At 34.2% G+C, this 72,089-nt stretch overlaps 1 protein-coding gene and 1 pseudogene across 4 annotated transcripts; both read right to left on the bottom strand.

The window, feature by feature from the left end:
• Positions 1 to 12,452: 12,452 nt before the first annotated feature.
• Positions 12,453 to 21,028, bottom strand: LOC149536482 (protein LEAD-SENSITIVE 1-like). 4 transcript variants are annotated; one of them, XM_089804308.1, is made up of 4 exons: positions 20,785 to 21,028; positions 20,198 to 20,415; positions 18,988 to 19,462; positions 12,453 to 12,923 (listed from the first exon to the last, which is right to left on the bottom strand). In XM_089804308.1, exons 2-4 carry the CDS (start codon positions 20,340 to 20,342, stop codon positions 12,770 to 12,772), a joined length of 774 nt encoding a protein of 257 aa, XP_089660434.1. In that variant the 5' UTR covers positions 20,343 to 20,415; positions 20,785 to 21,028; the 3' UTR covers positions 12,453 to 12,769. The 4 variants fall into 4 exon arrangements, with proteins under 4 accessions (XP_089660434.1, XP_089660436.1, XP_089660433.1 ...); XM_089804310.1 differs by having other exon boundaries at positions 20,198 to 20,393; XM_089804307.1 differs by having other exon boundaries at positions 20,873 to 21,028.
• A 75-nt stretch (positions 21,029 to 21,103) lies between these two features.
• Positions 21,104 to 69,515, bottom strand: LOC149536481 (L-ascorbate oxidase-like; annotated as a pseudogene).
• Positions 69,516 to 72,089: the final 2,574 nt, after the last annotated feature.

Here is a 72,089-nt window from a genome sequence, read left to right as displayed (position 1 = left end):
AAAGGCCCTATTTTCGAGTGGAAAGCAAGAAAGACCACCAGACTCCCTTGGGAGACAACAAAAATCCCAAGCAACTCTGTGAAAACCATGATGGTCAGAACCAGAAGCCCAAAGAAAATCTTTGAGAAAAAGTTTTAGCTTGAGATAGGAAGCTTTGGAGGGCACCCAATAGGAAGAATAGTACACATGTGTGCTGCCCAGAATCTTAGAACAAATTTGGAATTTACCAACAAGAGAAAGTAGCTTGGTGATCCAATAGTCAAGCTTTTTGCTAATCTTGGCAAGCACAACATTCCAAAGCTCCACAAGAAAGGCCTGGAAGGAAAAAGGAATGCCAAGAAAGTGGAAGATTTCCCCATGAGTAACCTATTTCTATTGGAACTAGCTGAGCCAAGGTGGAGCTGGCAAAAACGACTAGCGGTAGAAAAGCATTTTATGCCATTGGATGGCAGAGCTAAAGGCTTGACAAAAGGTATCTAGACAATTTAAAGCATTTTTGATGTTTTCTCCATCCTCAAGAAGCATAAGAATAGAATCATCAGCAAAATGATCATTGACTAACTGGGAGGAAGATTCAGGCAAGGAAATGCCATGAACTAGCCCTGAAGACATAGAATGAGCTAGCAAATAGCCAAAACCTTCAGCAGCAAGGACATAAAGTGCTGGAGCTAGAGGGAAACCTTGTTTGATTGAATGAAAACATCCAAAAGCCTCAAATTGTGAATTATTGATGGTAATGCAAGCATTAGCATCACCAAATAGCATCTCCATGGACTGAAGAAAATTGGGACCAAAACCCAGAGCTTGAAGCATAGCCAAGATGAAGGGCCATTCAATGCGATCATAGGCTTTAGCAAAATCTATCTTTAAAAAGATAGTCTGCTACTTGGACTTGCGAGCCCATTCAATACCTTCCTAGATAGCAATGATGTTGTCAAGAATATATCTGGACTTAATGAAGCCAGTTTACTCAGGCTGCACAATTAAAGGCAACATGTGCCTGATTTTGAGAGAGAGTGCCTTGGCAATGATCTTATAAGACACATTCAGAAGGGTAATGGGCTTCCAATTGCATATGTTCTTAGGATCACCAGCTTTAGGTATGAATTTGATATTCCCTTTATTTATTATCACTCCTAAGCTTTTAGTATGATATGCTTTGAGATAGACTTTGTGCAGGTCAGGACCTATTTGTTCCCAGAGGTGTTTATAAAATTCATAGGGAAAGCCATCACACCTAGGAGACTTGTCATCCACCATGGAGTAAACTGCCTCTTTAAGGTCTCTGAGGGAAAGAAGTTGCTCACAAGAAGCACGTTGCTCAACCGCAAGGCGATTTGGAGTAATAGAGATACACTTTCTGAGAGCTTCCTCCTGAGCAACTGAATTTCCCTACGAAGCAAAGATGTTCTCATAATGATGAACAAATGCTTACAAGATGTTAAGGAGACTAGATAGAACAATCGTTCCCTATTTGATATTTTTAATCCCAACATTGGTATGACAGGCCGAGAGAGCCTGAAAGAACTCCTTCGAGGCTTTATCGCCAACCTCCAACTAGAGGAGACGGGCCTTGATTTGAGCTCTACAGGCAGCATAATTGTCAGCAATTTTCTTGTCATGGCGAAGCTTGGCAAGGTAAATTTGAAAATCCACATCAAAGGTGTTGAAGGTGAGAGCCTCAAAGGCTTTTTTGAGGGCGAGGGTGTTGGCTTCATAAGAGCGTTTCCTAAAAATTTCCAATTGGCGCACATAGATGCACAAAAATTGAGCAGTTCTAGTAATGGCATCATTCCACCATTGAATCCATCCCCATTGGGATGGTGGACGTGGCTCCAAATTCCAAACATGTTGAATGTGTGAAATGGTGGAAGCATGCAGCAACATAGATGTGTTGAGAAAGAACTGAGACTTGGCCACCTTGGGAACAACTGTTTTCCAAGAAATGACAAAATGGATGGGATAGTGGTTGGATAACATCATATCTATTAGGGGAATGACAGGCAGATCTCAATCTTCATAAAAAGAGAAAAAAGATTGAGCAGAGATCATAGCATGATTCAGACGTTTTAAAATGCGATCAGAGCCGGCTCAAAAGTTGGACCAAGTGTGCTAGACCCCACTAACCTAGCGGTGGTTTGTATTGGGACCAAAAAGGCCCAATTTATTTCTCATGTATTACCAAGCTTCTCTTTCCCTAGCTGTCCACCGAAGGGGCAGTATGCCATCTTTGTCAGATGTCACTTCAACCATATTAAAGTCCCCACACATGACCCAAGTAGCAGAAGGCAAGTTGTCAGCTAGCCAAACCCACATCTGCGACCTTTCCACGGCATCATTGGAGGCATAAACATTAATGACTCCAAAAGAATGATTGTGAATGGAAAGCAACAGCCCAGTAATTCTATGCATGGGGTCAGAATCATGTGAAATAATAGTAGAATAAAGATGAGGTGACAAGAGAGTGACTACACCACCTTGGCCAGGTTCATGCTAAGAGGAAAACATAATGCCATCCTACTAGATGATGCGACATGTAGCAAAAAGCATGAAACTAGAAATCTTAACTTCTTGCAGGCAGAGAAAATCTAAATTACAAAGTCTATGACAGGTGTCTCAGACATAGAATTTTCTAGGAAGGTTTGTAAGACCTCGAACATTCCAGGAGAGGAAGTTCATGAGAACTCTTCCATATCGTCCTCATCCTCAAGAGAAGAGTAGCTATTCTACAAGAAGGTAGAAATCGGGTGGAAGTCAGATGGGAAATCCTTTGACCTGACAACCTACCATTTCACTTTTGGTATCTCCACACATCTAGGAGGACTATGAGAATGCCTTGTTGCTGATGGCATGATGGAAGAGACTGCAAGAGGAGCACGAACCCCAACCAAGGCAAAAACCCTGGCGGCTGCCTTAATCCCCTGCATACTTGCAGGGTTTGGAACCTGCGAAACCCCTAGACTAGGCACTATGGAAACTACTTGTTTCCCCATGCTAGCTGGTGTGGATGCTCCTATGGGAATAGAAGGAACCACAGTGACCACCACATAAGATTTCTTAGGGGACAAGGGTTTCAAGAGAACCTTGCCCTTGCACCCAACAGTAACCCATTCTTCCTTTTTTCCTTCGGCCTGTTTGGCAAGTGCTTCTTTAAGAATTGGCTTGACCCTAGGCATAGCAAGAGGGAAATCCTTGATCTTATGTTCCATGAACTAGCACCTATAATAGGTGTTAGGTAGATTCAAGTAAAGCACCTTCTGGGAAAAGGTTTGAGTTCCAATCTGGATTTCCACGAAATCCTTGAGATCCTTGGAAAGATCAACTTCGACGCAAACGCATCGCTATGGGTGAGCATTAAAAAATTTCTTAGGCTCCTTGGTGACAACTTTACAAATATATTTCAATTAATAACTACATGATTTTGCCTTGTTATGAGCTCTTTGCCTTGTTATAGTAGTTGGAAGATGACATGAATTGGCTATTTCAAAATTTGGATTTGTAGAAAATTTTGGCATTTGTTTCAAAATTGGCAAACTGGAATTAGCATACCAAACTTCTAATTTTGCCTCAAAACAAGGTTTTCCAACTTCCTACTAGTGAGTAGGAATTGAAATTCAAAACTTGGTTATGGTTTTTAAGGAGTGTAAAAAGAATAGATTGGACTACTTTTTGAAATTTGCCTTCAAATCCAAGCTTATCCTTGAAAATGTGCCTTCACACGCATCTTCCGAGTGAAATAAATGTTCAAGTAAAATCCCAGATTTGCAAAACCTTGATTTGGCTAAACCAAGGTTTGTAGAAATCCAAATTTTTTAAATTTCGTGAACCAAAAGGACCCTAAGATTTTGATATGAAGTTCATTGTTAGATAATTGTTTTTACAAAACTTTATAAAAGTAAATATTGCAATCTTGTATCCTCAGACCCTTTTGTGAATTGTAACCAGTATATTATTTATTAATAGAAAAAAAATATTCATGAAAAAGATATTGCAATCTAGGTTATTTATCTTTGTTGTGAACTTACTATTAGAAAATGTCTTTTTAATTGGATTTATGCAACCCAATTTAAATATAATGAAACAATTATTAGGTAACTGTAAATGTTTGAATTTTAATGTGCTTTTATAGTTTGGTCACTCTTAAATATGACACATAAGAGAAAAATTAAGTCAACTTTGTCTATTGAGCATGTTTAACCTAATAATCAACCCTTATGTATGATGTTTAAATAGTAGGTTATAATTTCTTCATATTGTAAAAAAGCATGTACCTTTTGTACTTATTATTTTCATTATTTTAAATATATATTTTTAATATTAAAATTTATCAAATATATAAATTATACCTCGGTAGTTAAGCACGCTCAAGATGGAGTAGTACTGGGATGGGTGACCTCCCAGGAAGTCCCGGTGCTTCACCCCTGTGAGTATCAACTAGATCCAATGAGTGCTAAGTGTTCCATTTATTCTCATGTGAGATGCATTTGTATTGAATCACTTCTCATGAAACATGGGTCAATGAGTTTGACTCAAAAATCACATAGTTAAATCCTAATAGCAATATCACAATTTGACTTGTTGTGGAAATTATGTCCTACTTATCAGTTAATGAGCTTAAGGGGCTTTCTAATGAATATCTCATAAGGCATAACACTTGGTGAAGGTTTTGCAAATGGGGTTGCAAGCTTTGGGTTTAACCATGGAGGAAACTCCATAGTTAATCACGCTCAGGCTGGAGTAGTACTAGGATGGGTGACCTCCCAGAATGTCCCAGTGCTTCACCCCTGTGAGCATCACCTAGATCCAATGAGTTCTAAGTGTTCTATTCATTCTAATGAGATATGGATTCATGTTGAATCACTACTCATGAAACATGGGTCAATGAGTTTGACTCAAAAATCAGACAGTTAAATCTTGATAGCAATATCACAATTTGACTTGCTATGGAAATTATCTCCTACTTATCAATTGATGAGCTTAAGGGGCTTTCTAATGAATGGTTCATAAGGCACAACACTTGGTGAAGGTTTTGGAAATGGGGTTACAAGCTTTGGGTTTAACCATGGAGGAAACTCTGTAGTTAAGCACGATCAGGCTGGAGTAATACTAGGATGGGTGACCCCCCGGGAAGTCCTGGTGCTTCACCCCTGTGAGCATCACCTAGAACCAATGATTGCTAAGTGTTCCATTTATTCTCATGAGATATGGATTCATGTTGAATCACTACTCATGAAACATGGGTCAATGAGTTTGACTAAAAAATCACATAGTTAAATCCTAATAGCATTATCACAATTTGACTTACTGTGGAAATTATCTCCTACTTATCAACTAATGATCTTAAGGGGCTTCCTAATGAATGGTTCATAAGGCACAACACTTGGTGAAGGTTTTGTAAATGAGGTTGCAAGCTTTGGGTTTAACTATGGAGGAAACTCTGTAGTTAAGTGCACTCAGGCTAGAGTAGTACTGGGATGGGTGACCTCCCAGGAAGTCCTGGTGCTTCACGCCTATGAGCATCACCTAGATCCAATGAGTGCTAAGTGTTCCATTTATTTGCATGAGAGATGGATTCGTGTTAAATCAATACTCATGAAACATGGGTCAATGAGTTTGCCTCAAAAATCACACAGTTAAATCCTAATAGCAATATCACAATTTGACTTGCTATGGAAATTATCTCCTACTTATAAATTATACCTATCAATTAATTTTCTTTGTAATTCAAATCTTATTTTAAATTCATTTTTTCTCAAGTTTCTTATTAGAAAAATCATAAATAGATGAAAAAAGTACTAACTAGTGAGAGACATTTGAACATTTAATGTTTTCATTTATGAGAAGTTAGTGAAGCTATTGTATATAATTTATTCAAAATGTATTGTGAAATTTATTTATATTTGATATACATCAATATATGGATGTACATATCTTTATTGAGGCTCATCAATCAAATCCTTTCTTATTTTTTAAACTATTTTAATATATGTTATATTTATGACTCCAAAAACATATGGAATAATTATCTAGTAATATTTCTAATATTTACATCTTTAATGTACTTTTATCTAGTAATATTTAATATTTACATCTTTAATGTATTTTTATAATTGAATCAATTATATACAACTGATAAGAAATATAGAAACAAATGGATACATTATAACTTTTTTTTAACATGTTTTTTAAAATTAAATATATTAAATAGGTGTGTAATGGGTTGTGCTAAAAAATAGATGATGCCTATTGAATATATCTATGCATATTTTTGTATATATTTAGATTTAAATAATGCATTAGTTGAACACTCAATGTCTATGATCATTAGATAGAATCTTTAAATGTCAAGCTATTTTTCACTCAACTTTATCCAATGTCCATATAGAAGATTTATATATTTAAAAAAAAATAGACTTGGTTTCAAAGTCCTTGAATTATGTGTGATTAATTAAGTTACCCATCTATGACTACTTCCTACTCAAATTTTGTAAGTAGATAAAAACTAGAATAGGTAAACTAAATAAGTCCAAGTGAGCAATGTGAGAAGATATATTACCATAAAATAATCAAAATCTAAGAGCATCCACCAAATATACAACAAGAGGAACAAAGATTTTGAAAGGGAAAAAATAAAGAAAAACCCCTTGTGTAATATTATGAATGAGAGGCAAAGAATATAGAGAATATGAGAGAAAGAGAGGGAGCTAGAGAAATTATCTCATTATAATAACATCAATGTGATGTGTAGAAAAATGAGAGATGCATCTCTTTTATAGAGATGAGAAAGAAGTCACATGTATAACTCTCATTTCTATAAATGCTACCATTCATAATAAGTGTGTGTAAAGCATCGAAATCATTTTAAGGAGGATAAACATTTTTTTAATAATTTTTAAAGATATATAAAAATGACTTGTCCTCACACATGGAGAAGAGGACAAGAAAATGAAATGTCACCACGCTTGAATGGAGGAAAGAAAATTTGTAGGGATCCTTGGAATATCCCAAATTAAACCCATCCAAGGAAAGGGTAATTTTCTAACACCCATTTCAATCCTTACTTGGGTAGTTTACATCAAGGGATTGTAACCCCAAATTTTTACAATGATTATCACAATTTAATGTAGTAGGTGGTTGTTAAGTTAGATTTGAATTCTCAAGTAACCTTCTAAGCCATAAGGCCTCTTTAGATGTGTTAGTACAACGTCTATATTCAACTTTAGTTGCAAAAAGAGAAATGTAATATTCTTTTTCCCTTTACCAATATATTGCACTTGAACCAACAAAGAAGTAATAACCACAAGTAGATTTTGTTAAAAAGTAAAGTCCACCAAGATAATTGAGGGGGCAAAGGGGGTGGGGGGAAGTGAATCATTTATATACTTAAAATAACTCACAATATTAATTATGAAACATGTCAAATGTAGATGCAATAACCATAGAAATAAAACCATGCATAATATCACCAGTTATGTTAACTAGGGAAACCCTTGATCAAAGGAAAAACCCAATGAGGGTGATACACACAAGATGATGTACTAATATAAAATTTCCTTGTGAAAGGATAGATCTTGTTAAGAGTCAGTGAAATACAATTAGTGCATATGAGTCCCTCTTAGGAGACTTTAAATCCCTATTAAGATACTCTAACCCTATTAGGAGTTGTGCCAACCCTATTAGCAGTTGAAAGGAGGATAATCTTTTGAATTAGCATATCCAAGTTTTTTGAACAGCCTAAAAAATAGCTCATTTTCCAATATAGTTCATTTGAAACTCATAGTACATAAATCCACATTGTTCTATTCTCTAATCAAATTATATTTGCATTCAAGTTCACAAAATGATCTCACTAATCATATCCATAGTCTACCACAAGGAAATGACCTTTCCTTTATACCAAGTCCTAAAACAAGTATTGATTTGACCTTGAGGCTTTCCTAATTTACAGTGATACTATAGGAATTTGTTAAGATATTACATTATATTTTCTATTAGAATTATACTCTTTCCATATTGATTTTTACAATAGTCAGCTCACAGGAAATAACACGTTGAATAATCTTCATAAGTCAACTTATACTACATATCCAATTTCACCTTCGAGAACATATCATCTTCATCATGTCTTTGACCATCCTTCCAATTTACTCAACTAAATTCCATCTTAGTCAAAATATATAGTTGTTTTACTAGTACTCACTTTCAGAAAATCTCTTTGAAAGCTATCTCTAGAAAAAATTATGTAACTCTGCCAAAACTGCAAATGTCTTTTTTTGTTAACATAGACACAATATCATAACAAACTCTTGAATCTACCTTCAAGTGCACATAACATAACTTGTTGATCATTGATTGTGCAAAACTATTCTTCCTCTATAACTCTAGAAATCTTCACAAAATACGATGTATGTTGACATCAATGACAAACACTGTCATGAGTTAAACAAATAAGCTTGAATCATGTCTCTAATATTGCTATGATACTTCCCCACAAAAATACCATCAGCATTTATGGTAAAAAAATTCCCATAATTGATATCTCTACCTAGATTTGAATCTACAAATCCTTGTAAAGTAATATCAAAATTTTCAATATTAAATTATATTAAATTAATTACTTCTTTGATATATCATAATATTATTTAGCAACTTTAAAGTGTGAGTGTGTTTGTTGAGGTTTGGACATAATCCTTGACACTAAACCAACACACTATGCAATACTGGGTCTATCAAGAGTAAGATAATTCAAACTTCCTACAAGTTGCCTATACAAAGTATTATAAACAAAGGGAGTGTTTATAAGCATATTTTTTTAGAGAAAGAAATATACCCTTAGGTGTTTGCCAAATTTGCATGCCTAATAAGTAATGTAAAATGCCTAAATTAGTCATTTAATTTTTTTGATTAAGTTGAAACTTAATATCGGAGATTAAAGCATTTGAAGTTGAAGTGAGGATCAAATCATCTACATAGAAAATAATAATAACAATATCATCTTGAGTATTTCTTATGTATAATTTAGGATCATTTTTTACTTCTATAAAATCCTTGAGAAAGAAACAAAGAATTTATATTTGAATACCCTTCTCTAGGTGATTGTTTGAGACCATAAATTGTTTATTTTTTTATTTTTTTAATTGCAAACTAAATGTTCACTGCCCTTTTTTTCAAAAAACATGGTGGTTGAGCCATATATCTTCATGTCAATCTCCATTTAAGAAATCACTTTTAACATCTATTTGATGAATAGGAAAAAAAAAAAAAAGTTAAAGCCAAAACAAGTTTGATACTAGGCATCTTTCATATTATCTATTCTCAATCATTCTCTTGCATATTACTTCTTGTTTGCATGCATACACCTCTCTATCCTTGCTATTACTTTGGATGTATGATCTAGGTTAAGATCATCACTATTTAAAGAGGTGCATAAAGATTTTTCTAGATGATTCCATGTTTTTCCTCTTCATCTTGATTGTTGAACAGACAACATAGGGATATGTGATCCACGTCATGTAAATGTTCAATAAAAACCTTTGTAAGTATTAAATGTTCTGTCCAAATCAGCCTGATAATCACTTGGCCTCAAACTCTATTCCATTCCTGAATTTTCTATAAATTATGCATTGCTTGGTCTTTACTAACTCCTGATGCTCGTCATTGTTGTTTCTTGTTCTATATTGCTTTTCTGATGCTCATCGAGTATTGTGCTCGACACACACTATATAACTCGACACTTGTATGCTTGATACTTTCTCAGCCATTGATGAGCTCGGCTTTTATAGAAAATACTCTGTGACCATAACCTTACTAAGCTCCTATAGATCTTGGTACATACTTTGCTTATGTACATGACTCGGCTTATATAGAGTAGCTCGGTCGTAGTGATGATCATTTGACTCTACCTTCTAAATGACTATGTGGTTAACACTAATAGACAAACAATGGTTAGAGATACTAACAACTTCCCCCTCAACACATTTTTTTTTTATAGGGATCTTTGGGCTACTGAGTGAAGGATTTAATTTTTCCAAGAAGAGGAAGATCGTTGGCAATATTCCCTAAGGATGATGAAGAAAGAGAGGCATTGGTTACAATGGCTCATCATTTTTTAAACGAGTAAATCAAGCCCATTTGGAGGCATGTTCTTAATCATGTTAGGGATTATTTTACATAGGATGGTAGGAATTAGAGAGTCTATTATTTTAACTTTAGTTTCCTTAATCACTTTCGGTATGGCAACAAAATTTACTTTCCTTTCTACATTCTAAACTCTTTGAATATGAGTGAAGTTAAAAATAAAAAGAAATGGTCCCTATTAATTCTCTATGTTCAAAACCATTAAGGAGAACCTAAGGGTAATAAGAAGGACCCTGATGATAGTGGAATTGATACATGTGATGAAGAAGAGCCTCCCTTTGTTAATTCACAATAATATAGGGTTTTAGATGACCACTGGGAAAATAAGTTGGATGGCATGGAAAAAAGTGATGAACCCTCACCCCCCGCCCCTCCCTTAAAAAATAGGATAATAAGATTGCACATTCCCCTGTCAAGTATCATAAGGGCATTGCTTCCCCTTCACTTGCAAAGAAATCAAATAAAGGTAAAGACACCAAAGGGAATAAGGCCTAGCAGACTAATATCAACAAGGATATTTCTCCTATTAGGATTCTGAACTATCTTGTCTTTAATTTTGAGGACATACACCGAGGACATGATAAGAATGATTTTGTGAATCATGAGCCTAATACAACCTCTTCTTCCCTGCAATTTCTTATCAAAGCCAAGGACAAAATTGATTTATCAATGGGTATTGACAAGTAGACTTAAAATGAAATTCACTCTCTCAAAAATAAAGTGGAGCATGGTGGTGACATTATGGACCAAAATAAGGATTTTAAGGATAGGATCCTTAAGGACAGTGATGACAGGATCCACTCTTCCATCCTGGAATTGGTGAATGACAAAGGGAAAGTGAACAAAGAAGGTATTGAGCTTGGGGTTGATCTAAACAACAAAGGTAAAGATTCAGAGACTACATAGGGACTCGACAAAATGACAAGGGGTAGGCTCAACAAGAAGAATGTGTGATGTTGATTTAGGCCACAAAACATCTTAAGAAGCCTATCTAGGTTGGGGCTGTTTTAGCTTTGTCCTTTATGATTAGCAGATTTTACATTACTCTAGCATAATGTTACTTTTGATGTTTATCATTTATCTTATGTAATTTGTACTTTCTGAAATAGATTTTCAAATCTTACTTTTACTTTAATACAAAAAAATCAATAAAATTTTTGAAAAAGATTTATTAGTTTAAGAAAAATTACGAAAGGTTGAATGAAATTAGCAAATATGATATAGAACACTGATTTTGAAAAATAATTTAACATTTTTAGTCTCACACTATATCCCAACAATCAAATTCTTAAATATTTATTAATCGGCGCAATACATCACCGCATTAAACTCACTCTTAGACATAAGAAATACATTGTAATGTTCATACCACGCTACTCCATTTAAAAATTCGCTGGTTTACATCTCACTGCCAAAAATAAACCAGCGAGCATATTGTAAAAAGTGAACCAGATACAACGATTGTTAGAAGTGAACCAGAAACAAAGCCCAGGCACGAAATAAAGGGTGTTGTGAAAGCATAGCTATAGAGTAGAATCAAAGAATTAGCTTTCGATGCACTCTGAAATTCCTCGGTTCATTCAATTGCTGGCTTCGTAGATGGAACTTAAATCAAGATCAAATATCTAGCTTCCGATCTTTGCATAAATCTTATGTTCAATCCTTTTCTCGGCAAAACTTTCGTTACGATCGAAGCTTCAACTTCTGATCAAAATTGTCCGCCAAAGCTTGTTTATAAAAAAAAACAATGTAGGAGCCCTTGATTCAGAGAGACTTGATTCTTAGTGGGCTTTATAAGAAACTTTCAACTTTATTAATAGAAAGCTTACTGACAATTTTATTAAATTGTAATAATGTTGATAACTCCGTAATTTTTTACAAGAAAATGATTCTTCTGCTTTTAATTATCAATGATAAATCAAAATATCAAAAAATAACAAACCAACCAAACAGCACCAACCATTCGATCATTCTTGTCTTCATTTATATGCATATCATTGAAATTTAAAATTATCGATTGCATTCAATAGCCAACTAAGGGATGTATAAGACATGCTTATCTTTAGCTTGAACTATAATTGAAATTCATTGTTGAACGTGTTTCTAGAACAACACATTAACGTCTCGCCATTGTAAATTGAGAAGCAGTTCAAAAGTCTGATACAACCAATCAATTAATAGTACAATAATAACATTCAAACAACATTCTATGAATGTTCTATTTTAGGTAGAATTGAAATTTTTATTGCAATCTTAAAATGAATTGCATGGCAGTTTGAACAAATGATCATTTAATGAATTCACAGCTTACAATCTACAAAGAAAACTTAGATCTAATAAATAGAAATATGCTGAAAAACAGACTCATTTATAGTTCCAATCCTACATAAGAATCGTACTTTATTTTTACAAATCAAAACCACTATCTAAATAATGCTATATTCTTCCATGAAGATCATGATTTCTGAACAATTGGTGTCACAGTCCATTTTTAAAAACGAAACTTAGACCTAATAAATAGAAATATGCTGAAAAACAGACTCATCTATAGTTCCAATCCTACATAAGAGTCGTACTTTATTTTTACAAATCAAAACCACTATCTAAATAAAGCTATATTCTTCCATGAAGATCATGATTTTTGACCGATTGGTGTCACAGTCCATTTTAAAAAACGTCCTAAAGGCGAACTCGTGAATCCTGAGGTCATGGGATTCATTTGGTTTCTCTCTTCCTCATCACCCGCATTTGACACTTCGTCTTCACTGGAATCTCTAATATCTACCCTGAATTCAGAAAAATTGAATTTGTCAGTATATGCTTAAGGACGATTCAAAATTGCTTAAACATTACACATTAAAGCTTGACTCCTGCATGAAATGTATTAAATAGTCAAAATTGACTTATTTTATCCAGACTTAATTTTTTCCTTAGTGTGTGATGGGCTAGAGGGTGTTGGAAGCAGTCAAACTCTTGTCATCAAACAGCTATAATAGAAGATTCGATCTACTGCCAGTTATCATCAATCAGTTACAAGTTACAACAGAACTCTCAGTCTCACACTAACCTGTAACATTTCCCTAGCCAACAAGTAAATAAACTATCAGTGCTGTAATGGTTATCTATTCACCGCTTGACTCTGCCGTATGAGATAACTCTGGAAACATCTATTTTGTAATTGACTGGTGAATGTGCTCTATAAATAGAGACTTAACCATAACGAATGGTGAGTGTAAAATTTATACAGATAAATAAATACTGTTTCTCCATTTTCTGTAGCAGAAGTATTATGGTCATGCATATTTAGAATGATTTCTCTGATCAGCTGTAAAGTATTTTTCAGATTTTTTCAATTTCTCAATATGGTATCAGAGGCAGGTTGTGATTCTTGGGCAGTGCTAGCTTGTCTTTGTGCAGAATTCCAGTCATCTGCAGCAGGCATAAATCTCATTGAGCAGCATTTTTTTTGGTAAAGCAATTACTATACAAATTTGGTGAGAATTTCTTTAACTGATTATCTTTACAGTGTTGAAAGTTCTGATTTTTTTCTTTCTCATCCAAAAAGGAGAGAAGTTGATTAATGGATTCTCTTGGTGTTCCTCTACCATCAATTAAATTGAATGGAAAGAATTACTATGATTGGGTTTCACAAATTGAATTGTCTCTAACTCTACAAAACTGTTATGATATTGCTAATGGTAGTGAGCAGAGACCAACAAGTGCTGGAAAAGAATGTGATGATTGGGATAGGAGAGACGAGAAGGCAGCAGCTTTGATAAAGCTAACACTTTCAGAAGAAGTATTTCCAGAAGTTCGAAATGAAAGAAGTGGAGTGCAAGTATGGAAGATTCTGAAAAAATTGTATCAAAATTCAGGTGATGTATGGATTATATCTCTTACCACAGAGTTATATAATCTAAAATTAAAAGGCTCACAAGAAGTAGTGACTCATTTAAGTAAATTAAAGGAAAAGAAAAATGAATTGGCTTCTCTTGGAAAGAGCATAGATGATAAAGATTTTGTGCAAATAATTTTACAAAGTCTTCCAGGCTCTTATCAATCTTTTATAAGGGGACTTGATACTGCTGATAAATTAAAAGGAATCAAACCTGATGAGTTGTGTGCAAAGTTGATTCAAGAAGAAAAACGTCAAATAAAAGAAAGAGAATCCTTTGTTGTTGATTGTGAATCTCAAGCATTTGTAATAAAAGGAAAACAATATCATCAAAGGACACAAGATAATAGATCTAATGGAAAGAATTGGAAGTATGGAGATAATAATAATTCATATAGGAATCAAAATAGAAGTAAGTGGAAATGTCATTACTGTGGTAAGCAAGGACATAAATCTAATGAATGTTACAAAAGGATTAATGATTCAGAAAAGAACAAGTTTACAAAATCATTTGATTCAAAGAGGAATGCCTTTTGTGTAGCACTTAAAGCAAATAGTTCTTTTAAGGATGAATGGATAATTGATTCTGGTTGCACACAACATATGTCACATAATAAGGAACAGTTTGAGTTATTAAATGAAAGCAATGTTGAAAATATATATCTAGGAGATAATAGTTCTCTAAAAGTTCAAGGAAGTGGAAATGTTCAAGTAAATAATGGAATGTTCAAAAATGTGAAGCTTGTTCCTCAACTCTCAACAAATCTTCTATCTGTCTTTCAAATTGCAAATCAAGGATACAAAGTCGAGTTTTACAATAACAAATGGTTAGTCAAGGATGTGAATAAAAATTATGAAGTAACTGCAATCGGTAGAGTGAAAAATGGCCTTTATAAATTTCAAGAATTTGTTGGAAATAAAGATGTATGTGCTATTGCAAAGTATGATGTTGTAAGCAGGTTGTGGCATGAGCGTATAGGACATGTAAACTATCAAAGTCTCAAGCTTATGGATAAATTGAAGATGGTGCATGGTCTACCAAGAATCTCTCCAACAAAAATAGTATGTGAAGGATGTGCAATGGGCAAGCAACATGTAGAAAGTTTCCCACAAGGAAAATCATGGAGAGCAAAAGCACCTTTGCACTTAGTCCATAGCGATGTGATGGGTCCTTTCAAAATGCCCTCACTTGGAGGTGCAAGGTATGTTCTCACATTCATAGATGACTTTTCAAGAAAAAATTTTGTATACTTTCTACAAAAGAAAGATGAAGTGTTTTATAAATTTAAGGAGTTTAAGGTTCTAACTGAAAAGCAAAGTGGAAATTTTCTAAGAATTATAAGAACAGATAGGGGTTCTGAATACATGAATAAAGAATTTTTGAGATTTTGTAAACAAAATGGCATAAAGAAAGAATCCACTATTTCCTACTCACCACAACAAAATGGGGTAGCAGAAAGGAAAAATAGGACTATAATGGAAATGGTTAGGTGTATGCTCCATTCTAGAAATATAGAAGTACATCTTTGGGCTGAAGCAATTCATACAACAGTTTATATTTTAAATAGAACTCCTACAAAGGTTGTCATGAACATAACCCCTAAAGAAGCTTGGAGTGGAAGAAAGCCTACTGTATCTCATTTTTGTATTTTTGGTTGCACTGCTTATGCTCACATCCCTGATGAAAAAAGAAGTAAATTGGAAAGGAAAAGTGAAAAATACATCATGGTGGGATATAGTGAAGAATCAAAAGGATATAGGCTATATAATCCTAATACAAAAGAAATTCACATCAAAAGAAATGTTTGGTTTGATGAAGGCTTTGAGAATACTAATTCTTCTACATTTTCTCAAGTTCCTTTTTTTGAAGAAGATGAGCATATTGACACTAATGTTTCAGAACAAAATATGATATCTCCTACAAAAGGAAAAGAAGTGCAAGATGAAGATTCAAGTAGCAGTGATGATGAAGACACAAGAAATAAAAGAAAAACTCGAAGCATTCAAGAGGTCTATCAAGAAGGTCCGAAGATTGTTGCTAACTATGCTCTCATGGCTAAGGTGATGCAGGTTGAAACTCCAAGTACATTTGAGGAAGCAAAAGGAAAAGAAGAATGGGAGGAGGCTATGCAAGAGGAGTACAACTCCTTGATGAAGAATGGAACTTGGGAATTAGCAACACTTCCAAAAGGAAAGAATGTGGTAAGTTGCAAATGGACCTACAAAACAAAGTTCGCATCAGATGGAGCAATTGAAAGATACAAGGCAAGGTTAGTGGCTCGTGGCTTCTCACAAGAAGAAGGTATTGACTATACTGAAACATTTGCCCCTGTTGCTAAAATGACTTCCATTCGAACTATTATAGCTTTAGCTGCAAAATGTGGATGGAAAATATTTCAAATGGATGTCAAAAGTGCTTTTTTATATGGAGACTTAGAAGAAGAAATTTATATGCAACAACCACTAGGATTTGTTAAACATGGTGAAGAACGTCTAGTATGTAGATTGAAGAAATCTCTATATGGCCTTAAATAGGCTCCAAGAGCATGGTACTCCAAGATAAATGAATTATTTGTAACAAATGGATTTACAAAGAGCAAAGCTGACCCAGATGTCTATGTCAAGCACATTGAAGGTGAAATTGTTATCATTGTTTTATATGTGGATGATCTAATCATTACAAGAGATTCTAGCCAATGTATTGATGACATCAAGACACAACTTAAGAAATTTTTTGAGATAACTGATCTTGGATTGATGCACTATTTCTTGGGCATGCAAGTTTGGCAAGAAGATAGTAGGATCTTGCTTTCTCAAACCAAATATGCTATTGATGTATTAAAAAAATTTAATATGAGTGATTGTAAGCCATCTCCTACACCATGTGAAGTAGGTTTAAAATTAAGTGTTCATTCTAATCAAAAGAGAGTGGATGGAAAACTATATAGGCAACTTGTTGGTAGTCTCTTGTATCTCACCATAACTAGACCGGACATTGCATATGCAGTTGGTGTTGTCTCTAGGTACATGGCAAATCCACATATTGAACATTGGAAGGCTGCTAAGAGAATCTTGAAGTACATCAAAGGCACTTACAAGCTTGGAATTGAGTACCAACATGGAGGAAACCCTACTTTAGTAAGCTATACAGATTCTGATTATGCAGGTGATATTGATGATAGGAAATCCACTTCAGGATATATCTTCCACCTTGGATCCGGACCAATCTCTTGGAGCAGCAAGAAGCAATCTACAGTGACACTATCATCAACAGAAGCTGAATATATTGCAGCATCAAAGGCATCTCAAGAAGCTCTATGGATCCGAAGATTACTTGAAGAGACTTGTCATCTACAAGCTCATCCAACTACCATATTTTGTGACAACCAAAGCACTATCAAACTTGCAAAGAATCCTGTCTAACATCCAAGCACATTGAATTTCATCATCACTTTGTTCGAGACCTCATGGAGAGTCAAGTCATCAAGTTACACTTCACAGGCACTGAAGATCAAGTTGCAGATATTTTTACCAAATCATTGTCTACAGTCAAATTTCTCAAATTTTGAACCTTGTTATGTCTCCAAGAAGTTAATGTTTAACTTTATTCTTGTACTAATTTCTCCCACACAATATTTTTCGTGGTAGAAATTAAGGGAGGGTGTTGGAAGCAGTCAAACTCTTGTCATCAAACGGCTATAATAGAAGATTCGATCTACTGCCAGTTGTCATCAATCAGTTACAAGTTACAACAGAACTCTCAGTCTCACACTAACCTGTAACATTTCCCTAGCCAACAAGTAAATAAACTATCAGTGCTGTAATGGTTATCTATTCACCGCTTGACTCTGCCGTATGAGATAACTCTAGAAACATCTATTTTGTAATTGACTGGTGAATGTGCTCTATAAATAGAGACTTAACCATAATGAATGGTGAGTGTAAAATTTATACAGATAAATAAATATTGTTTCTCCATTTTCTGTAGCAGAAGTATTATGGTCATGCATATTTAGAATGATTTCTCTGATCAGCTGTAAAGTATTTTTCAAATTTTTTCAATTTCTCAATAGAGGGCTCCTCAATTAAATATTTGTTCCAACATTTACTAACTAATCTATAATAAAATTATATCAATTTATCATCTTCTCTTATTTTTCTTTACCCCTTTTTTTGGCTTTATTAACTTTTTGTTGGTTCATGAATGATTCATTGTGTTCTAATATTGAAAATTTGTGAGCCACGATAGAAATATTTGTCCATATGTACTGGTGATTTAATTAGGTGAAGGGTTATGGTGCAATGGATGCGGCTATCCTCCAAGAAAATTGTACATTGACCAATTCTCAAAAAATTGAAAACAACATAGATTTTTTTGAAAATTTCAGCATTTGATCTTCATGATCTGCATAGTTTGTAGTCGAAAACAACAAAAATTTTATTAAAAAATCATTACGTTTTCATGAATCTAGAATAAAAAAAGGTTTGACTTTGTTTTGTCTCTAGTGCATTTCTCCCAGAGATTAGCCTATCTCTGGCACAATAGAATAATGTGTTGGTTGACACTCTAAAATGATCACTTTTTAACTCTTCCACACATAAGACTCCTACATCATTAATATCCAAAAGTTGAAACTTTGACTTTAAATAGTTAAACAGAATACTCATACAGCATAGAAAAATGTTACATCCAGAAATATCTTATACCCACTAGGAGAAAGTCCCCATACCCACTAGGAGAAAGTCCCCAGTAGCTCTATATATGAGTTAAGAAGTTACCATTAAGGTTCCAACTTCTGAATATTCCAGAGATCGTCTAACCAAATGATTAAAAAAGTAACATTTTCAAAGTGATTCAAAATGTCTAAATGAAATCCTTGAGCTGAGATTTAAAAACAAAAATAGTTGTTATGTTGAAACGTTATCAATACACAGAATATCGGCAAATTTCATACCTGGTGAATTCCTCTTTCTTTCGGGAAAAGGGATGAAGAAAATTGCGTAAAAATTGAATATTTTCCCATCTCCTGTCGACTTGCGGTGATAAAATGCCTTGTAGTCCTGTCATGCAGTAGATAGCAAAATGTTCGCAGTTGTTATCAGTCAGAGAGTAAACCCCAAATCCACGTTGAAGTCGTTCCCGGGCCCGCTGGATTATTCTCTTTCTGGATCGATCCGCTACCACCGTGTGGCAAGTTCCTCCCTTGCGCGTTTTGTATTGTTCTGTAGTAACTCCATACTCATATCGCTTAATCTTTCCTCCTTTCAGAAAGCAATTTAAGCAGGTCTCTATTACGCCACTTTCTCCACAGTAGCTACAATCAGAGCATCTCCTACTTGCATCCATCTGTCTAGCCGATGATGCAAAAGGGCCAGAAGAATCCTTGCTAACTATGAAATGAATCACTCGCTTCTCCCCAACATAAATACCTGTTTCTCAATTGTCCAAACATCAAGAGGAAAAAATAAGTCGCTTTCTATATAACCAATTGCAATGTCCTTTTGAAATATATATGCCATGTAAAATTATTTGATAATGGGTGTCTAATAAAATTTGTTGTACATGATGTTATTTCTTTTCCGCGCAAGAGGATTTTGAAAATGTAACTGCATTGTGATAATATACCAACTAAAATTATGGGTATTACAAGCCTACATTATGATGGTGGTCACAAATTATAATGAAAAATAAAGCTCTTGCAATATTTATGTTCCCACTACTGGTCCCTCTACTCTATTATTTATTATTTCATTTAGATTTCTACAGTTTATATTCATATATATATTTTTAATTAATATTTAAAATCATTGTGCCATCTTATCAAAATTCAAATATATGATTTTTGATATATGATTTTTGGAATCAAACTTATTAAGATCTTATAGTTCTAAAGTATAGTCTTCATTTCCATAAATAAAAAATGACTTCATGCTACCCACTACTTTTGAAACATACACTAATAATCAACTTAATTGAAAAGAAAAATCTAATCTTATATCTCTATAATAAAAATATATATATCTGAATTCCTACTTCTAAAATTGAAATCAATCTATGATTAAAATCTCAAATGTTATGATGAAAAAACCCAGATTAATTACACTACAACAATCACAATAGTTAACCAGAAATAGACCACTGAAATAAAATTTGTACAGCCCTACCATGGTGCGCATAATTCAACATTAATCTCCAGGAATAAATGTGATCGCCAGGTTTGAGTGCGGCAATATCTATTGTTGGAGCCGTGAAAAACAGTGTCCTTCCATCACGCTTGTGCCTATTTAATAGATATACGAGTGTTGCCATGGTTGCACACAGTTGGCGTGAACGATGAAATATCTCCTACCTGCTCCCGCACTACGTGATTTGACAGAGATTTCTGATGAAAATTACAACACGGGATAGAAATCAAAGAAGATGAGAAATTCAAGATGGGCTCTACAAATCCATTCACTACAATTTTTAATAACTCTTGAAAACGAAATATTGTTTTCATTCTAAATGCCCAATGATCATAATTCTTGCTAGAAAATACTGGAATCATAAACTGATTCATACTTGATGCCATACTTTAAAAAAATAAAAAATCTTTTAAAATACATGAATTCATAAGTAGACAGCAGAATCAATAAGATTATCTTAAAGAATTATGATCTCCAACTTCTTACAAAATTAATCACTTGAAATAAAATGCAGCTCATAAGCACACTCACGGAAGTGCCTCAACTTCAAAAATAAAATGCAATACCTTACTGCTGGACTGATCTCAAGTTTTTGCCACAAACATTGACAATAATTCTATTAAGAATTTGCAGTCCTTTAAACTCACAGCATACCTTCCTTCTTGCAGCAGCAATCTCTTTTTTAAGCTCCACAATCTGCCTGGACTGTTACTCCACAATCTGCCTATGATTAACTCCACAATCAACCTGGCTCTGATACCACTGTGAAGGTGGGCAGAGACAGAAAACTGAAACACAAATTTTCATATTATTGCTCCTACTTCTTGGCACTGGCTAAATAGCCACGAAAATGCACCGGATCATATTTCCGTCAGTCTATTTCCGTTAGTCTGCCGTAGACATCGTCTCTGGGGTCAAGTCAAGACTGCTGACTAGCGAGTACACACGACAATTCACATCAGAAATCATAGAACAGACAAGGAAGAAATTCACGGCAAATCCACAGAAGGAAATTTCCACACGGAAAGTATTCCCGCGTGTGGAAACTGAGGCATGGAACGTCTCTCGTTCGCAACACGCCAAGGCAGTGTGTCCTAACGAAAGAAGCTGCCGAACAATTTCCCAGAAAACAAATTAATAAATAGTTTAAAGAAATATATTTGTACATGATAATATAAAAATTTAAACGTAAAATAATATTTAAGTTTTAGGTTTGTAAAATAGGTATATATTTATTCAAATATTTATATATAAATTAGTTTAAATATGAAGTTTACTATTTGAATAATATTTTAAATATTAGTTTTATCTTTAATTATTTATTTGTCTATATACATATGTAGAAGTCTGAGAAAAGATCTAGAATGTGTAGCAGTCAAAAATCACATGTAAAAGATGAAAGAGAACATTGAAAGCCCTCCCTGCCGACCTTCACCTACCAAGCTTCCCACCGTCCTCCCTGTGGGCACTCTGTGTACACAGTGTACGTATTCGATTGGACACTGAAAGTATGTGAGTGGATTATGGAAATTTCGTTGCGACCGGGACATATTTTAAATTATATTTTAAAACAGTGTACGTCCCTTCAAGTCAAATACCTTTCACCCGCTCCTCTTGATCGCCATGTGAATTATTAGCGTTTACTGTGAAGCTTCCGTGTTTACATGTATCCGAATTTCCAACTTACGTGACATCAAGGAAGACGATACATCAATCACATGGGCCCATTTTATGTCACATCCTAAGTGGAGAACCCCACATGAAAGGCAACCAAATTTACTTTACATCACAAGCGGGGAGAAACCATTTAACGTCAATCAAAGGAGAACTCATTATACGGATACAATGAACTAAAAACAAAATAAAGTCGAATAATTTATATTTTATTTTATTTTATAAAAATTAATATTTAAAATATAAATTAATTTAAAATAAAATGTATTATTTTGAGTATTGTATATAATGTTTTTTTTCCTAATTCATCAAGTTTCTAATTAGAAATTATCAAAGTAACAAGAATCGGAATCGGATCGAAATCGGCAAGGCCGAATCAAATCGTGAATCGGCCATGAATCGGAATCGAATCGGCCATGAATCGGAAAATTTAAAAAACCCTTGAAATTTAGTGAGTAACTTATTTCATAAACCCTTTATCGCTGATTCGATTCACCGATTCACAAAAAATCGTTTGGCTTGAATCGAATCGCCGAATCGCATGAATCGCATGAATCGCCGTGATTCTTGGAACTATGGAAATTATCATTTAACAGTTACAATTACTTATTTTATTACAATATTTTTTTTGACTTCTTAAAACTGACAAATATAAAAACTTAGACAAATAGATAACATAATTTAATCAAATTTATAATCATTTAATTATTATAAGTGCTCTATTTTCTTTGTACTTTTTAAAATTTTATAGTAAATTTGTATTTATAAATACTAATATTTTACTATTTTCATATTAGAAAAACTGCGAACATTTTGCTATCTACTGTATGACAGGACAACAAGGCATTTTATCACTGCAAGTCGACAGGAGATGGGAAAATATTCAATTTTTCTGCAATTTTCTTCATCCTTTTTCCCGAAAGAAAGAGGAATTCACCAGGTATGAAATTTGTCGATATTCTATGTATTGATAACGTTTCAACATAACAACTATTTTTGTTTTTAAATCTCAGCTCAAGGATTTCATTTAGACATTTTGAATCACTTTGAAAATGTTACTTTTTTAATCCTTTGGTTAGACGATCTCTGGAATATTCAGAAGTTGGAACCTTAGTAGTAACTTCTTAACTCATATATAGAGCTACTAGGGACTTTCTCCTAGTGGGTATAAGATATTTCTGGCTAACTTTTTTCTATGTTGTATGAGTATTCCGTTTAACTATTTAAAGTCAAAGTTTCAACTTTTGGATATTAATGATGTAGGAGTCCTATGTGTGGAAGAATAAAAAAGTGATCATTTTAGAGTGTCAACCAACACATTATTCTATTGTGCCAGAGATAGGCTAATCTCTAGGAGAAATGCACTAAAGACAAAACAAAGTCAAACCCTTTTAATTCCAGATTCACGAAAAATGTAGTTTTTTTTTATTAAAAATTTTGTTGTTTTCGACTACAAACTATGTAGATCATGAAGATCAAATATTGAAATTTTCAAAAATATCTATGTTGTTTTCAATTTTTTGAAAATTGGTCAATGTAAAATTTTCTTGGAGGATAGCCGCATCCATTGCACCATAACCCTTCACCTAATTAAATCAACAGTACATATGGACAAATATTTCTGTCGTGGCTCACAAATTTCCAATATTAGAACACAATGAATCATTCATGAACCAACAAAAAGTTAATAAAGCCAAAAAAAAAAGGTAAAGAAAAATAAGAGAAGATGATCAATTGATATAATTTTATTATAGATTAGTTAGTAAATGTTGGAACAAATATTTAATTGAGGAGCCCTCTAGCCCATCACACACTAAGGAAAAAATTAAGTCTGGATAAAATAAGTCAATTTTGACTATTTAACACATTTCATGTAGGAGTCAAGCTTTAATGTGTAATGTTTAAGCAATTTTGAATCATCCTTAAGCATATACTGACAGATTCAATTTCTTTGAATTCAGGGTAGATATTGTAGATTCTAGTGAAGAGGAGGGGTCAAATGCGGGTGATGAGGAAGAGAGAAACCAAATGAATCCCATGACCTCAGGATTCATGAGTTCGCCTTCAGGACGTTTTTAAAAATGGACTGTGACACCAATGTTCAAAAATCGTGATCTTCATGGAAGAATATAGCTTTATTTAGATAGTGGTTTTGATTTGTAAAAATAAAGTACAACTCTTATGTAGGATTGGAACTATAGATGAGTCTATTTTATAGCATATTTCTATTTATTAGGTCTAAGTTTTCTTTGTAGATTGTAAGCTGTGAATTCATTAAATGATCATTTGTTCAAACTACCATGCAATTCATTTTAAGACTGCGATAAAAATTTCAATTCTACCTAAAATAGAACATTCATAGAATGTTGTTTGAATGTTATTATTGTACTATTAATTGATTGGTTGTATCAAACTTTTGAACTGCTTCTCAATTTACAATGGCGAGACATTAATGTGTTGTTCTAGAAACACGTTCAATAATGAATTTCAATTATAGTTCAAGCTAAAGATAAGCATGTCTTGTACATCCCTTAGTTGGCTATTGAATGCAATCGATAATTTTAAATTTCAATGATATGGATATAAATGAAGAAAAGAATGATTGAATGGTTGGTGCTATTTGGTTGGTTTGTTATTTTTTGATATTTCAGTAATTTGAGTCATTGATAATTCGCAATATTTTTTATTAGTTCTTGTAGATGACAAGTAAACTTAACTAGTCAATCAATAAATTAAAATAAATTATTAAATTTTATTATACAGAAATACTATAATTTGTTTATTTTTATATTTAATAATTTAAATTTTTGATTTATCATTGATAATTAAAAGTAGAAGAATCATTTTCTTGTAAAAAATTACGGAGTTATCAACATTATTACAATTTAATAAAATTGTCAGTAAGCTTTCTATTAGTGAAGTTGAAAGTTTCTTATAAAGCCCACTAAGAATCAAGTCCCTTTGAATGAATGGCTCCTACATTGTTTTTTTTTATAAACAAGCTTTGGCGGACAATTTTGATCAGACGTTGAAGCTTCGACCGTAATGAAAGTTTTGCCGAGAAAAGGATTGAACATAAGATTTATGCAAAGATCAGAAGCTAGATATTTGATCTTGATTTAAGTTCCATCTACAAAGCTAGCAATTGAATGGACTGAGGAATTTTAGAGTGCATTGAAAGCTAATTCTTTGATTCTTCTCTATAGCTATGCTTTCACAACACCCTTGTTAGTTTTGTTAGCTTGGACAACTATTTGTCCATATGCTATTATTTAGTATCTAATTGTTTTTGCTAACAAATTGGTTAGAGCAAGGACAATTATTTATTAAATAATTGACTTCTTTTAGAAGAAACTAGAAACCAATTTTGTTAGGGTTGGTAAGTTGTTTTATATCTCCACCGTCGATTGTAAATCAATCTTGGCCGTTGGTTTACCAATGAGAGTAGTATAAAAGGGGGTCTAGGGGGCATTTGGAGAACAAGAAGTTTGGAGAAACATTTGCAGTGTTAGCAAATAGTCTTGCAGTATTAGCAAGAGTGCAGTGTTAGCACGGGAATAGCAGTGGGGAATATCAGCGGGATAAATTAGGAGGTTGTTGAAATTCTACCAGTAAGAGGCAAAGAATTTTTTATCTCTTGATTTGCTGAAGTTTAATATAATTTCTCATCTATAGAACTAGTTTTCCCTTAGGGGTTTTTCCAGGGACAATTTGTCTGAAAATATTGTGTTCATTGTGTTGTGCATTTCTTTTCGTATTTTTTAAGTGAAGTTGCAGTTGTGTTATTTTTCGATATTAGTTGGGAATTTATTTTCAGCAGTTTAATAATCGTTTATGATAGGAGATTAATAATCAGTGACTGCAATAGTTAAATTTTTCACATGGTATCAGAGCATTGTTACGGGTAGAAGAGTTTTTCCCTAGGAAAGAAAATTTTGATCTCTTTAGATTTATTATTGCTTTAAACCCTTGAGATGGCTTCAGCCGGTTTGAGAGATCAGGATAGGTTGGATGGTGCCTCAAATTTTGGTGTCTGGAAGGCCAAAATTTCTTTATTGTTGGAAGAGAATGGTATCAAGGATTATGCTACCAGTGTTGTATCTGTACCAACGGATGCAACACAGCTTGCAGCATATAGGAAGGACGATGCCAAAGTGAGGAGGATAATCCTTGATGGTGTCAAGGATCATATTGTTCCACATATCGCAGAGATAGATACAGTGAAGAAGATGTGGGATGTCATTCTGAATCTATACCAGAATGCTACCACCAATAGGAAGTTGATTCTTAGAGAGAAGCTAAAGAATACCCGGATGAATCAGGGAGAAGATGTCACAAGTTACCTCACTAGGCTCAGACTTGTCAAGGATGAGTTAGCAGCTGTTGGAGATAGCCCTAGTGATGACGAGCTAGTGAGAATAGCCTTAAATGGGTTTACTAAACAATGGAGTGTCTTTTTTCAAGTTTTCAGTGGATGAGATATTTTACCGAGTTGGGATCGACTATGGACTGATTTCACTCAGGAGGAGTTTAGACTAAGTCTTGTCAATGGGGCCAACAAGAGTTAAAAAAATGAGGTGGAACAAGAGAACATTGCCCTAGCGGGTAAAGGGAAAGCAAAGAAGAGATCTAGCAAAGGATCGAATTCACAAAGTGAAAAGAAGAAGAAGGACCTTTCTAAGGTCAAGTTCTTTGGATGTCACGAGTTTGGCCACTATGTCAGTGATTTCTCAGAGAGGAAGAAGGGTAAGAAGCAAGTGGCAGCTTTAGCAAGTGTGGAAGAACTCTCCAGTAGAATGGAAGATGAGTTTGCACTCATAGCTTGTATGGTTAGCTCAACCTCACAGTGTGTTTGGCATATAGATAGTGGGGCATCATTTCATATGATAGGAGTTAGAGAGTACTTCTCCAGTTACAAGGAGGAGGACACCAACATCCAGATTTCTATGGGAAACTTGTCCAAACTCAACCCTATTGGGAAAGGGACTGTTCAGTTTCAGAGGGAGAATGGAAAGATAATCCCACTTCATGATGTGTTATATGTGCCAGGCTTAGGTATGAATTTGATTTCTGTATCTGTTCTTCAGGATAGGAGGTATAATGTACTCTTTAGAGGGACAAATGTGTTGATTAAGCACAATGATTGGAAATCACCCATAACTATTAGAGTTAGGAGTGGTCGCCTTTATAGATTGTAGTTTGATACTCCTAAGGCACTTATGAGCAACAATAATCCTAGAGAGCTATGGCATAGGAGGATGGGCCATATTCATCATGGAGCACTTAGATTGCTTCGTGAGATAGTGACAGGTGTTCTAGAGGTGAGCACAGAGCATGACGATGTATGTAAGGGATGTGTGTTAGGGAAGTTTGCAGAAGCATCTTTCCAAGGAGTGACACCAGATCTAAGGGTGTCCTTGATCTAGTACATTCAGATGTTTGTGGACCAATGTCGACGAAATCTCTTAGAGGATATGAGTACTATGTTACTTTTATTGATGATTTCTCTAAAAAGACCTGGATATACTTCTTGAAGACTAAGGATGAGGTTTTCAGTCGATTCCAAGAGTTCAAGGCTCTAGTGGAGAATTTGACAGGAAAGAAGATAAAGGTTCTTCGGTTAGACAATGGAGGCAAGTACAAAGGAAATGTCTTCCAGGAGTTCTACACCACAAAAGGAATCAAGAGAGAATGGACTGTTCCTTACAATCCATAGCAGAATGGAGTTGTTGAGAGGAAGAACCATTCTATATCGGAGGTAGCAAGAGCTATGCTACATGACCAGGATAGGCCCCATTACTTATGGGCAGAGGCGTGTAATACAGTAGTCTACATTCAGAATAGAGTTCCACACAAGGTGTTAGGGAAGATGACACCAGAGGAGGTTTCCACAGGGAAGAAGCCAAATGTTAGTCACTTCAGGATATTCGAGAGTTTGGCATATTTCCATATTCCTGGAGATACACGTACAAAGTTAGATTAGACTACAGAGAGGGGGTACTTTTTTGGGTACAGTGAGACCTCAAAGGCATACAGGATTTTCATTTCGAGGACTAAAAGAATTATTGTTAGACGGGATGTCAAGTTCATGGAGGACAAGGCATTCAGGAGATCCAGAGATTTTCCAACAAATGATCAGAGTGAGCAGCCCACAGAAGCTCCAAGACCAAGTCAAGAGCAACAAAGCTCAAGTACAGTTACCAGTACGAGTATAGACTCAGTTAGTGAAGATTCACAGAGTATGGAGCAACAGGTGCAATAAGAAATGCATCTAAAAGACTTAGAGGTTGACATTTCATCCTCTGCAGTTGGCAGCAGGAACCATGTGGTTCCAGATACACAAAGGGATACTCAGGAGTTTGTGGGAGCTCCTAGGAAAAGTACTAGACAGTGAAGACAACCAGCCAAGTTCAATGACTATGTGGCATTAGTTAGTTAGTTGGTAGATAGTGAGCCTTCTAGCTATCAGGAAGCTGCAGAACATCAGGTATGGCGAGATGCTATGGTTCAGGAATATTCTTCAATAATGCAGAATGATGTGTGGGAGGTAGTACCTAGACCAAAAGGTAGGGTTGTAGTTGGATCACGCTGGATCTATAAGATAAAGTATGGTGTAGATGGTAGCATCAATAAATACAAGGCGAGGTTCGTGGCAAAGGGGTTCTCTCAGAAGGAGGGAATAGACTATGAGTAAACATTTGCTCCAGTTGCCAGGTATACTTCTATATGAGCTGTAATCTCACTTGCAGCAAAGATGGGATGGAAAATCCATCAAATGGATGTCAAGACAACATTCCTTAATGGTGAGTTGAAGGAGGAGGTATACATAGAATAACCAGAAGGCTTTGTAGCACACAACAAAGAGACCCATGTGTGCAGATTGAAGAAAGCATTATACGGACTCAAGCAGGCTCGTAGAGCGTGGTATGAGTGCATTGATACATACTTGTAGAAAATGGGCTTTGTGAAGAGTGAAGCAGATGCTAACCTCTACTACTTGATGGTTGGGGGTGAGATTCTCATTCTTGTTCTTTATGTGGATGACCTATTTCTTACAGGTTCACTAGGGCTCATAGTGGATTGCAAGAGGAACCTTGCAGAAGAGTTTGAGATGAAGGATTTAGGACTTATGCACTACTTTCTAAGAATGGAAGTGTGGCAGACAGATGGGGAGATTTTCCTTGGTCAAGGGAAATATTGCATTGAAATCTTGAAGAAATTTGAGATGGAGGATTGCAAAGCCATGTCTACACCCATGATCAGGAATTGGAGGAAGGTAGATACAACTAAGGAGAAAGATGTAGATCCCACTTTATATAGACAGTTGATTGGTTCACTTATGTATTTGGTCAACACTAGACCAGATATAGCATTTGCAGTTAACTCTCTTAGTCAATTCATGGTTGAACCAAAGAGAATGCATTGGATAGCGGCTAAGCATGTGCTACATTACTTGCGTGGTATAGTCAAGTATGGGATCAGATATGTTCAAGGTGAAGGTATCAAGTTGATAGGCTATACTGACGCAGATTGGGCAGGAAGTACAATAGACAAAAGGAGCACTTCAGAGTGTTGTTTTAGCTTGGGATCAGGAGTTGTATCTTGGTTCAGTAGGAAGCAAAAGTCTGTGGCTCTAAGTTTAGCAGAAGCAGAATACATAGCAGCTAGCATGGCAACATGTGAAGCTATATGGCTTCGGAAGTTGTTAGTAGCCTTGTTTGGTCAGAAGGTTGAGACTACTGTGACACATTGTGACAATCAGAGTTGCATCAAGTTGTTTGAGAATCCAGTGTTTCATGATAGGTCTAAACATATAGATATTAGATATTACTTCATCAGAGATTGTGTACAAAGGGGAGTTGTTCAGCTACAATACATACCTACAGAGGAGCAGGTAGCAGACATTCTGACTAAGGCATTGGGGAAGGCAAAATTTATCTTCTTCAGAGATAGGTTATGTGTCCTGCAGAACAGCTTCCTCGCTAAGAGGGAGTGTTAGTTTTGTTAGCTTGAATAGTTGTTTGTCCATATGCTATTATTTAGTATCTAATTGTTTTTGCTAACAAATTGGTTAGAGAAAGGACAATTATTTATTAAATAATTGACTTCTTTTAGAAGCAACTAGAAACCAATTTTGTTAAGGTTGGTAAGTTGTTTTATATCTCCACCGTCGATTGTAAATCAATCTTGGCCATTGGTTAACCAACGAGAGTAGTATAAAAGGGGGTCTAGGGGGCATTTGGAGAACAAGAAGTTTGGAGAAACATTTGTAGTGCTAGCAAATAGTCTTGCCGTGTTAGCAAGAGCACAGTGTTAGCGCGGGAATAGCAGTGGGGAATATCAGTGGGATAAATTAGGACGTTGTCAGAATTCTGCCTGTAAGAGGCAAGGAATTTTTGTATCTCTTGATTTGCTGAAGTTTAAAATAATATCTCATCTATAGAACTAGTTTTCCCTTAGGGGTTTTTCCAAGGGCAATTTGTCCGAAAATATTGTGTTTATTGTGTTGCGCATTTCTTTCTGTATTTTTTAAGTGAAGTTGCAGTTGTGTTATTTTTTGATATTAGCTGGGAATTTATTTTCAGCAGTTTAATAATAATTTATGATAGGAGATTAATAATCAGTGACTGCAATAGATAAATTTTTCACAACCCTTTATTTTGTGTCTGGGCTTTGTTTCTAGTTCACTTCTAACAATCGTTGTATTTGGTTCACTTTTTACAATATGCTCGATAGTTTATTTTTGGCAGTGAGATGTAAACCAACGAATTTTTAAATGGAGTAGCGTGGTATGAACATTACAATGTATTTCTTATGTCTAAGAGTTAGTTTAATGCAGTGATGTATTGCGCCAATTAATAAAAATTTAAGAATTTGATTTTTGGGATATATTGTGTGACTAAAAATGTTAAATTATTTTTCAAAATCAATGTTCTATATCATATTTTCTAATTTCATTCAACCTGTCGTAATTTTTCTTAAACTAATAAATATTTTTCAAAAAAATTATTTATTTTTTTGGATTAAAGTAAAAGTAAGATTTGAAAATCTACTTCAGAGAGTACAAATTACATAAGATAAATGATAAACATCAAAAGTAACATTATGCTAGAGTAATGTAAAATCTGCTAACCATAAAGGAAAAAGCTAAAATAGCCCCAACCTAGATAGGCTTCTTAAGATCTTTTACGACATAAATCAACATCACATCATGTTCATCTTCAATATTGTTCAAGGCTCTAGAGATGCTAACATTCTTCTTGTTGAGCCTACGCCTTGTCATTTTTTCGAGTCCCTCTGTAGCCTCTGAATCTTTAGCTTTGTTGTTTAGATCAACCCCAAGCTCAATAGCTTCTTTGTTCACTTTCCCTTTGTCATTCACCAATTCTAGGATGGAAGAGTGGATCCTGTCATCACTGCCCTTAAGGATCTTATTAATCCTATCCTTAAAATCCTTATTTTGGTCCATAATGTCACCGCCATGCTTTTCACTTTATTTTTGAGAGAGTGAATTTCATTGTAAGTCTAGTTGTCAATACCCATTGATAAATCAAATTTGTCCTTGGCTTTGCTAAGAAATTGCAGGGAAGAAGAGGTTGTATTAGGCTCATGATTCACAAAATCATTCTTATCACGTCCTTAGTGTATGTCCTCAAAATTAAAGACAAGATAGTCCAAAATCCTAATAGGAGAAATATCCTTGTTGATATTAGTCTACTACGCCTTAGTCCCTTGGGTGTCTTTACCTTTATTTGATTTCTTTGCAAGTGAAGGGGAATCAATGCCTTTGTGATACTTGACAGGGGAATGTGCAATCTTATTATCCTATTTTTTAAGGGAGGGGCGAGGGGTGAGGGTTCATCATTTCTTTCCATGCCATCCAACTTATTTTCCCAGTGGTCATCTAAAATGCTATATTATTTTGAATTAACAAAGGGAGGCTCTTCTTCATCATATATCAATTACACTATCATTAGGGTCCTTCTTATTACCCTTAGTTCCTTCTTAATGTTTTTCAACACAGAGAATTAATAGGGACCATTTCTTTTTATTTTTAACTTCACTCGTATTCAAAGATTTTAGAATGTAGAAAGGAAAGTAAATTTTGTTGCCATACCGAAAGTGATTAAGGAAACTAAAGTTAAAATAATAGACTCTCTAATTCCTACCATCTTGTGTAAAATAATCCATAACATGATTAAGAACATGCCTCCAAATGGGCTTGATTTACTCATTTAAAAAATGATGAGCCATTGTAACCAATGTCTCTCTTTCTTCATCATCCTGAGGTAATATTTCCAATGATCTTCCTCTTCGTCAATAAATTGAATCCTTCACTCAGTAGCCCAAAGATCCCTATAAAAAAATGTATTGAGGGGGAAATTGTTAGTATCTCTAACCATTGTTGTCTATTAGTGTTAACCACATAGTCATTTAGGAGGTAGAGTCAAATGATCGTCACTAAAACCGAGCTACTCTATATAGGCCAAGTCATGTACATAAGAAAAGTATGTACCAAGACCTATAGGAGCTCAGTAAGGTTATGATCATAGAGTATTTTCTATACAAGCCGAGCTCATCAATGGCTGAGAAAGTATCAAGCATACAAGTTTCGAGTTATATAGTGTGTGTTGAGCACAATACTCGATGAGCATCAAAAGAGAAATATAGAACAAGAAACAACAATGACGAGCATCAGGAGTTAGTAAAGACCAAGCAATACATAATTTACATAAAATTCAGGAATGGAACAGAGTTTGAGGCCAAGTGATTATCAGGCTGACTTGGACAGAACATTTAATACTTACAAAGGTTTTTATTGAACATTTACACGATGTGGATCACATATCCCTATGTTGTGTGTTCAATGATCAAGATGAAGAGGCAAAACATGGAATCATCTAGAAAAGTCTTTATGGAACTCTTGAAATAGTGACGATCTTAACCTAGATCATGCATCTAAAGTAATAGCAAGGATAGAGAGGTGTATGCATGGAAACAAGAAGTAATATGCAACAGAATGATTGAGAATAGATAATATGAAAGATGCTTAGTATCAAACTTGTTTTGGCTTTAGCTTCTATTTTTTTTCCTATTCATCAAATGTATGTTAAAAGTAATTTCTTAAATTGAGACTTACATGAAGATATATAGCTCAACTGCCAGTTTTTTTGAAAAAAAGGGCAGTGAATATTTAGTTTGCAAATATTTAAAAAAAAAAATCAATTTATGGTCTCAAACAATCACCTAGAGAAGGGTATTCAAATATAAATTCTTTCTTTTTTTCTCAAGGATTTTATAGAAGTAAAAAATGATCCTAAATTATACATAAGACATAATCAAGATGATATTGTTATTATTATTTTCTATGTAGATGATTTGATCCTCACTTCAACTTCAAATGCTTTAATCTTTGATATTAAGTTTCAACTTAATCAAAAAATTTAAATGACTAATTTAGGCATTTTACATTACTTATTAGGCATGCAAATTTGGCAAACACCTAAGGGTATATTTCTTTCTCTAAGATAATATGCTTATAAATACTCCCTTTTTTGATAATACTTTGTATAGTCAACTTGTAGGAAGTTTGAATTATCTTACTCTTGATAGACCCAATATTGCATAGAGTGTTGGTTTAGTGTCAAGGGTTATGTCCAAACCTCAACAAACACACTCACACTTTAAAGTTACTAAATAATATTATGATATATCAAAGAAGTAATTAATTTAATATAATTTTATATTGAAAATTTTGATATTACTTTACAAGGATTTGTAGATTCAAATCTAGGTGGAGATATCAATGATGGGAAATTTGCTAGCATAAATGCTGATGGTATTTTTGTGGGGGAGTATCATAGCAATATTGGAGACATGATTCAAGCTTATTTATTTCATTCATGATAGTGTTTTTCATTGATGTCAACATACATCTTATTTTGTGAAGATTTCTAGAGTTACAATATTTTTTCACGATCAATGGTCGACAAGTTATGTTATGTGCACTTGAAGCTAGATTCAAGAGTTTGTTATGATATTGTGTCTATGTTAACAAAAAAAGACATTTTTAGTTTTGGCAGACTTATGAAATTTTTTCTAGAGATAGCTTTCAAAGAGATTTTCTAAAAGTGAGTAAATTTGAAGGATGGTCAAAGACATGATGAAGACGATATGTTCTCAAAGGTGAAATTGGATATGCAGTGTAAGTTGACTTATGAAGATTATTCAACGTATTATTTCCTGTGAGCTAACTATTGTAAAATTCAATATGGAAAGAGTATAATTCTATTATAAAATATAATGTAATATATTAATGAATTCCTATAGTATCATTGTAAATTAGGAAAGCCTCAAGGTGAAATCAATACTTGTTTTAGGACTTAGTAGAAAGCAAAGGTCATTTCCTTGTGGTAGAGTGTTGATATGATTAGTGAGATCATTGTGTGAACTTGAATGTGAATATAATTTGATTAGAGAATAGAACAATGTGGATTGATGTACTATGAGTTTCAAAGGAACTGTATTGGACAATGAGTTAATGTTTAGGCTATTCAGAAAACTTGGGTATGCTAATTGGAAAGATTGTCCTCCTTTCAACTCCTAACAGGGTTGGCACAACTCCTACTAGGGTTAGAGTCTCTTAATAGGGATTTAAAGTCTCCTAAGAGGGACTCATATGCATTGATTTTATTTCATTGACTCCTAACAAGATATATCCTTTCAGAAGGAAATTTTATATTAGTACATCATCTTGTGTGTATCACCCTCATCGGGTTTTTCGTTTGATCAAAGGTTTCCCTAGTTAACATATCTGGTGATATTATGCATGGTTATATTTCTATGGTTATTGCATCTACATTTGATAAGTTTCATAATTAATATTGTGAGTTATTTTAAGTATATAAATGATTCACTTCCCCCCACCCCCTCCGCCCCCTCAATTATCTTGGTGGACTTTACTTTTTAACAAAATATACTTGTGGTTATTACTTCTTTGTTGGTTCAAGTGCAATATATTAGAAAAGGGAAAAAGAATATTACATTTCTCTTTTTGCAACTAAAGTTGAATATAGAGGTTGTACTAACACATCTAAAGAGGCCTTATGGCTTAGAAGGTTACTTGAGAATTCATGTCTAACTTAACAACCACCTACTACATTAAGTTGTGATAATCATTGTAAAAATTTGGGGTTACAATCCCTTGATGTAAACTACCCAAGTAAGGATTGAAATGAGTGTTAGAAAATTAATCTTTCCTTGGATGTGTTTAATTTGGGATATTCCAAGGACCCCTATAACTTTTTTTTTTCCTCGATTCAAGCGTGGGGACATTTTATTTTCTTGCCCTCTTCTCCATGTGTGAGGACAAGTCATTTTTATATTTCTTTAAAAATTATTAAAAAAATGTTTATCCTCCTTAAAATGATTCGGATGCTTTACACACACTTATTATGAATGGTGGTATTTATAGAAATGAGAGTTATACGTGCAACTTCTTTCTCATCTTTATAAAAGAGATGCATCTCTCTCATTATTCTACACATCACATTTATGTTATTATAATGAGATAATTTCTCTAGCTCCCTCTCTTTCTCTCATTTTCTCTATAAGCTTTGCCTCTCATTCATAATATTACACAAGGGGTTTTTCTTTAATTTTTCCCTTTCAAAATCTCTGTTCCTCTTGTTGAATATTTGGTGCATGCTCTTAGATTTTGATTATTTTATGGTAATATATCTTCTCACATTGCTCACTTGGATTTGTTTAGTTTACCTATTCTAGTTTTTATCTACTTACAAAATTTGAGTAGGAAGTAGTCATAGATGGGTAACTTAATTAATCACAGATAATTCAAGGACTTTGAAATCAAGTCTATTTTTTTTATAAATATAGAAATCTTCTATATGGACATTGGATAAATTTGAGTGAAAAATAGCTTAACATTTAAAGATTCTATCTAATGATCATAGACACTAAGTGTTCAACTAATGCATTATTTAAATCTAAGTATATACAAAAATATGCATAGATATATTCAACAGGTATCATCTATTTTTAGCACAACCCATTACAGACATATTTAATATATTTAATTTAAAAAAAACATGTTAAATTTTTTTTATAATGTATCCATTTGTTTCTATATTTCTAATCAGTTGTATATAATTGATTCAATTATAAAAGTACATTAAAGATGTAAATATTAAATATTACTAGATAAAAGTACATTAAAGATGTAAATATTAGAAATATTACTAGATAATTATTCCATATGTTTTTGGAGTCATAAATATAACATATATTAAATAGTTTAAAAAATAAGAAATGATTTGATTGATGAGCCTCAATAAAGATACGTACATCCATATATGCATGTATATCAAATAAAAATAAATTTCACAATACATTTTGAATAAATTATATACAATAGCTTCACTAACTTCTCATAAATGAAAACATTAAATGTTCAAATATCTCTCACTAGTTAGTACTTTTTTCATCTATTTATGATATTTCTAATAAGAAACTTGAGAAAAAATGAATTTAAAATAAGATTTGAATAATAAAGAAAATTAATTGATAGGTATAATTTATAAGTAGGAGATAATTTCCACACCAAGTCAAATTGTGATATTGCTAATAGGATTTAACTATGTGATTTTTGAGTCAAACTCATTGACCTTTGTTTCATGAGTAGTAATTCAACATGAATCCATCTCTCATGAGAATAAATGGAACACTTAGTACTCATTAGATCTAGGTGATGCTCACAGGGGTGAAGCACTAGGACTTCCTAGGGGCCAGCCTTAAACATCACACACTAGGGAAAAAATTAAGCCTAGAAAAGTAAGTCAAACTTTGACTATTTAACACTTTTGCACTAGGAATCAAGCCTTAGTGTGTGATGTTTAAGCCGTTCCCTTCCTAGGAGGTCACCCATCCTAGTACTACTCCAACTTGAGCATGCTTAACGATGGAGTTTCCTCCATGGTTAAACCCAGAGCTTGCAACCCCATTTGCAAAACCTTCACAAAGTGTTGTGCCTTATGAACCATTCATTAGAAAGCTCCTTAAGCTCATAAATTGATAAGTAGGAGATAATTTCCACAGCAAGTCAAATTGTGATATTGCTATCAGGATTTAACTTTTTGATTTTTGAGTCAAACTGATTGACCCGTGTTTTATGAGTAGTGATTCAACATAAATCCATCTCTCATGAGAATAAATGGAACACTTAACAAACATATAATATAAAAACCAATAATGTGATACATTAACAAACATATAATATATTATGATAACCAATAATGTCATAAGTCTAATAATGTCATGCATCAAATATATGTCATACATCAAATATAAAATATCATAAATACATCAAATGTATATCGAATATGTCCACTAACATAAAATCCAACATATATGTATACTAATGCCTATAGATGTGTGTCTATCCCTATATCTTCTCCTTCCCATGAGGGGAAGGAAAAAAATTGTAAGAATATTCCTTAGGGAAAAATAATTCAAGACCAAGGAACTCAAGCATAAGCACAATAGTAGACCAAAAGAGTATGATCATAATAATGATATGATATTCAATTCAATGTGAAAGTAGGCTAGGAGTGCTTGTATAAAGAGGCCTATGGAGCACTTCTAGAATGCCTAAAAATCAACAACCTGATAAGTCATACAATAAAGCACATGTCAATAGGTGTGGATTATCCTCCATTAAGCATAGGAGTAAGTGTGATGATGAGAGGATAAGCCTACAAAGGTGTAACATGCAAAATTATGTTGTAGACACCATGTTCTAAAATAGGAGTGTGAATAAATATGTTGTGTACATGAAAACTCAATTAATTATACAAACTCTAGTGTTGTAGACACCATGTGTTGAATTAGAGTTTCTTATTCTAGTGTTGTCAATATGACAACTCATAAGAGTATGCAAACTCCTAAGTGTCTCACCTAAAAAATAATAAAATAATACATTGACTTAAGTAAACTTAAGTAAAGTGTAATAAGTAAATACTTATTTACACCAACAACCCCCCTTAAGTGAAACTTAGGGGAATGCACTTAAACTTACAAAAGCTAAGATGAAATGCAAGATGGGTCCTAGCTACTAGGCCATGTTAGGTACCCATGTGCATAATGCAATGCAATCTCTCATAAAGTAGAGAAAGAGAGAAAACCTCATGGGAAAAACCCTCCCCCAAAAAGAGAGATGAAAAAATAAGATGCATGGATGGATGGAGTAATCAAGAACCCCCATTACGACATACATCAAGTATATACAATAGAGAAGTATGAGAAGGACAAAACCCCATATGAGGAAAAAGTCCCCTCCATAAGAGAGAGAAGAAGAAAGGAGACAAGATAGTCCTCCCCCCAAATGTAGAATGCTTATTAGTGATATTTGCTCCAATGTAGAAGTTGATCCATGACTACTAAATAATATTCCTCCCCTTTGGAAGAAACAGAATCATAGGTACATATGAGATGCTTCGCGTATGTGTAAAAAGAATCTTGATGATGAATATGCCTATGAAACCTACTCAACTATCCCTATGTTGATATTGAATGTCACCCCTTCCAATGTTGTTGAGAAGAAGAATGTTAGATCTAGCAAGGATGGATGTATAACCTATCCCAAAGAACAAATTGTCTCCTCAAATGATAAAGAGACCTCCTACAACTATTGTAAATAAGGATCCACAATCATATCAACTTATGAAGATCGATCATATAGAGAATGGACATGAGGGTTAGAGTGAGCCCTCACAACAACTGAAGAAGGATCTTCTTCATCAAAGAGAAGATTTATATCATCAATGATGTCTCCCAAATCTACTATGTCTGACTCCATAAACAAACCTGATATATCTGTTAAGAAGTCATCCATTAATGCTAGAGCTAGAAGACAAGGTGTACCCTACTGTGCTAGACTTATCACTGTAGCAATATATGCATATGGAATGTGCTGATGATGTAACCACTCTCTATATCTATCAGTAGGATCCCACATATCTAAGGCTATTGAATCACTATTGCTACTATCACTATCAGTTTCCACAATGTATGAAGTGCAGAGAGGACTAGAGGATAAGCTGGGTGAACTTTCCTCAAAGTGTACATTCCTCTCTATAAAAATCTTACGTGTCTCAAGATCCATAACTCTATATGCCTTAACACTGTCTTCATATTTGATTAAAGTACAAGGCCTAGGTGGTGGTTCCTTGCATCCCCTGGAAGATATGTTTGCCCATGCTGGACAACCAAAGACTCTAAAGTGTTTCACAACTGGTTTTCTGCTGCACCATGCATTAAAAGGATCCTTTCCATCTAAGGCATTATTAGGAGACCTATCAAGTATGTGATTAGCACTGCTTCTAGCTTGGACTTCAAGTGATGGATCGAGAGACTTGGCTTTGATCATGCAACTTGCCATAGACTTAAGACTTTGTATCCTCAATGCTACAACATATGTCTTGTGTAGACTGAATGTTGGTGGATTATGAAGATCAATACCCTCAAGTTTGAAAAATTCTTTAAGTCTTGTGTTCACATATCTACTTTCATTGTCCATCCTAAGAACTTTTCTGGCTTTCCTTAATTGCTTTTCAACATGACTCTTGAAGGCTAGAAACTTATCCAAGACTTTATTCTTATGATCAAGAAAGTAGACCCATGTGTAGTGTGAAAAGTCATCAATGAAAGTGAGTATGTAGTGACCTTGGCTGACTGATGTTATTGCAAAAGGACCTGCTAGTACCATGTGAACCAACTAAAGAACAATTGGTGCACTTGAAGACTTCTCTTTAGCAAACTTCTCCTCTAAATGCATATCCACTGAACATGTTGAACATTCAGCCTTAGAAAATTTGATTGTAGATAAACCTTTGATCATATTGTTTGAGAAAAGTTGATGAAGATAGTTGAAGGCAAGATGTCCATACTGCTCATGCCATAATTTGATTTGTGAATGAGATTGAGTCAACAAGGCATGTAAAGGAGACTTAGGTACAAAGTGGGAGAAAGAATATAACCTTGTGTCATTACTAACTTTCCCCATTGCAACCAATGAATCATCTTTGAGAGTGCACACCATTACTAAATCTGGAAGGAACTGAACTCAACTTTATTTCCATCTCCAAGGCAAGTGATTTGGTAAATTGAGAGGAGATTAGAGCTAAGGTTAGGAACATAGAGAACATCTTTGAATTCTCCATTTTCCATCTCCACATGTCCTTTCCCTTCAACTTCCATTTTTGTATTATCTCCTACAAAGATATGTGGTACCTTAGACTACTTTAATGAAGAAAAGTCTCATTTTGAAGAACCCATATGATATGAGGCACCTGAGTCAAGAATCCATTCTGCTGAAGAACTTGAGTTTGCCATAAGTGCTTGCCCTTTGCCCTTTGAATCTGAAGATGAAGATCCTTTCTCCTTATAAGTATTAGGCAATGGAACATTGTGTTTCTTTATGATGTTCATTAACTCGACAACATTTTTATGATAACACTCATGTTCATCATGACCTAACTTCTTGCAATAGGCACATTTTTTCTTCTCTTTCTTAGTCTCCCCCTTCCTTTTTGCATTCAAGGAAGACTTGACTTGTTGATTTGTTGGCGGTGTTGTCTTTTCTGTATCCTCTTGTGTGTTATTTTTCCACTTCTTCTTCTTTCCCTTTCTTTTATTTGAATTTTGAGTAGCTGATATTTGAGAGCCCTCATTATTGACCACCAATGCCTTAGACTTGGATGACTAGAGAATCCCCATTAATTGCAACTTCTTTTCTTCATCATCCAAAAATTAAGCATAACGATCAAAAGTGAGTTTCTGATGGGCAACCCCTAATGTAGTCTTTGTGGTGTTGTAAGAAGAAAAAAATGTGGAGTACTTAGATAGTAGCTTATTATGAATGAGATAGATTAACCTATCATCTTTGATAGGACTACCATTATCATCAAGCTTCATTCTTAATTTATTCACATTTATGATAAAATCATGTATAGAATCAAATGTCTTAGGATCTAGGGAGACAAACTCATCTTCAATTTTATAAAAATCCTCCTTAGACACTTTACCATATAGGTTTTTGAGGGCATGCCAAGCATCCTTAGATGTCTTGTACTTCTCTATCTGATAAAGGATTTTATCTTCAACCCCCAAAATAATATCACCTAGGGCTTTCCTATCTACAGATTCCCAATCATTAATGTCACTCTTAGATACTTGATCACCTGTTGGTTTTAGAAAGGGTGCCATCAACATATTGGGAAACTTGATTATGCATTAATTGACACCACATTTTAATGGACAATGTAGCATAGTTATGTGGTGTTAATTTTGGAAACTTAAAATTTTCCATGATGCAAGAAATGAAAAAAAAGAGTTAAAAAAAGGAACACAACACCAAGAAACACCCCCCCCCCTTTTCACTCAATCAAGAAACCCCCCCAAAAAAATGTTTTTGGCACCTTATATATATAGTGTGTTTACAATAGCCACTTGCCAGTTTTGGCCTTAGTCGACTTCTAATTTTTCCTTTTTACAACTTCCTTATAGAGTTCAAAACTAGAACATTACAATGTATTTCAGATAAACAACAATTCTAAAGTTATATCAAAGCATTATAATGCAGAAAAGGACCTAATTCTGAAAGTGATATTTTTGTCCACACAATCCTATTATCCGATTGTAGATCTAGAAGATAGACAAAAAATAATGCACTTTAAAAAAAAATAGAACCTATTTTTGAGTCCAGATGAGCCCGTACAGAGCAATTGAAGTTACAAAATGTAGGATTATATAGGTATTATCACCAAAAGATACAATTTCTAACAAATCCATGCACCAAAACTAGAAAAAAAAATACACCACTTAAAAGTTTAGGAAATTCTAGCCAAAATCAAAAAAAATTGCACCTGATTTGGAGCCTAGATGACTGTGATATGACCTCTCAAAGTCAGACTATCACATAAAAAAAGAACCTGGAGAGGGGTCTAATCAGAAAAAGATGAGGTTAAATTTGATAGTCAAATGGTTGTCGCAGTAGTTCAAAATTACCTGGGAATGATAGTCATACGATTGTCAAATTTAGGCTCATTAAAATGATGACATCAATAAAAAAAAGGTCACCTTAATGATGTGGCAGGTATGATTACTGATGTGGCAGTATGGATCATATAGATGGTGATGAATTGGAGGGTATGGCTAAGCTGAGTCAGGGTTTGACATTTTGCTAATAGGGTTGCTCATTGGCTTGATGACATGGAGGCTACATGTCTATACGGGGTTCGATGTGGCACATGGGCTAAGCTTATGGTTGAAGTGTTGTCCATGTGTTGCCAAAAGGTTTTAAGACTATCATGAAACATAGAACATCGAGAGCTTTAAAATATGTCATTGAAAATTTTAGATCTACTACCGAGAGTGGAGTTCCTTGCCGCCAGGGAGGAATAAAATGGTGTCAAGTTGGACTATTAATGGCATGTCGGGAGATCAATGGAGGTGGCTAGGACCAAATTTTTCATGCCATGTCGAGAGGACAATGTTCATCGTCGAGGCCAGAGTATTGAATGCAACGTCGCCAAAGTCTAGAAAATAGGAGTCGAGGAAGGTTTAAAGAGAGCTGGCAAAAATTAATCAGTCGCCAGGTTTTGGGTAAGATCCTAGATGCATGCAAAGAGGGAGTCCATAGATGTTTAAAAAGAATACTGGTGATATATCAAACAATGAAGCCACCAAAGAGTTGAAGGTGGCCACAAATTGAGGCATTGTTGCTAGATTCTTGGGTTGTAAGCCACTTGTCGAGTTCGGAGCAAACTTAGCCAGATTTATATGAAGCAGCTCAAATTTGATGTAGATGCTAGAAATATTGATAAAATGGCCTTTGATTAATGGAACTACCAAATAAAAAAATATTCTATGAATATTCTCTATAGGGGTCGAGGTTTCACTGCCCAGTTCCTACAAAAAAAAAGTTCTCTACCGGCCCTACTGAGCAATTTTTTTTTTAAAATATAGAAATTCAAAAATAATTGTAGAGAAGGATAAAATTTCAAATCTAAAAATAAAATTCACAAATCTAATGAAAGATCATACCGTACTTGCAAATCGGGCCTTTGGGTACTGGTTTGCAAAATTGTTTTGCCTCAAAATCAAGTTTAGCACAATATAGGTGAAGTTATAGTCAATTTTCACTGAATTAAAATTTGGGATGCAATGGCGAGGTTTGTTTTGGCTTTAGATGCTCCCAATATCTATGGATTCTCTGGATTTGGGTCAAGGTGTTGAAGTAAGAATGGTCTTGAACAACTATGTGAAGAGAATCTCCTTGAGCTCTGATACTATGTAAGAATTTTTCTTAAAGAAAAATCACCCAAGACCAAGGAACTCAAGCACAAGCACAATAGTAGACCAAAAGAGTATGATCAGAATAACAATATGATATTCAATTCATTGTGAAAGTACACTAGGAGTGCCTAAATCTAAAGGCCTTTGGAATGATTCTAGAATTCTTAAGAATCAGCAACATGATAAGTCATACAACCAAGCACATGTCCACCAAGTGTGGATTATCCTCCATTAAGCATAGAAGTAAGTGTGATGATGAGAGGATAAGCCTACAAAGGTGTAGCACACAAACTTATATTGTAGACACCATGTGCTAAAATAGGAGTGCAAATAACTATGTTGTCTACATGACAACTCAGTTAATTATGCAAACTCCACTATTGTAGACACCATAGGCTAAATTGGAGTTTCTTACTCCAGTGTTAAGTCAACATAATAACTCATAAGAGTACACAAACTCTTAAGTGTCTCACCTAAGAAATAATAAAATAATGCATAATAATAAAATAATGAATTGAACTAAATAAACTTAAGTAAAGTGTAATAAGTAAATACTTATTTAGAGTATATGCAAGATCATTGTCAACCAAACAATGCTCTTAAGTAGCAATGAAAAATCAAAAAATTAGGGTTATGTCAACTTGATGTGCAATTTTAAACTTGTTATGGAATTTCAATAAAAGAGATGTTAGAAAAGAATCTATAAGAAATTTAATTTAGTTTCCAAAATACTAGGTCTTATCTAAAGAAAGAAAAAAATGATTGGTCAAAATTTTAAATTTTAATGCAATAGTACAAAAATTTCAAGACAAAAATAAGAAGTAGACATATGTCTGACCACCTTAATCAAAATCAAATGATAATATCTTTTAATAAGATTCTAGATATAAGAAGTAGACTCATGCCTAGATGTGATATATATTTTTGGATATTTTTATTCCAAATAATTAATTAATTACTAATTTTCTCCTATAGTATTTTTAGAATAAAAAAACTCCCATGTCTGACCACCTTAGCTACCTCAAACTTTTACAAAATTTTATTTTTCTTTTATTTTACTTACAATAGAAGAATTATATAATGTGACACATCTTTTAGATATAAAAAAATGTGATACCATTTGAAAGTTATATTTATTTTTCAGTGTGTCAATCAACACTTTATAGGTAATTCCATTAGAAAATGAATAATAATTACTTACTAAACTCATAATTTGACAGACATTACATTTATGAAAAGATAAGAACATTCTTAAGAAACCCTTTTAATTTCATCAAAATTGGGTGAAAAAAGTCATTAGGCACATGTTTGAAGTAAAACACACACAAGAATAGGCCAAAAACATGTTTTTGGGACTTTTTAAAAGTTGACCATGTCGATTTGGTATCCAAAGAAATTCTAGGCCTTATAAAGGTATAACTACTTTGGTTTGGTGTTAGAATGGATGGGAAAAAAGTTAGAATAGATTTTGAAATTTTTTGAGACATTTCAGAACTACATATTTTTTAGATCACCACTTTTTGGCACACCATGATCTTGCACATACCCTTTACACCAACACAAATCCCTAGAGGTCTTTGGTCATTGTATGAAGGGAGATAATGGGGATAATGGGGTCTTCCTCACATGCTCCCTCATCCTCTTGTTTAGGCTCTTCTCTAACTTGAGCTAATACAAACAAAGTAGATATGAATCAATAATTATTATACATTGAAATCAAATATATGTACACACAAAATTAATTATTTTGTTACCACCATCAAATAGTCACTTTGTTCATTCACCTCAAAGACTCATGGACAATTGGGTGTAATAAGGCCCTACAAAAATTCAATTAATAAAATCACTTATAAATAACATTTAAAATTTCAATACTAACTATTATAAACAATAACTAAAACTAAGAAAATTCTTTCATACCTTGATCAATGGCTTTGAACTAGCCATTGCTATAGCAACTCCATGATCGATGGACTGGCAAAGATGAGGAGGAAACTTAGACATCAACAACTACATGTCATATGATACAATTTACATGTAACATGAAACATGAAATAGATATAATAAAATGAACTAAATTAACATGAAACAAATATACCTCTACAAAGCTTGTATCATGCCTAGGCTCAGAGTCCCTTATGAATGTTGATGGTCCAGTAGAGAACTGATGTACATGGATAAAATTTTTTTGTCAATCTTTTATATGATTACTTAATATACATATGTATTAATTTAAATGATTAAATCAATACATACCTCTCAAATTGTTGACTAGACATAAAATGTAGTCGAGCAATCTATACTAGGGCCATCAATACTTTTACCCTAAATTTTGAACAATGTCAATACATGTTAATTAATTAGTCATTCACTATACATACAAAATGTGATTAAATTATTTTATGATAATTGTAATTTACCTGTGTGTTAAGGCCAAATGTGTCACTCAGGAACTCATCAATGACTAGCCCATCATCCATACTATCTTCAACATGACTACCAAATGTGCATAAATATCCACATGATGTGCACATGGCTCCTCCTCAACTAGTGGGCTAGCACAGTGAATAAGGGTCTACATCAAAGCATTGATAGTCCCTAGAGTGTTGGTCTCTACATGTTCCTTCACAACTAAAGGAATAATCACATGGTCACCCTATGGCTTGACAATAGGTGCCCTACCTACATTAGGGTCATGATGTGCCCCCAACCTCTCAAATGATGACCCCCCACCTCTATCTGAGATTCTAATATATGCAAATAGTTGGGGATTTCCCCAAGGAAAAATTCATAATACAATTTCTTTAAAAAATACATTGGAACCTTGTGATTATTGTAGGGAGGGGCATCAAAGACCATCTAGCATCTACCCCAAAAGTTATTTCTAATATCATCATGTATGCACCAATGGATGGGGAACCTTTTAGTTGTATTTTTAAAAATGTCTTGTTCTCCAAGCTTTTTAAACAATGCACAAATGCTACCTTTTTCTATTTATTTTTTTTAACATCTTTATAGGATAATTTATTTTCATAATATCTTCTTTGTTCATCCCTCTTAATACGTCAGATATCCAACTGACCACTAACAAAAGTTACATGGGTCATAATGGACTCAAGGGAGGATGTCAATTGTGCTCTCATTGGATTGATTTTTTCACAAGCTTTCAACTTACCAATGAGTGCTTCTAATTCATTTTCCCCTCTTTTTATCTCATTCATTATGTTTTCTTGGGTGGTAGGAGGAGGTCTTTCAATCAGTGGAGGTTGTAGAATTTCTTGCTCTTTGTGTGGAGGGGTTTGATTTTCATCTTATGGAGGGTTTTGATTTGGATCTTGTGGAGGGTTTTCATTTTGATTTTTTTGATTTGGTTAGGGATTTGGTGGTTCATTATTCACATTTCTTGATAAGAAACCAATTGCAATCTAAATAAATAAAAGAATTTAAAGAAAAAGTAAAAAAACCTATAAAGCAATGTAAAAACTTACAAAACATATAAGACAATGCAAAAAAAAGAGTAGAAAACATACTACATGATCTTGATCCTGATCTTTGGCGACAAGGAGGCATTTTGAGAAGGCGGGTGACAAAATTCTTTAAGTTTTGCAACCCATATGCACGTTGTTGAGCAAAAAAAATGTAATAAAAAAATAAAATAAAATGGGCCATGGGTTTGCAGCCCATATATAAAAATTTAAGATTTCAAAAAGCCCATATACGCTATATAGCATGCATGCACTTTTAGATTTTAAAAAATTGCTTTTGTGTGTCATGTTTTTGGCACCACAACTTGGTGCACTTACCCTAGCACGTGTCCTAATTTATCTCCATGAAACCAATCCCTCAATATTATGTAGCACATCATTAGGAAAATGAAATTATGTTCAAAAACTTTAGTATAATTCTGATATGTTTGTTCAATAATTGGTGTTTCCATGTCTACATTCATACAATTGTTATTTTCAATTGGCATTTCATTTTCATTGCTATTTGAAATTTGAAACTCATTTTCATTTTTTCTTGGTATTTCTTTCAAGGCATGCATTTCCATCAGAGTTTGTTGTGCATGATCATTTGGCAATCTATTCTCATAAAGAAAATCTAAATCATTTAAGTCGTAACCTTCTTCTGAAAAATCACCAATTTCATCATGAGAAAAAATTCAAGGGTTTGAAGATACATCTATATTGAATGTTTGATTAGAATGTACACCTAAATCTCCTTGTATTGGGTTCTCTTCTTTATCCTCTTCATCCATTGTGGTGTCCTCAATGTCTTTCTCCTTTGAAATATTGGTCAAGTCTCTAATTCTTTGTCTTCTCTCTCATTGACATTGTGCTTCATTCTCTTTATTTGTTACAATCTCCTCATTTGTCAGAACTTTTATTTTCTTTTTTCTTCATTATTTTGATCCCATGTTTGCACTAGTTTTGAATTCAAATCAACAACTTGCAAATTGTAGAAGAAGAAAAGAAAATAGAATAACTATGATAGAAAGTCATTGTTGCAGCTTGAAACTGTCATTCAATCATTTGCAATCATTTAAAAATGGTTTGTGGGGCATCTGTTGGGGCCCAATGGGTATATTAGAATTAGGTACCTGATTATTTAAAAATTGGGTCCCAATCTTTAAATAATCAGGAACCTTATTATTTATAAATTGGGTGCTTGATTTGGTTAACAACTAAATTCAATTGAGCACTTTTTGAATTGCAAACAAGGTGTTCATTTCTGGTGCCACGGGCGAGAATTATCCATGGATTGGTGAATTTGCTTGGGATTTTGCCTTGGGGGAAGGCATGGCATAGGCTTGGTCCCACCAAGCCTATGACTTTATGAACCAACTTTTGACTAAGGCATTTAATCAGCAATTTCAAGGATTCTCAAAATTTGTATATGGTTGTCCCCATTGAACTTTTTGACAAAATAAAAACCCATTATAGGTCTTACTGTTTTGATTTCAAAAATGTAAATTTATAGTGTTATGAGTTCATTTTCTATTTTTATATTATTTATTAATCAAAAGTATCTCCTAAACATTAAATAATGACATTCACTAAAACATTAATAACTTTTTAAATTTTTCATATTTTGTAAATTAATTTATATATCATCAATCCTCAGACAATTCTTTGAAAGTGAAAAAAAAAATCCAAAAAAAAAAGTTCTGATTAAATTATGGCATTCATACATGAGAGGCTTTAGAAATTAGCTTAATCATCAACTAAAAACAAATTAAAAAATATATATTCATTAAAAAATTCAAAAGAAATATTCTGATCAATATTTGGTGTGAAGAAAATTTGTTTAAAAGCATTCACAAAAATTCATTTAGTTATGTCAAATTATAGTGTCCATACACAAACATGGTATGGTCCTCAAACAGGCATTTTGAAAAAGTGGTTTTGAAAGATCCATACCAAAAAAATAATCTATGATATGGGTATACAAATAAATTACATATTCAAAAAGAAGATACTAGGCACTACAATTTTCATTTCTAAATTATTTTATGTATTTAATCTCTGAATGGCTTAAATTTTGGCATCAATTGACAATATATTTCAAAAATAGGAAAAAAATTCCACTTTTTGGCCAAAAGTCAGACTTAACTTCTTGCACTGGCTCCAATACAAGAACTAAGATGTACTCTAGGTAATGACCTAACTCTAAATGGTGTGATTGGTAGGCTTTCTACTCTTGAGATGTCAAATTTTGATAACATCACTCCTACCTTCGTTGAATCTTCTTTTAAGTCACAATTGGTTCTTAGCAATAAAGGAAAAGGAAAATATGTGAAAAGTGACAATGATACTTCTGATGATGAACTTGATGAGCTTGAAGCAATGATGGCTAGAAGACTTTCAAGCGGCAAAGGAAAATACAAAGGTAAAATTCATATAATCTATTTTTTATGCAACAAAGTTGGTTATATTGTTGCAAGATGTCTGACAGAGAAGACAAGGATAAAAAGAGGTGAAGAAAGCACAAAGGGAGAAGAGATGACTGAGACAACAAGAGAAACAAGGAGTACAAAGACAAAGGTAAGAATTCTTATTACATTACTGAAGAAGAAACTGATAATGAATCTAAAATTAATGATGAAGAAGTTGTTTATGTTGCTATGAAAGAAGATTCTAATGAAGATGAGAAAATTGCATTAATCTCATATGTGAATAGAAGTAATAGCTGGATAATTGATAATGGTTGTTCAAATCACATGATTGGTGATAAAAGTAAATTTGAAACCATTGAACCATACAAGGGTAGTTGTGTTAAGTTTGGTAATGATGTACCATGTCTTGCGAAAGGTAAAGGATCAATACAATTGACTAATAAGATCAAGTGTGACAATGTTTATTGAACTAAAGGACTTAACTAAAACTTGTTGAGTGTTTCATAGTTGAGCAAATAAGGATACAAAGTTGAATTCCATCATGGAAAGACCAAGATATTTGATATTGATGGTGAACTAATTGGAAGTGGTGATCAAACAAGAAGTAACTTGTTATATCTAGGTTTATCTGAGGAGACATGTTTGTTTGCACAACATGAGGATATATAGTTATGGAACAAGAGGTTACATCATGTAATTTTTGACAATTTGGTTAGCATTAGTAAGATGAAAAGAGTAAGAGGTCTCTCAAAAGGTGATCTTAGAATAACAAGTGAACATTGCACATTTGATAAGAGATTATAAGGGAAATTTGATAATGCGCTTTTCCAATAACCTTGGTACCAACACTAATAATTTTACAAAAGGGATTTCTCTATGGTATGGGATAAAATGTCGATAGGCCTATATAATGGTATTTATATAATAGTGGAAGGAGACTCCATGCTTGTTATTGATATTCCTAGAAAGAAGGATAAGTTTCCTTGGAGAGTTTCTATAATTATGGAAGATTTTAGTAGATGTCTTAAATACAACAAACTAAATTAGGGAAGAGAACAAAGCAGTAGATCATCTTGCTAGCTGGGGGTCATCCTCTAAAAAATAAAAACATGTTAGCTATGGAATGCACTCAGGAACTTATGAATATTCTTAATAATGATAGTAAGAATTTTTTTAGTGGGCTATGGTAAATGGAAATTCAGGCAATCTTTTGTGACTCCCAAGAATCTTTCTAAGGATTTCCCTTTGAATTATTATAATTATTTTCAAGTCAAAATGTATTTGATAAAAGAAAAATATATATTCATTTTTCTAATGGGATTGGCGAGAACTTTCCTCTATAAGGTACCTCATACTACTACTAAATGGTTGGTAATGGGTATTCTACATTTAGAAAGCCTCTCTTAAATCTTGATATCTTTAGCAAAAAAGTTATTCTGACTTCTTTTAAAACCAACTTTATGACTAACTATATAGGTAATTATTGTAGGTTAAGAGATATCTTTTAGAAAGGATGGAAGTATTGAATAATTATTGAGAAGTATGAGTGTTCATTAATATTTAAAAAAAAAATCAAATTCCAAAATAAGGTGGATGGTTGCTAGCAAAGACGAGATACTTGCCTTGGAAATTGAGGAATGTGTCTTAAGCAGTGATGGCACCTTGATGATTAAATCCATTATCACAAGTCTCATTACTTAAAATATTTCAGAGGCAATTTTCTATTCTATAAAATATATCTTTGTGAAAGAATTATTACAATAAATAAAGGTGTGAAGAATATCATGCAATAGTGTGAGGTCTAGGAGAAGAGTTTTGAGAGGGCTAGATTGCACATCTTGTTATAGGAGAAAGACCTTGACAAGGTAAAACCATTATAGATGGTCCTTTAAAGAGAGTGGAGCCAAGGGAATTTGTGGAGACTTTCTCCAGAACAAGGATATATATGGGAGCATTTTAAGAATTAGGCATTGGATAATTATATTTTGGCAATGCGCAGTTTCAACACTCCATTGTCAACTAAGTTTTCCAACTCGTGGAATAAGGGTCAAGTCTCTATTGGAAGCATTAAATTTTTAGTTACTCTAGAGTTAATTGGTGAACCCACTAATATAAAGTGTGAAGGAGCACACAAAGAGAGAAAAAGCATTGGGATTCTAGCAAATTCAACAACAATTTTTTTGTGCAAGAAAAAAATCTTGTGTCAATTAAATCTAAAAATAAGTATGAGAACCTCTCTCTTCCTCATCCTTTTGATGTTGTGTATATGTGGGTTATGAAATATTTTATGCTTGAAGTGCATTTACCACTTACCATGGATACTAATTTACCCTTTTAAATCTTTTACCACATCAAGAAAAAGTTAATGTCCATTACTATCTATGCAGTTCCCTGCATAATATTATTGCTAATGGTGGTAACTCCCCTCTCTACCAAGGTCTTATCTTTTCTCCTTTATCATCATGTCTTTTCCAATTCCATTGGTTTTGGAAGATGTCTCACTTTCCATAAGACCCCCCAATTACTCATGGGTCCTCGATAAAAATAACGAAATTAGTTTAGCTACTTTATCGAGAAAGTCCCTTCATCCTCAGAGAAAGAAATTAAAAATCAGAAAAAAGTCCAAGATAAAAAAACATGTATAACCCCTTCTCTAGAGAAATTTCTCCTTGTTGAAACCTTGACCAAGTGCAAAAATTCTTTTGTTAAAAATGATCTTGTTAACTCCATGAATCGTGGTAAAATTGTTCAAGAAGGTATATTGAGGTTGATAATCATGATTCCATAGGTAACTCTAAATTTGAGGAGGGTGTGGTAACTCCATGGGCATAGATAACATACATGATTCTACCTTGTGGAAAAGAAGGTTAGCTATCTACTAAAAATAAAGATTGTAAAAATTATAAAGATGTTAGCAAGGATGATACTTATGAGACCCAGGATGAGGAGGTTGTTTAGGAGACCAAAAAAGAGTACTCCCCTAAACAATTTGAAGACATTGGCATAGAGGATGAAGACTATGAAGTTGAGGATTTGGAAGATTCAAATGAAGAAATGGGGGACATGCACAAGGCCCAAATTGAATTTGATTTGGGGTTAAAGAAGTCCCCAAGAAGAATTAGAATGTGAAAGAGGACAATAAGGAGCTGAAGGATCTTAATGATAAAGTGCAAATCATGTTGGATGAAATGAAGCAAAATTTATTTAGGTAGATAAAGGGTTTTTAGAGTAGGATTGATGCCCAAAATTGCATGTAAGTTGAAGCCATAACTAACATTGAATTCAGTCTTATAGTTTCTACTCTCTGTAAAATTTAGAGGAAATGATGAGAAAGGTGGTCCTAGGCACTATCATGGGGAATAACAAGTTAAAGATTCATTGGATTCTCAAGGAGGGTCATTTGGATGATGCACATGGCTCTAGTGATCGTAAGGATTAGACTGAAGACCTTGACAACATAGTCAATGACTAGGAAGCTATTAAGAAAGCCTAGTTATTTAAGCTTTGCTATTTAATTTTTTTGTTTTTTCTGAGACTATTTAAAAATATTGTTGGTCACTATCTTAATTTTTGTGTTGTTATTATTGCTCTTTTTTTTTATATGGGTAGCAACTATGTTAGTTTAAGTATGCACTCTAGCATTAGCATTATTTATGGCTAGGAGACTTTAAAATTTAAAAGTAGTACCAGTAGAGTTGTTATGGTGGTTTTGGATGTTGATACTTTGGAATTATGGTGGTTTTTGATTAATTTTGTTGGAAGGTTTAACATTTGGCTAGAATGATCAGTGTTGTTTTGCTCTATTGCTTGGTTCTAATGGCCCAAGGTAGAGCTAGCTTGTTATTTTCAATGTTGTTATAGAGATTCAAGGCCCTTACCTACCTTCTTAATCAAAAGAAAAAAAAACCATAAGCATCTAATATATACAAATATATCCTCAAACAACCAACAAAATAAAATACAATCAATAATTGACACATGACTTGAGAATCTTGCAAAATATTTATAACAATTACACTCTTAACATGCCAATCATAATGGAGAGGGAGTATAAAAATACTCTTTGGAGCATTTGACTTGAAAGACAAACAAGAGCCAATAGTATTAAATTAGTTTTCCTTTAGTTTATCTTTGTAAAAAGTTAGCTTATCTTTTATCATTTTTCACAGTACGTTTCTTATCTTTTATCATTTTTCACGTTACTTTTATCTCTTTTTGAACTCTACCAGCTTTTCCCATTGAAATCAACAATTTAACACACTTTACTGTATCTTTTAGAAAATTTGAAATACCTTTTCACTTCTAGAATTAAATCTAGACTTCTCACTTCTTAGTTAACACCTTTTTTCTGACTATGATCTTCCTTTCTTTTAAAGACTATACGATAATTTCTGAAATGCCATTAAATAACTACAAGAATTCAGACCATACCTTTTTTGCCGACTTGCCCTCTTTCTTGCTCAACACTTCCCGTGTGGTCTTCTTCAAAACAACTATCATTCTCATAACACAAACAATCCTCCACCATTTAGCAGCACCAACACACTTGCTCTTTTATGACAATCTGAAATTTGTCCAACCTTCTATCCAACCTAGCTCTGATACCAATCTGATGGATAGGCAGAGGACAAAAAATAAACACACAAAACAATACAATGTGCTGCCTTGCAATAAACTATGTTATGTTTCATTCCACCGTAATATCAAATGAGTACATACAACCTTTTATAAGAAAGCATACAATATTCTAGAGAAATCTAGTATTAGCCAAGAAGATGAAACATTTACAAACTTTTGGAAAAATATTACAGCCGAATCTTTGAAAAAACCCTAAACCTAAACCTAAAAATCTAGAAGCATAGTTTAAAATGAGAGATCTAGAACTCTCAATGAGAAGAAGAAATAAATGAATTAGTTGGAGTAGGTAAAGGCAGGGAAGATTAAATGGACAGCAGGAAGCCAACATCACCAACAGTTTGAAGCAAGTATTGTGTGGCAAAACAACCGACCATACCTACTTGATCACATACCATCGAAAGCTCCACAACAAGATGCGACTTCCTATTTTTCACTACCACGTATTAAGTAGGAATATGCATTCTCACTGCTCTAGGAACATTCATGGTCCTATCCAGTTCCTCTGTGACTTTCAAGCTCTTGCTTTGGTCTCACGAATACATTTAAATCATAAATTTCTAGGTTCAAATTTTTCTTTTTTGGTTTTATTTGTTGGATTTGAATGGTAAGTTTATAGTTTCAGATTTTGAGTTCAGTTTAATTTTACATCCTCCATGAACAAAACTTTTATAGGAAATTTTCCTTGCAATATATATTTCAGTCAGTTTCAAGTTTAACAATTGATTTCTGATGATGAGTATTAGGAGATTGAATGGGACAAGAAAGAGGAAACCCACCTACAACTTTTTCTGGATGAGACCCCATTAATTTCAAGTCCCCAAACACAGCTTTCAATGGCGATATTTTCAACAATCTCAGGATCTTACACAGAGATTCTGTAGTGAGGTAAAACCCATTGGATTGTTTTGAATTTGAAGTAACTTAGAAATGCTTTGAACCTGTCATCTTCTTCATTGTTAAGGTATCCCCTGTTTAACCTCTGAAATTCCATGAACATGCAACATCTTTCTGTTGCTTCATTGTCTTCCCTTTTGTCTTTAATGTGGTTTCTATAGAGGAAAAAGATGAGGTTTGCCCATACAATTCCAACATTCATTTACTTTGTTTTCAGAGGAAATGGAACTTTGGCTTAAGCATATCTTTCAACCTCAGTAGTCTCATTTTGTCTCTTTGATTTGTGTATTGTGAAATTTTGTATTGTGAGTTTCTCAAAGATGAGATGCTTCAGTAGGTGAAGACCTTTAGTCTTTCATTGCTACAGACTGCTGGCAAAGGTTAGTCGAGCATTTCTTTGGTCTTTTTGTAAAGCACATTTTGGTTGGTTTGTGTGAAAAAAAAGAAAAACACATTGTTAATCATCCACATGTTGCATGAATTTCCTCATTAAGCTTTGTTACTTTAAACCCAATGATGAGATCTGGCTGCCTAGGTTAATCTCTGTGGCACCTTGTGCATTGATAATAATATTTTCACAGTGTAGATGAGCGCAAGTTCTGTATAAAATTTCTCTGTGGACCTATGAGCCTCTGCACTAGATAGCTTTCCCCTTCTATTTGATGTTGATTTTAAATTAGTGGTAGATAGCCTGAAATTTATATAGAATTTCTTGGTGGATTTGTGGACCTATTCTTGCCTAACAAAGATTCTTGAATGCTATTTACAACACCGTAATGCAAATGTGATTTACTTGAATTTCGTCAGAGTTGTTGACTAGAAAATTTGTGTTTTAGAGTGAATGGAAATAATTGTTCAATATGCATCCCATTCTTTTATAATTATTCTCCACAATGTTCCTTGAAATTTCAGAGCAACTGTTGTGTCTATCTCGTGTAGCGATGACTACTACAAAATTTGGTTCTCTTCTTTTATTTTGTTAGAAAGAGTCAGTTACTATGTATAGATATCTATTCCAAACAACAATTATAAGTTTTTCTACTACAATCAACCCAAATTTATAACTGTTTTGAAAAGATTTCAAAGAATTATGGTCTTTCTTTTCTACTCAGCCACCATGCGACGAATGATTGAAGAATGTTGGAAAATTTTAGGAGTAGTACTTTTGATTGTTAAAAGCTCTGTTGGAAAGAGAGTAATTCTGTTAAATGAGATTAATTATATGTGGATATTTCTCAATAAATCGTTATTAGAGCCTTGCATGTATTTAATCTATGTAAGGAAGATGGAAGATGGACAACAGAGCCATTGAGCTTTCGTTTGTGCTGGCAAGTGTTGAGGATTTATGTGGTTCATTGTTCTTAATTTGGGCATATTGTATCCTGTTGCATCGAGTTTAAGTGGTTGAATAGTGGATGTCTATGATTATTATTATTATTATTATTTATTTATTTATTGTTCAGCTTAATTATTACATGCATTGTTACTTTTGGAATAACTGATGGAAATGCCTATGTGTAGATAGTGCATATTGAGAAAACTATGAATTTGTTCAATTGCTTTATGTTGCACGAGTGCATTATGTTATCTTTCAGGATGGATGGAGATCTTTTGAATATGTTATAAATAATGTATTGCACACTTCCATTACTTCTCTTGGTTTTACCTGGTTAGTTTACCTCGTTGTCGAGCTGGGTATCTTTCATATCAGGAAAGATTCTGGGGAAGCTTAATAGCTTCGTGGTAGGGTGGTAAAGCACTCCTAAAATATTCTCGCCCTTGTGTTCTTAAACAGGTTCTAGAGCTCTTTTCAACTTGGTCGCCATGGTTATACCACCTAGTATCTGGTATCTGGTATTAGTAATCTGGTAACGAATTTACAGTTTCTTTTAAATTTGAGCATATATGTAAAGTTAATGATAGTTAATCGACTAATCTTGACTAGTCAATATTCAAAAGACTTTGACTCTCTTTGATTTTTTTTCCACATATTACGGAGATTGCTGATGTGGCATTTGTTTTACAGGGGCAGTCGTTACTTATGGTATCATTACTCTTGGTTCCACACTTGGGCCTTGAGTTCATTATGCTAGACATAGAACTGTAAGTCAATTTGTTTACTTTATATAGTATGAGTTGATGACATGGGTTACATGATGTGTCTTAGCTATGATTACATTAGACATAGAAGGATTTGATGTTCCTTATGCATGTCATAATTGCAAGTTTTAAAATTTCATTCCTTAAAAGATTGACAAAATGGAAAGTTCATGGAATGACTGCTAAATTGCATACCTCATATCTTTATGATTATATGTATTTTAAAACATGTGATGATATAATGAGCATATTGGAATTGAACTATTGAGATAGTCAAAGGATGGTTGACTTTTGCACAAGGCTATGAGATCCTACCAAACAAAGATTCAGCTTGTGATAGCAATGCAAAATATCTTTTTATTATGTAAATGACATGTGATGCACATGTAGTGCAAGAAATTATTTCTATTTTATGCCAGATTCATGAGGCTCATTAATTAATCTAATATAATAAGTAGGAAGAACATGGATTTCAATTGCAAGAGTATTGCACGAGAAGTTTGGTTATGTTCTTATCAACTTGCAAGATGTTGTTAAACATCTACTCCCTCTTAGTGACTAGTGAGAGTCATTGTGCTTTAAGTGAATTGAGTTTTCATTATGTTCGATTTCATGAACTTGGATGTGATGGAGGACTAGCTTGAAATTTTATGTTCTTTGTGACCACCAAGCCACCAAATTATTATGTGAGCTATTTACTTAACTCTTGACCACTTTTATTTTGATTGTATCTCCTTTTTGGACTTTTACTTAAGAATTATAAATCTTGTTTTTAAGATTTCTTTGATTTCAGGTGGCTAGGGTGTGTGTGTCTATTTTGATGATGCTAGTCCTATGATTTGGAAGTGATGTCATATATCATGTCATTGTGGCACGTTGATAGGATATATAAGGGAGTAGATTGTGAAGAACATGCCATTCTTCCTTTTGCATTTATCTTATGTTATTCTTATTATTTTGGAAAGCTTACCTTCCAGTGTGTTTACCGAATGTGGACAAACAAGGAAGGTTAGATGTTGTGTATTTTCCTTCATGGAAGGGTGTAATGTAGCAATTATGGGATAGATAGGTGGATATCTTCATGTTTAGTTTCCCTATCTGCCAGTTCTGTAGAATGGATACATGTCTGTTCTTGTTTCTTCTATAGGTAATTCTGGATTTTGAAAGTGCTTGGCCAAGCCATTTTAATTTTTTCAAATACTGTATATGTGACACATGGTTATACCTATTTGGAATTCTTTTTCTTTTACTGCATATGTGTAGATATGCAGTTATTTATTTCCTAGCTACATTTTGTGTTTAGACTACTAGGCACATGGTTGCAATGTAGAAATGTTACACGGTCACACCAGATCCATCCGATCCATCTTGTTCCAGGAATCTAGGCTTCTTGTGTTAGGGTCGGGGTATTCTTCGAGTTAGGAAGAATCTCGAGGAAAGTATCCACTCTGTGGTTGGCAAGGTTAAAGTTCCTAGGCCATACTTTCGTCTCAGGAAGCAAGTGGGAGATGTCCTATAGCTTTGGAGACTGAAGACCACAATGGAAATGTCATCTCATTTTGATTGTCTTGCTCGTCATTTGAGATGCACTTAATTACATCATTATTGTTAGATTAGGTGAAAAACTACCTGAAAAGGGAAACAAAAGCCTAAAAAAGCTAGGGTTGCACAATATAATTAATAAAATATTAATTATATGCACCTACAAGATAGCTTAAGAAAACTAGAGTAATAGGCAACTTAATTAATTAAATCAAAGTGATTTAATTAATAAGTTAGAACAAATAATTACTCTAACACCCACCCTTAAGCGAAGCTTGGGAGGAAGCTAACCTAGCACAGCTATGAAAGAGAATTGGGTCCCAGCAACAAGGCCAGATCAGGTACCCAATCACAATAAAATCTCTATAAAGAGGAGAAATAGAGAAAACCACATGGGAAAAACCCTACTCCAAAAAGAGATACCAAAGAATGTTCCAGAAGAAGGAACAAAGAGATCAGAAGAGAATCATTGAAGCATGAAGAACCACAAAACTCTGTCAAAATGCTGATCTGTAGAACCTCCATGGAAATAGAAGGCATGAATCATCAACCAAAGGAACCTCAATGGAAATAGAAGGCACGAACCATCAACCAAAGAAGCATAGAAGAGCAATATAACCTCCCCTTAAGGCAGGTGAGGTGACAGGCAGCTGAAAAGATGGGCCAAAAATCTCCTACAACACAGGAGCCAAACACATCGAGAGTGAGGTACAAACACAAATAAAGGCATGTGTCATCGACACTGCATGAGGAATTAGAGAAAGAGGGCCTATAAGCGGCAAAAAACTATCCCCCCCATGGTACTTTATATAATAGTGCGAGTACAACGAATCACAATGATGAAAAGGATCCCGAAACGCAAGAGTGGCACTTTATCTCAGTGCGTTGCATAAAAATGCTTACAATGAATATCAATGATCAGAAAAAACATAAGGCTAAAACAACAAAAGGTAAAGCCCAAAACGAAGCAACTGAAGCAACAAAATCGATCTCCGGACCTGAAACAATCAGGATACCCACCAGAATGCTAAAATGCAAAAGACTGAATAGGATGTTCCTGGAATAGAATCTGGAACAACAACCAGCATCACTAGAAAGAGCACAGAAAGATATTTCCAGCGATATAAAGAAGTCCAAAATCGGAGATCGGAAGCTCAAGATACGCCTCAAGGAGGCCAAAAAGCCAGATCCATCTTATGGACATGCAAAGAGCAATCTCACATATAATCCAATAAGTGAATGTTTAAAATACAAAGAGGTGAATCCTTATAAAGGAATCACGAAACCTGAAAAGGGAAACAAAAGCCTAAAAAAGCTAGGGTTGCACAATATAATTAATAAAATATTAATTATATGCATCTACAAGATAGCTTAAGAAAACTAGAGTAATAGGCAACTTAATTAATTAAATCAAAGTGATTTAATTAATAAGTTAGAACAAATAATTACTCTAACACCCCCCCTTAAGCGAAGCTTGGGAGGAAGCTAACCTAGCACAGCTATGAAAGAGAATTGGGTCCCGGCAACAAGGCCAGATCAGGTACCCAATCACAACAAAATCTTTATAAAGAGGAGAAATAGAGAAAACCACATGGGAAAAACCCTACTCCAAAAAGAGATACCAAAGAATGTTCCAGAAGAAGGAACAAAGAGATCAGAAGAGAATCATTGAAGCATGAAGAATCGCAAAACTCTGTCAAAATGCTGATCTGTAGAACCTCCATGGAAATAGAAGGCACGAACCATCAACCAAAGGAAACTCAATGGAAATAGAAGGCACGAACCATCAACCAAAGAAGCATAGAACAACAATATAACCTCCCCTTAAGGCAGGTGAGGTGACAAGCAGCTGAAAAGATGGGCCAAAAATCTCCTACAACACAGGAGCTAAACACATCGAGAGTGAGGTACAAACACAAATAAAGGCATGTGTCATCGAAACTACATGAGGAATTAGAGAAAGAGGGCCTATAAGCGGCAAACAACTATCCCCCCCATGGCACTTTATATAATAGTGCGAGTACAACGAATCACAATGATGAAAAGGATCCCGAAACGCAAGAGTGGCACTTTATCTCAGTGCGTTGCATAAAAATTCTTACAATGAATATCAATGATCAGAAAAAACATAAGGCTAAAACAACAAAAGGTAAAGCCCAAAACGAAGCAACTGAAGCAACAAAATCGATCTCCGGACCTGAAACAATCAGGATATCCACCAGAATGCTAAAATGCAAAAGACTGAATAGGATTTTCTTGGAATAGAATCTGGAACAACAACTAGCATCACTAGAAAGAGCACAGAAAGATATTTCCAGCGATGTAAAGAAGTCCAAAATCGGAGATCAGAAGCTCAAGATACGCCTCCCGGAGTGCAAAATAGAACATCCGGCTTTGACTACCAAAATAGGAAACCAAACTACATCAAAACCCAAAAACACCTATACCAGAATCTCCATCTCAGAATCAGCTTTCCAGCGCATTTTTTGGATTGAAAAAATACGTCCGTATGCTCGAGTTACGGAGAAAAAACCTCCAGGGCCTCTGAAAATGCAAAAAATTATTTTTTTTTTAATAAAAAAATAAAAAACAAAAAACTCTCCACCGCCGGCGGAGTAGCGGCCGGGCGGTGGGAGGGAGGAGAGCCGCCACGGGGCGGAGTTGTGGCGGTGGCCACTGGCGGAGCCGTTGCGGGCCGCCGACGGACCGCCAGCGATAACCGCTAGCGGTGACCGCAGAGGTGACCGCTAGCGGCTCCGCTGCGGTTAATTAACCACGGTGGCTTAAAAAAATGCCGCTGTATTTTTTTTTTGCGATTTTTTAAAAAAAATTTCTGCCTCGAAACGTGTGCAAGGGGCCGTACGGCCAGCAAGCAAAAAAATTGCCTCCGGGACCAACGTTGTCCAAAATGGACAAATTTTATATGGATTTTGACTGCAAACGGCCTTCCGAATCCAATGGAAGCATCCGTTTGAGCCCAAAGTGCTCCAAATTTTTTTTTTTTTAAGTTGTCCGTACAGCCTCCCACTGCTCCGAAAAACGCAGCTTCTGAAACGCTTCAACAAACCATGAACAATAAGCAGCAAGCTAGCTCTGATACCATGTTAGATTAGGTGAAAAACTAATCTCCCAAGAACACCTACATGCATAACCCTGTCACATGGATGAAGCAAAGAACAGAGGCAAGGAAAAATCAAGGAGGCCAAAAAGCCAGATCCATCTTATGGACATGCAAAGAGAAATCTCACATATAATCCAATAAGTGAATGTTTAAAATACAAAGAGGTGAATCCTTATAAAGGAATCACGAAACCCAAAAAGGGAAACAAAAGCCTAAAAAAGCTAGGGTTGCACAATATAATTAATAAAATATTAATTATATGCACCTACAAGATAGCTTAAGAAAACTAGAGTAATAGGCAACTTAATTAATTAAATCAAAGTGATTTAATTAATAAGTTAGAACAAATAATTAATCTAACAATTATGTGATGATTTAATGGCCTAAAGGTCATACATCACAACATGTGCTTATATGTTGGTTAAGCACACTATGGGGACAAAATGGGCGTGAGGGCCTAAGGTCACTCACTTGATAAAAATTGGATTACTAATCCTTGCAGGTGATTAGCGAGCATACCTAGATGATATACTTAATGGTGCTAAACATATGATAGATGACATTGCGCCTTCATGATGTGCTTATTGTTCCATGTTCGACGTGTAGGTCGACATTTTCTATGATGCCCATTGAGGTATGATGCTTTACATTATACTTAGTATATTTAGTAAATCATGCTTTTGATGGATGGATTCCTTGGATAATGTCATGTGTTACATTTGTAAATGGATAATTATTGTTAATCCTTGATTATGGTAGTGAAACAAATGTTAACTCATCAATCTATAGTTTACTTATTTAAGTGAACCTTGCAAATGATAATGTGTACTTAACAAGACATGGTCAAACTTTTCTAATATTTTCATTTATGGCATAGTCATGTGATGATATGTTGTGTTCGACAATTTGGTCTATAATTGGTTATGAAACATAACTTTATTTGCACCTATCATTTGACATGTAAGTTGGAAAGTAGAATGAAGTTGAAAACTTAATTGGAAGATATTGTATCTACTTAGATGGATTTTTGACTAACCTGATTTGACTTTTTGGCCTATGTGGAAAGTGTATGAAAATATGGTCGTCCTATGAGGATGCAGCCGGGTATGTATAGATCCATCTTTTATCTATTTTGATAATATTTTTGCATTGGTATATGTGATGATCCACCAAGCATGTGAATTCTACTTATAGAAAGTTGCTAAATTATTTTATTTAGTCAACTTGGTCAGTGAATGGCAATCAAAAATTTGATCATCTTGAGTTATCTATTTGATTCTTAGTCGATATGGTGTTCGACATAGACTTAGCTATTATGCACCCAACTTAGACCCTTTTGGTCGACATGTGTGTTTTGAATTTCGTTGAACTATCTATTGATGTAGAACTTGGGTTAATGTTTCTTGACACATTTGATTGTGTGACTTTCTATCCTTGATCTATCGATGATATTGGTTAAATGAATGTTGTTAATTGGAGCTATATGACGCATTAAGATGTAAATACATATGGATGTCAACTATGCACGCATTTAGATGCATAATGATGATTAAATGTCGATGATTAGATTAATGATGTTATATGTGGATGTCATTATATTTCATGATGATCTAATGAGGATGACTTAGATGCAATGAGATTGCATTACTTAATTATGTTTCGTGGACATTGGTCTATTGATATGGACAATTACTCACTTAGTGAGCACATGTTAGATTGTATGTATGGTACATATGGCTTGTGATTATAAGATGAGTTAAGAAGTCATAATGTTGAACAAAATTCTTGACTCCTAATAATTGAGTTGATCTCCTTGAGATATTGATATTGTGATTGAGCTAAGGTATTGTGAGTGCATGAGTATGGCAGGATGTGTATAAGAAGTACCTACTAGCGAGGTAAAATCCATAGGTGATGCCAAGGTATGGTAAGTGCACAGGTATGTGTGTGATATCATGTGATTTATGGCCATATCTTACAAATTTTGAGACTTCTTGAGATAAGGAAGTATTTGATCTTATATTTCATTGGAAATTGATTTTGATTTATGATATATGATGGACTAATGTTTGGTGTTGTTCCTATGAATGAACAGAGGGAACGACACAATATAAGAAAGGGGGAATATTGTCGGAGAGAGGTAGCCTAACCTTGTAAAACTATAGAATAGTAATGGAATCCACACACTCACATGTAAAAAAAAAATGGTGATCTAGAAAGGATTGCTAATATATGTTCTCCTACAAATGTGTGTTATTATCTCTTTAGGTATTACTTCAACTATGTGTCAATATTGTCTTTGAAGAGATAGATCCATGAAAGTTAATGTGTTAATGAAATGTAGATTCCATAAAAGGAAAAGAAAAGTTCATTTTAATTATAGTAGCTACAAATCTATATTTTCTATAGAACTGAATGTAGATGCATGTATTTGTCTAGAAAGTTGAACAATGGAAGTTTGATTAAATTCAAATTATTTACTTGTTTGCTCATTGATTGTATTTTGAGTTAGCATCAGAACGATGCATTCTCTTAGAAGTGGGGGAGGATGTCACAACCCGTTTGTTCTCAACCCATACAAATGGAAACAGCATGCCACGTGGTTTTTGTTGAAAAATTTGTTAGAAATTTCATTAATGGAAAAAATCATTAATAAGGAAAGAAATGCAGAGCCATTTGGTTATATGTGTCAAATTAGTTGAGTCCGTTATGCACCTGGTTAACTTGCAACTAATCTTGAGAAATTTTTCTTGGAAAAAAAAAAAGATATCTTTTGCGATTTTGTTTTGGATAAAAAAGTCACAATCCTCGGCCGCTAGAAATCAGAAATAGTAGTCGTTATTAGCTCAGACCTCCATTTTTCCTTAGATGCTCCAAAGTGTTGGATAAGTATGTCTTGAACGATCGGCTCCAAGTTCTGGCAAGGAAAACATCTACTCCTTCACAAGGCTTTTGTTCTCATTCCTGGTTATGCAACCCATGAAACCAATATCTGCAACCTGCACTTGCTCGCATGTATTCAGACACCTCGTTCAATGCATTCTCACTGCTCTCGGAACATTCATGGTCCTATCCAATTCCTCTGTGACTTTCAAGCTCTTGCTTTGGCTCACGAATACATTTAAATCATAAATTTCTAGGTTCAAATTTTTCTTTTTCGATTTTATTTGTTGGATTTGAAGGGTAAGTTTAAAGTTTCAGATTTTGAGTTCAGTTTAATTTTACATTCTCCATGAACAAAACTTGTATAGGAAATCTACCTTGCAGTATATATTTCAGTCAGTTTCAAGTTTAACAATTGATTTCTGATGATGAGTATTAGGAAGAGATTGAATGGGACAAGAAAGAGGAAAGCCACCTACAACATTTTCTAGATGAGGCCCCCATTAATTTCAAGTCCCCAAACACAGCTTTCAATGGCGATATTTTCAACAATCTCAGGATCTTACACAGAGATTCCGCAGTGAGGTAAAACCCATTGGATTGTTTTGAATTTGAAGTAACTTAGAAATGCTTTGAACCTGTCATCTTCTTCATTGTTAAGGTATCCCCTGTTTAACCTCTGAAATTCCATGAACATGCAACATCTTTCTGTTGCTTCATTGTCTTCCCTTTTGTCTTTAATGTGGTTTCTATAGAGGAAAAAGATGAGGTTTGCCCATACAATTCCAACATTCATTTACTTTGTTTTCAGAGGAAATGGAACTTTGGCTTAAGCGTATCTTTCAACCTCAGCAGTCTCATTTTGTCTCTTTGATTTGTGTATTGTGAAATTTTGTATTGTGAGTTTCTCAAAGATGAGATGCTTCAGTAGGTGAAGACCTTTAGTCTTTCATTGCTACAGACTACTGGCAAAGGTTAGTCGAGCATTTCTTTGGTCTTTTTGTAAAGCACATTTTGGTTGGTTTGTGTGAAAAAAAAGAAAAACACATTGTTAATCATCCACATGTTGCATGAATTTCCTCATTAGGCTTTGTTACTTTAAACCCAATGATGAGATCTGGCTGCCCAAGTTAATCTCTGTGGCACCTTGTGCATTGATAATAATATTTTCACAGTGTAGATGAGCGCAAGTTCTGTATAAAATTTCTCTATGGACCTATGAGCCTCTACACTGGATAGCTTTCCCCTTCTATTTGATGTTGATTTTAAATTAGTGGTAGATAGCCTGAAATTTATATAGAATTTCTTGGTGGATTTGTGAACCTATTCTTGCCTAACAAAGATTCTTGAATGCTATTTACAGCACCGTAATGCAAATGTGATTTACTTGAATTTCGTCAGAGTTGTTGACTAGAAAAGTTGTGTTTTAGAGTTAATGGAAATAATTGTTCAATATGCATCCCATTCTTTTATAATTATTCTCCACAATGTTCCCTGAAATTTCAGAGCAACTGTTGTGTCTGTCTCGTGTAGCGATGACTGCTACAAAATTTGGTTCTCTTCTTTTATTTTGTTAGAAAGAGTCAGTTACTATGTATAGCTATTTATTCCAAACAACAATTCTAAGTTTTTCTACTACAATCAACCCAAATTTATAACTGTTTTGAAAAGATTTCAAAGAATTATGGTCTTTCTTTTCTACTCAGCCACCATGCGACGAATTATTGAAGAATGTTGGAAAATTTTAGGAGTAGTACTTTTGATTGTTAAAAGCTTTGTTGGAAAGAGAGTAATTCTGTTAAATGAGATTAATTATATGTGGATATTTCTCAATAAATCGTTATTAGAGCCCTGCATGTATTTAATCTATGTAAGGAAGATGGAAGATGGACAACAGAGCCATTGAGCTTTCGTTTGTGCTGGCAAGTGTTGAGGATTTATGTGGTTCATTGTTCTTAATTTGGGCATATTGTATCCTGTTGCATCGAGTTTAAGTGGTTGAATATTGGATGTCTATGATTATTATTATTATTATTTATTTATTTATTGTTCAGCTTAATTATTACATGCATTGTTACATTTGGAATAACTGATGGAAATGCCTATGTGTAGATAGTGCGTATTGAGAAAACTATGAATTTGTTCAATTGCTTTATGTTGCACGAGTGCATTATGTTATCTTTCAGGATGGATGGAGATCTTCTGAATATGTTATAAATAATGTATTGCACACTTCCATTACTTCTCTTGGTTTTACCTAGTTAGTTTACCTCGTTGTCGGGCTGGGTATCTTTCATATTAGGAAAGATTCCGGGGAAGCTTAATAGCTTCGTGGTAGGGTGGTAAAGCACTCCTACAATATTCTCGCCCTTGTGTTCTTAGACAGGTTCTGGAGCTCTTTTCAACTTGGTCGCCATGGTTATACCACCTAGTATCTGGTATCTGGTATTAGTAATCTGGTGACGAATTTATAGTTTCTTTTAAATTTGAGCATATATGTAAAGTTAATGATAGTTAATCGACTAATCTTGACTAGTCAATATTCAAAAGACTTTGACTCTCGTTGATTTTTTTTTCCACATATTACGGAGATTGCTGATGTGGCATTTGTTTTGCAGGGGCAGTCGTTACAGAAGGTGCCATGGATGGATCTCCGAGTTATTTACAGTAAGAGTATTTGCATTTTGCAGAATCACATCTACAGTGGAGTTCATTTTGAATACATATACTTCGTTTCCTTCGGTTGCATTAGGGTTTGAAGGAGGAACAAAAATGTTGTGATCTCGCGGACTGTAGACATCAGGAGGCGAAGAAGTACTGTAGGCGCCATGGATCTTATACCTCATTGCAGCCAAATATGGAGTTGGCGGAGGTACCAGAGAAATATTGTTGATCGCCCATTTAAGGTAACCGTTGATTTTATTCTGCGTGTTGAGCAAGATGAGCTGCCGGTGGGATTGAAGAGGAGGGGTTTCTTCATGGCCTTTGAGCGCCACAAACTTTTTCGCCATGGCTTTGCTGTAGGCAAAGTCGTTCCAGAGCGGACTCGGTGGAGGCGGCCTGATGGGAAGCATTGTTGACGGATTTGGAAGATAGTTGAAAACGGCGAGACCCGTTGGGATTTTAGGCTTCCTTCCTCTCACATTGAGAGCCGTCCAGTAGTTTTTGCCAGGATCTTGATTTGCTTTTACCAAAACAGAATAAGATTCACCAGAATACACATCCAGGTTTTCTAGCTCTACTGATTCTATGTAGTGCCCGTCGGCTTCTACAACCGTCATCTTGTGTCCCTGTCAGTTGTACACAGTTAACAAAGAAATCACAACGGAACCGCCAGAAGTTTACTGTCATCTACTGTGAAATGATATTTACCTGGATGAGAAAATTGAGTGGGGATAATGAAGCTACGCTCGCAATACGTAGACGGTATGTCTTGCCGCTCTTCACTGAGAGAATGTGAGGCTTGCATTGTGTGTGAGTGGCGTTGCAGGTGCTGCCACTGTCTGCTGAAACGGCGGAGCAGTTGAACTTTCCTCTTCCCTCTATTAACAGCGACTGTAAACAGACAAAACAGATCTTGTCTGTCAATCAACAGAAACTAAAAATTTATGACATTGATCTGTTATTTCTGTCACTTAACATAAAGTTTGAATTTCAAATATCTGTTTTGTACGTCAAACAACAGAGGAGATCATGGAGAAACTAAATGTATACCTGAGGCTCTCCGACCCAGTCATTTAAAATGTTGCTTAACTCGCCGTCGTATGAGAGGCTCCTTTTCGGCTGAATCCACTATTAAAGATCCATACAAACCGGCCGACCGCTGTAGCCCGTAGTGTCCATGATAAAAGTATGTCCCTTGCTGCATACGACAAAAATCCGGGAATTCAGAAAACGTAATCAAATTTTCAAAACAGCATTTCACGATACCAGCAATAAAGAACACGAAATTTTCAGAGTGCATGAAAGTAGAGCAGAATGTCTTTTGACACTAAATAGCGTACTATTTGTTCTCATGAACTGTTCTGATCAAAGCTCATGACATGCAAGTACTGATTTCAACTACGAACAATACGTTATCACAATTAATAAATTCTCTGTGAGAAACTTTGTACATTTTCTCTTACGTCAAAATGTCATTTATACTTAATGTTTTAGTTCTCCGTTACCTCCTGATCCAGATAAAGTATTTTAAATAAATTTTCTGTAACTGCTTCTTCATTGATCTTTCGGATTTCCTTGATAATAGATCACTCAATATGATCTGAAACAAATTAAGAAAATGTTCTATTGACATGATAAACTGAAAAACTTTTCTATTTACTGAAACAAATAAAGGAACTGTTAAAGAGATTAACAGTTCTATTTACATTTAAAATCCGTTGAAACTGCTCTATTCACTAAAATAGAAAATTAAACTGTTTTATTTACATAACAAACTGTGCAAATCTGTTCTATTCACTGAAACAAACAAGGAAAGTGTTCTAGTTTCACGATAAACTGTGAAAAATTAGTAACAACAACCTGATAATCCATGAGATTTTTCTGGATTCGCTGTTTAAATAATTTGTATTGATGTTTCAGATCATTTTCATTTCCTTGATAAATCAAATCGAAAACATACCAAAAAAATTCAAAAAAGTATATTATTTCCGAGATAAACTGTCAAAACCATGCCAGAATTCCTTGAATGCTCACCCTGTCTACAATGAATCTGTAGATAAAAGTCTCGCCAGTGTTGATACCACACTGGGACATAGACGGTGTTCCGTCGCTCCAGGGGGTGCCGATCTGCACCCGACACACAGTCACACTGTCAATTGACGGAAAATAGACAGCCTACTAGCCCTCAAACCACAAAACTAAACTTGCAGAGCAGGAAAGGGAACGAAAATTTGGAAATTAACCTGGCGAATGCCATGCCAGTGAATGACGACATTTTCCGTCGGCATTTGGTTCTCCACCTGGACGACGACGGTGTCTCCGGCTCGGGCTCTGATAGTGGGACCGGGGTACTGACCATTGATGGAAATCACGGGCAGCTGCATACAGTGAGGTGACCAACTCTGATAATTGATCTTCCACTTGCGAAAATGTACCGTTCCTTTGCACATGGATGACATCGACAATGCCTCCATTACGACAAACAGAAACCACGGGCCTCTCTTCGCCTCCATTGTTTCACAGTTCAGTTTCCAAACATGTTAATAATAATTAGTCCAACATCCTATTTATAATCATCGATTTATACAAATATTATAATATTAATTGTTAAAAATAATGTTTATTGTAGTAGCTGGGCATTTAATGCGCAGTCCAGAACTTTCTACTTGCTTCTTGGAGCTTCTCTCTTTGTGCAAAATGTGAATTTAAAATTATGTAGAAATCTCTAGAGTGCTTCCTTTCTTGAAGTTTCTCAAGAACCCTCTAGAAATATGTATGAGCTCTATAAATAGAGCATTCGTCTCAGCTGTAAGAACATGAAGAAACTTTATAGCTCTTTGATATATTTGAGTCTTATTTTTTGCTGCTCTGTTTTTAAGCTCTATTTTCATTCTTTGTGCTGCTGTTTTAATTCATCATGGTATCAGAGCATTTTCAGTTCTTTGGGCTGTGAATATATGATGCTTTTGGAATGAATATATGTGTTTTTCTTGTGTGAATCTTTACATTTGCAGGCTGTAACTAAGGAGTGAACAGCAGTTTGGTTTGGGACAAAAAAAACTACATCAAAGGAAGGATATTGCAGCAAAAGAAAAAAAAATTTCTTCAACAAATTGGTGAGATTTTTTCAATTTCAAGCTTGGGTGTTCAAGTTTTAAAATATCTTTCATTCTCTTCCAAAAAAAAGGTGAGAATTTAACAATGGAATCACTTGGTGTGACTTTGTCTAGAGTTAAATTAAATGGAAAAATTATTATGATTGGGTATCTCATGTTGAAATCACTCTAACCCTTCAAAATTGTTATGATATTGTGACTGGTAGTGAACAAAGGCCTATGAATCCAAGAAATGATCAAGATAACTGGGATAAAAAGGACAAGAGGGCAGCAACACTAATCAAACTTACACTTTCAGAAGAAGTTTTTTTAGAAGTTCGTAATGAGAGAAGTGGAGTCAAAGTTTGGGAGATTTTGAAAAATTTATATCAAAATTCAAGTGATGTATGGATCTTATCTCTCACAACTGAATTATACAATTTGAAATTATCAAGCTCACAAAAGATAGTCCCACATTTAAGTAAGTTAAAGGAAAAGAAAAATGAGCTTGCTTCTCTTGGAAAAGATATAGATGATAAAGATTTTGTGCAAATTATATTACAAAGTCTTCCAGGATCTTATCAATCATTTATAAGGAGTTTAGATACTGCAGATAAATTAAAAAGTATTAAATCAAAAGAATTGTGTGCTAAGTTGGTTCAAGAAGAGAAAAGACAAGTTAAAGAAAAAGAATCATTTGATGGTGAATCTCAAGCATTTGTAATAAAAGGAAAACAATATTATAAGAAGTCACAAGAAAATAAAGAAAGAAATTGGAAGAATGAAAATAAGAGTATTTCATATATAGATCATAATAGAAGTAAATGGAAATGTCATTATTGTGGTAAAATGGGTCATAAGGCAAATGAATGTTTCAAGAAGAAAAGAGATGTAGAAAAGAAAGTAAATAATTATCCAAAATTAGGAGATTCTAAAAGAAATGCATTTTGTGTTGCACTTAAAGAAAATAATACTTTCAAAGAAGATTGGGTTATTGATTCTGGTGCTACACAACACATGTCTCATAATGAGAATCAATTTGAATCAATAAGTGAAAATAATATAGAGAAAATATATTTGGGGGATAATAGTGCTTTAGAAGTTAAAGGGACTGGTAATGTCAAAGTTGATAATGGTTTGTTCAAAAATGTGAAATTAGCCTCTGAATTAAAAACAAATATGCTTTCAGTATCTCAAATTGCAAGTCAAGGACATAAAATAGAATTCTACAATGATAAGTGCTTAATCAAGGATGTCAATAATAATTATAGAGTCATTGCAATTGGTAAAATGAAGAATGAATTATATAAATTTCAAGAATTTACTTCTAAATGTGGAGATAAACATATGTGTGCTATTGCCCAATATGATAATATGAGCAGGTTATAGCATTTGGGGCACATCAATTTTCAAAGTCTCAAGCTTATGGAGAAATTACAAATGGTGCATGGGCTGCCAAAGATATCATTAAGCCCTAAGGTGTGTGAAGAATGTGCAATGGGGAAACAACATGTGGAAAGTTTCCCTCAAGGTAAATCATGGAGAGCAAAAACTCCTCTACATTTAGTCCATAGTGATGTAATGGGTCCTTTCAAAACATCATCAATTAGAGGATCAAGGTATGCCCTCACTTTTATAGATGATTATAGTAGAAGAATTTGGGTGTATTTTCTACAAAAGAAAGATGAAGTGTTTCAAAAATTTAAAGAGTTTAAAGCTTTGACTGAAAAACAAAGTGGAAAGTACTTAAAGATACTAAGAACTGATAGAGGGACTGAATACATGAGTAAAGCTCTTTTAGATTTTTGTAAAGAACATGGCATTAAAAAGGAATCAACTCTCTCTTATTCACCCCAACAAAATGGTGTTGCTGAAAGAAAAAATAGAACTATAATAGAAATGGCTAGGTGCATGCTTCATTCTAGAAATCTAGAAGCTAAATTTTGGGCTGAAGCAGTTCATACTGCTGTATATATCTTGAATAGAACACCT

This window comes from Cupressus sempervirens, chromosome 10, assembly GCF_028749045.1.
Source record: "Cupressus sempervirens isolate cs-2001-9-10 chromosome 10, ASM2874904v1, whole genome shotgun sequence".
In the NCBI taxonomy this organism is placed as follows: Eukaryota; Viridiplantae; Streptophyta; class Pinopsida; order Cupressales; family Cupressaceae; genus Cupressus; species Cupressus sempervirens.
Note: the sequence above shows the minus strand (reverse complement) of the source record. Positions and strands in the feature narration are given on the sequence as shown.

What these genes read in the sequence shown, in the direction of transcription:
- LOC149536482 (XM_089804308.1), bottom strand. Translation starts at nt 20,342, where the DNA reads ATGGCAACACTCGTATATCTATTAAATAGGCACAAGCGTGATGGAAGG. An exon ending in GTTGAATTATGCGCACCATG is followed by an intron (nt 19,463 to 20,197) that starts GTAGGGCTGTAC and finishes ATTGAGAAACAG; the next exon opens with GTATTTATGTTGGGGAGAAG. An exon ending in AAGAAAGAGGAATTCACCAG is followed by an intron (nt 12,924 to 18,987) that starts GTATGAAATTTG and finishes TTCTGAATTCAG; the next exon opens with GGTAGATATTAGAGATTCCA.